The following is a 62,654-nucleotide window of genomic DNA, read 5'->3' as shown; positions in this document are numbered from 1 at the left end:
TGCATATAAAGGTTGTATCAACTAAGAATTCGAGGATAAAGTCGTGGTTCAAAATTGTATTTGCACCAAAATTGGCTTGAAGTTTGGGTATGAATAGGTTGGCTAAGGGAAGATGTAATGCTCCGAACCCTTAATCCCGGGTCCGGTGCGTTATACCTGATAAAATCCTTGATAATCCATAAACCAATATATACGCAACGGAAAACATAAACACAATCTTTATATAACATAATACTAGAGTTTAATAATTCTAATTCTAATTCATATTAAATCATCCATCACCTGCATTTCCACAAATCTACATAACTTCCAAAACAATTCAGTATTTTCACAATCATTCTTTACTCAATAACCTTAAAACATAAAGGCATAACCCATAAATATTTACATTCCCCAAAAATAACATAAAAATATACCATTTTATTTTTATATTTCCCAATAATGCTATAAAAGCCTCGAGCTCTTAAAGCTCGATCTCGAGGAAATCCTGAAAAAAAAAAAATTCATATTCAGGTGAGAAACATCTCAGTAAGGGAATAAACTATATATTAAAACAATGTGTGGCCAACATGAGTTTATAATCAACATAATATTTAACATTTAAAAATCGTTAACACAATTTTTGAAATCATTCTGTGATCCTATTCAAACATATGCAAATGTTTAACCCACGAGATTACCCGAGGATTTGGGTGATTACCTGCCCATACAAGTAGCACCCCCCTGCTATGATATTTAGGCAACCCAAAGGTTGCAACTAAAACATACCAAGGCACTCACTTTACTTAGTAAGCCCTCAAGTGATAAATTGATCTCGTACTCACACAGTTCATATTATAACTTACCGGCAAAAGCCCTAAGGATAGGGAAATTTACCCGCCCAAACAAGTAGGTTCCTTCTACCCAAGTACGTTGTGCGGCTACTGCCACATCTGTAACTACTAGTGCACTTGCCTTACTCAGCAAGCCCTCGGGAGAAAGGTTCGCCTCGCCTAATCATAACATGTTCTATGTACGTACATACTTCTAATATCATAATACATCATTTTTTCTATCATTATTCAATTATACACATCTGTTCATATTCATGGCTTAACATTGCATTGCATTTCACTTTAAGCGACTCTTTCCCATTTTACACTGTTCACATTTCACATTTCATTTATTTCCCTTTTCATTTCATTTCATTTCACACCCAACATCTTTAAGCTGTTTTACCCAACATTTTTCAGCTGTCATACATCTATTCAGCCACTTTCAGCTGTTTTACCCAGCATATTTCAGCTGTTACACATTTACCCAGCCACTTTCAGCTGTTACATATTTACCCAACCACTTTCAGCTGTTACACATTTATCCAACCACTTTTAGCTGTTACACATTTACCTAGCCACTTTCAGCTGTTACACATTTACCCAGCCACTTTCAGCTGTTACACATTTACCCAGCCACTTTTAGCTGCTTTACCTAGCATATTTCAGCTGTTACACATTTACCCAACCACTCTCAACTGTTACACATTTACCCAGCCACTTTCAACTGTTACATATTTATCCAGCCACTTTTAGCTGTTTTACTCAGCATATTTCAATTGTTACACATTTATCCAACCACTTTTAGCTATTTTACCTAGCGTATTTCAGCTGTTTACCCAGTATATTTCAGCTATTTACATGGTTGTATTAACATACACAAGCAACATAGTCCATGTCATGTTTTATTCACAATGCATTACTTACTTAACTTGCATCTTATACATTTAACATATATTTCCACACAACATTCTATTTACTCATGCCACACAATTTAGTAATAAAATTCATACACTACCTGTAAAATAAGTCAACCAACATTTAATATTTATATACTAAAAATACCTTTCATTTATTGCATAAATACTCTAAAAATATTTTTCCACTTTTATCAGTTCATTTTCACATATGCATATATAATAAACAACCCTAAACTCAGAAAAATATAATTTAAACAGTTGGCATTTTACTCATACTGAGACATATACACGTACATATAATACAATTTATTTTTTCATTAAATTCATAAAAATTATGATTTAATATATATTTTTTCCCTTATCCTGATTTCTTGAACTACGCCAACAGGGACTCCGAAAAATACCTGCGACGCTAACCCAGACCTTGAATCAAAAATCATAATTTCATTAAATTAATAATAAATAAAATATTTATTTAATACTTCCTAAGTCTTTAAATACCTAATAAATAATTATCGCCTTAAATTTAGCCAAATTTTCCAAATCCCACTCTCACTTTGGAGTAGGGCATAGAAAATCCCAATTGAAAAATTATCCATACTAAAATGACGACAACTGTGATTAGGGCCACGTGGTGGTACCCGATTGTCAATTTAATTGCATATTTAAAGCGAAATTAAGAAAATGAGGAAAAGTTACCTTTCCCTAGGAGTAGGGCCTAAGTTGTTCCCACGACAAATCTGCTCCAGTAGAAATGTCAGTGGCGGAGTTAGGAATCCAACGGTACCTTCCGTTTTCCAATCCGACGCAAACCCGTTGAGAAATTGAGAGAAGGAGAGAGACGGAGACGGAGGTGGTTGGACGCGCAAGAATGAAATTCAGGGGGGAGGGAGTTGCGTCTCTTCTTCTTCTTCTTCTTCTTTTCTTTCTTTAACTTTTACTTTTTATATATATATATATATATATATATATATATATATATATACATATCTTATTTCAATTAGTTTTTTTTTTTAAATCCAATGTAATAATATTTAATTTAATACCTAATTATTTAATTATTTAATTTATCTTAATTTAATTTAATTTATTTAATTTTAATTTTTTTTTCTTCATTTTTCCATGCCATTCATTTTATTTATTTATCTGTTATTTTATTTATTTATTTTTTTCAATCATTTTAATTTTTCATGTCTTTATAGAATATGACTTCAAAATCCAAATCCAGACAAGGCTAGAGGGTGACTCAAAACCAAAACAAGTTTACCACTTAATAATGGGTTCTTGACCTAGAGTATTTAGAGGTTAGGGTGAGCTTAAGGCTTGATATTGTTTTTGCTTATTGTTTGCTCTCGAGGTTTGCTTTTATTTTTTGTGCAAAGTTGAAGTTCAAAATTATTTTCTATTTTGTGCAAGCTCGGGGGTTTGAGAAAAAAATAATGAGCTAAGACTTAAATTATTTTTCCCTGTTAGGTAAGCTTGAGGTTTATTTATTTTTTTTTTCATGTTTTTTGCAAATTTTTAAAAAACACGTCAAACACCTTATTGTGCTCAATGCAGAAAACTTATAAAGGAATCAAAAACATTGTTTAGATCAACAAACTAGTGTTACAGTAGTGGAGAAGCTACCATGACAAGGTGAATGTTGTCTTCCATGACTCTTAATAAAAAAACGTTTTGTTTGCCAATAATGAAAAAAAAAAACAAAATGGAGTTACTCTATTGATTAATTATACACATAAAAGAAAAAAATAGCCTCTTCGCGACCTCTAAAATCTCAATCCTAATTCATTATAAAATTGAATTTAAAAATGCAAAATTCGGAAAACTAATCAATATTTATTTGAACAAACAAACAAATAAATAATAGATAATATATAACTTTTTTTTAGTAAAAATGCTCTGCGCAATTCAAAATACACATCTATTGCAGTTATTTTTTATACATATTGGACTCATATATCGGGCTATTATAAAAAAGAAGCGTATTCATTAAATGAATGTGTAGATACATAGATTAGCAATGCATTTTGTTTAAAAGGTGCCTAAATATGTTAAATCAGCTCTTTTTTTTTTCATTCAAAAGCACATATATTACAAGGTACACACTATAAGTTGACAGTTCAATAATGATTCTTTTAGCATTTTCAATAAATTTACAAACATGCACATTGAATTTGACACAGTGTTCTTTTAGATTTCACATTATTAGAGTTGGTTGATGATTGTTCATGTTTATTAACTATCTGAGAACACTAGCATTTCATTTTTAGTCATTTTTTAGTCATGACATATATAATATTTATGAAGATTTTACTAACATTTTCCTCTTATTTATTTAAATATTGATTAATATAGTTGCACAAAAAAAATTGAATCAAAATAGTAAAAACAAATTATGTTTACAAATTATTTCTATTATGTATTACATTACACCAAATCTCTAATAGTATTTGGATAATATATTTATGAAAAATATTAACACAAGATACGTACAAATGTAAGAGGGTTAGGTCATGTTATTTATTAGTAATAATAAATATATATTTTTGGATTAAAAATAGTGACTTCACTTTTAAAATTTTTCACAGATCATTTTTAAAATTTGTTAAAAATATATAATTTTTTTTTATCTTGTAATAAAAAATATATTTGTTAAAGAATATAAATTTTTAAAAAATTAAATATCTGGAGAGGTATGAAACATTTTTGAAATTTTAAGGAGTTTCATCGAAGTTTTAAAATTTGTTTTTGGAGAGAGAGAGATTTTCCTCAAAAAAAATTAGCGCCAAATTTGCCGGGAAGATTTGAAAATCCACCTTCTTCGGTCGTCAGTCACGAGAGTTCATACCGAGAGAGAGAGAGAGAGAGAATGGTGCGACACTCAATTCCAGATCTCCACGCACATGATTTCTTCCAGGTATGGATGTTGTCCTTCTAAAAGTCTCAGCTTTTCCAGATTTTAATTTCCGTTTGGTTGCCGGGAAAATACAGGAGAAGAAAGAAAACACCTGGTCTGAAGTTCAAGCGGGTGTTTCGCGATCCCGTGTTTTCTTTTATTGTAGTTCAGTTTCCTAGCAATTAAATATAGCAAGGGGAATGTTCTTAATTCACCGTTTCTCACAGTATTTTTCTCAACGCAGGTTCCAGGTTCTTCGTGCTCGCTTTCAAATCTTTCTGGTTTGTAATACATCCATAATTTTCTCGCTCAGCTAATGTTTAACTCCTCATGGTTGCTGAGAGAACTGAACAAAAGGGGAAAATAAGAAAACATTGAATCTCACGTTTTATGTAGTTATAATGTCCCGGGAGAGTCTCGTCCCACCTAAATCAATCAGCTAGGTTGCGCTGGTTTGGTTGGAAGATTTTGTATCTTGGAACATCACTCTAAATGATTTAGAATTTTAGTTATTTATTTATTTATTTTAAAATTCCTTTTTTCTTACAGTTTCTCAGCAACCCTATAGACATTTAATCTCCAAATTAAGTAGGAAAACTAAAGATTTCGTATGTTATTGATTTTTTAGAGCCCCCTGATATAAGAAACTGGTTTTCAAGCTATGTGTATGAATCTCCGGAGTTGGATACAACTGATAACCCTGGTTCATTTCTCGGAGGCACTGAAAGTCAGAAAGAGGGTTTTGAGGTTGAAGAAAGCAAAAAAGAAGAAAATGAGAATTTTGAAGAGTTCAAAGAAACTAGGAACAGTGACGAGTTGTCTGTTGATGAGAAGAGGGCATCAGGCCCTGTTAGCGATGATATGCAGGAAGATCTGTCTGCAGAGGTACTCATATGATTACATCCTCATTTTCTTTTGCTGTTTTTGCTCCTTCTGGAAATAATATCCATGTTAGTTTATATACAGGATTGATGCCTGCTACTAATGACAAATAAACTTTGTTTGTACACGTTTGTGATGGGTTTGGACTGAGAATTTTGATTTGGATATTTACAGACATATTGTTTACCTCTTCATTTCTTCCCAATTTTTTTTATGTGATTTATATTTTGTTTGATTGAAGAGACATTGAGACAATAGCAAACTTATAGAAGAGAAGAGAAGAAAAACTACCTGCTGTCCATCTTGTCTGTTTAACTGGCAGAAAGGGTGGAGAGAAACCCAGGAAAAGAAAGCAAAACTCAACTGTAATTTACAATAATGCTCATACACCACTATTATGGAAAGCCACAGACATCATATTTTCTTTTCCTTTTCTTTCCATTCCTCCCCACTTATTTTTCTCCTCCATTATATTTCAATAAAATGATAGAACTGGAGAGAAATCCATGTATTTTCTCTTATTCTCTCTCCACTTTCCAACCACTTTCCTCAATTTGATCAAGACAATCTTTTGAAATTTCTTTTTGTAAGATTTACTGAATTGAAAATTTATTTGAACACCCGTTGTGCACTCAAGTCCAGGTCTAAGGGCTGGTGGTCTGATTCTCTGCCACCAATCTAGCCCCTGTGTTCTCAGCTTTTCGGCCTTCTTTGTTCGATGATATATATATATAGACACACACACACACACACACACACACACACACATACATATATATATATATATATGTGTATATGTTTATTTATTCCAAAAAAAAGAAAAAGAAAAAAGGAAAGCCCTGCTGAAATTTTAATCCATGACTCTCCATCTGATGGATTTTTAAGAATTCAGCAAGTGTACAGTGCACAAAAATCCTTCATGACTATAAAATTTACCAACTATTATTATTTGAGTGGTGGGTTTTCTTTTTGAGAAATTTTGTTTTTTCAGAAAAGGGAGTTGGAGGATAATATTAGTCTGCCTTTTTTTCAATTTTGTTTTTGTTTTGTTTTGTTTTGGGGGTTGCAAGCTGTCGATGTAAAAATTTATTCTATTATTCTGCTGTTATTTGCTGAAATAGGATGTTTTATTATTAGCCGACCCCACTTAGTGGGACTAAGGCTTGGTTTTGTTGTTGTTGTTGTAGGATGTTTTATTATCATGATCTTCACATATATTACCTTTATGCGGAAAATAAAAAATCCATAAATTAACATACTGGGATCATTCATGATATAAATCAATCGAGAAGAACACTTGTAGAAATCGTTTCTCTCGCTTTACTCGATCTCTTTCTATACTTCACTAGATTATATGGGAGAAAAGCTAATGAAAAGAGAGCACAGGTAGAGAGAGGACAATTTTGTAAATTTCTATCATATTATTTCCATTCAGCTACTCCTCATAACTGTAGTCATATAGGAAAACTCTTCAACTTTCAATCATTAAATCTCATGATATTTTAAAAGCCAATCTCCTTAATTTATTAATCCATAAACATGACCATATTGCCTTTGTCATAAGGGACATATATCTCAACATTCATGTGGGACATATATTTACATTCTCCCACTTGACCTACATGAATGAGATTTATTCGGATTAACAAGATAGCCATAATATGCGCATAACATTAGCTTATTCATACTTTAGTGAAATTACAATAATATCATAATTAAATAACTCACCAACATGAGTCATGGCGGTAAATATCAATAAAGCGACATCTTCCCTTCCATGTACTACAATGTTAGCAAATCACTTAACTGTAATCCATAATAGAAAGTAACCATAATGTCCCTGTAATGTCTTTGTCAAAGACCATTCCTGTCAACAATAAACCATCTCCATAATTACGTAATTGATAGTAAGCAGGAAAAATGTCAGAAACACTATTAGTGATATCTCAATAAATGTTATAGAACAAACATAAAGATCCACAATCATACCTCAGGGATTACAACAAAGACCCAGGTGATTAGCATGTTCCTTAAATGTCTTTGGTGCTAACCCTTTAGTTAAAGGATTTGCTATCATGAGCTCAGTCTTAATATGTTCTATAAGCACTGTTTGTTTCCGAACTTCCTCCCTGACGGCCAAATATTTGAGCTCCATGTGCTTAGCGCCATTAGAACATTCGTCATTCTTGGAAAAAAAGTGTAATGACCTTAAAATTCATACCATTTAAAAATATATATCTATGTATATAAACTGATAATTCTTTTACTCTGATACCCTTGATAAAAACCTATTGGAATATACCTATGTAGCGGGAAAATATAAAACTGTACAACCGCTATTACAATACCAGAATTTTGTATTTTTCCTCTATATATATATATATATATATATATATATATATAGATACACAACCTTCAACAACAACTACCAAGACTCCTGAAATCTATCCAAAAATGCGTCTCCCTGAAAACACTTACCCTACAGACATGGTAGTGTAAATGATCTCTTTCTCTCCGAGCTTGATCTGCTTGTCTAGCTGGATTACTTGAAAAATGTTAAGTTATTGGGATGAGACAGCTCTCAGTAAGAAAAATATGCTATTACCAGTGTGTGACAGCTGAGTTTATATAAATAATTTACTGATAAATAACTGAAACATAGATATCATGTAAAATATAATATTGTGTAACTCACACCTATGTGGCTTAAAATACATCTATAATATCTGAGCTTTCTATTTAATCATACTTCTAGTATTAAAATATATCTGCTGTTATTCTGTAAATCTGTATACATATATATATATATATATATATATATATATGTAACTGTGAAAACATCCCTGAAAAACTGTATGTCATGATTTAACCCCTCATGATAATGTTGTGCGGCCCGTAGGCGGGACTTAACACTGGTTGGCCTACCGGGATAAGTTAATTGAAATTCTATCCATCATCAGACCGACCATTCTGCAATCCCTCCAAAGGCTCCGTAACTGACCTCTCCCTCGTCAAACCGGCCTCCTTAACCCAGATTTATGGGGAGCCTGCAATCCCTCCAAGGCACTGTTGATGGAAATCCACATACTATTTGAGATATGTGGTTGCACTCTGATCTAAAATAGCTACGGTATCGTGCTCTGCTGACTGAATCTAAACTGAACTGATTCATCAGGGATTTGATACTGTATAATAATATTCTATATATATATATATATATATAGAGAGAGAGAGAGAGAGAGAGAGAGAGAGAGAGAGAGAGAGATATTACTGTTTTACCATGATTTTCTTTCTGCTGAAATAACCATAACATTGTAATAACTGATTTGAATATACTGTGTAATCTAAATAATCTGTAATATCTGAATATTTGAATACTGAATATCTAAATAATCTGAATGTTATGGTTCTGAAATCTGTTTATCATTGTATTCTGAAAAATGCTGTAAAATATATGTTTCTGTACGTATACTATAAATCATGATAATCTGAAAGCTGTATAACTGCTATACTGGTTTGATATTAACTCATGCCACACTACTAAAATAATTAAATATCCCATATCCTGAAATCTGTATTTTATGATAATAAAAATAATTTATGATCTGAATAATAATCCTGAAAATCATTTAATTTAATATTTGTAACCATATGAAATACATATACCAGAATACATATACTTTATTGATAAAAATTCCTAATTTAACTGACATAGCATATTTCCCTTACCTGACAAACTAGGCTCGTTTACTGATTTCTAACTTACGCCCACGACATTCATAATTTCACAATCTTGAAATTATATACATACATTTTTCCTTGTTAAATCAATTGAATTTTCAGAATAATTTCTATACTCACATTTCCTGAATTTATAAACTATTTATCATTTACCTGGATTCCTGAGAACACCCACTAGGTTCTTTAACATGCCTGCAATATAAGCCTTAAAACCCTGAATTCACAACTCCCAAATTTAATCATCCCAAACACTAGTATAATAACATTTACAACCAAATATGGGTTAAAAAAAACCTACAAGCCAAATAACCCTTAAATAACCTACTTACGCTGATTTTGGGATGGTTCCCAAACCCCTCAAATCGAAATTCTGTTTCGGTTAAGTTGTAGAGAATCTCCCTAAGATCATCGTGGTAGCTTTTGATCATCGAATCGAAGAGAAACGGGGCCGGATTTATAGAGAGAAGTCAGAGTAGATGTTTTTCTAGAGAGAGAAAGGAAAGAGGATTTGATTTCCTCGCTGAAACTTGGTTTTTGCATATATATATAGGTGACTTGACACGTGGCTTCATCGACGAGCCACGTGTACTTGTCGACGAGATGAAGAAGGTAGTTCGTTGACGAAGGTAAGGATCTCGTCGACGAACCACTGGGTCCAAAACACCCCCTTTCGGTATCTCTTCGTCGACGAAATACTGAACTTCGTCCACGAATCGTATAAGGGAATTTGTCGACGAACTCTACTTTACCTCCTTTAAATTTTCCTTTTCCTCTCTATTTAATTACTATTATTTTTTGGGTTTTTACAAAAAGAGTACTGCGGAATTATCACAATAAATTCTCAGTGGACTAGCAATATTGTCGACAATTCCAAGTCTCGAGATAAAATTCCGCAACCATAAAGCATCAATTGTGGCCTCAAAGCATGCCACAAATTCAACTTCCATAGTAGATGTTGCTATGATTGTCTGTTTGACACTTTTCCATGATATTGCTCCTTCAGCTAATAGGAACAAATAACCAAAAGTTGACTTTGGACTATCAACACAATCGACAAAATCTAAGTCAGAGTAACCAATCATCTCCAACTGAGCAGACCTTCGATACGTGAGCATACAGTGTCTTGTTCCTTTCAAGTATCTCAAAACCTTCTTTGCAGCTTTCCAATGCTCAATTCTGGAGTTACTTTGGTATTTCCCAAGCATTCAAATTGCAAAACTAATATTCGGTCTCGTACAGGCTTGAACATACATCAAGCTTCCAACAACAAATGCATAAGGAATATTTTCCATTCTTTTATTTTCTAATGCATTTTGCGGACAATCCTTTTCACTGAACTTGTCCGCTTTACAAATAGGAGCAGAAGTGGCCGCACATTCAGCCATACGAAATCTTTCTAGAACTTTATTGATATATCCCTTCTGAGACAACCCTAACAATCCACGCGATCTATCACGAAATATTTCAATTCCTATCACGTAAGTTGCCTCACCCATATCTTTTTATTTCAAAGTTCATAGAAAGAAATCTCTTGGTGTCATTCAGTAAACCAAGATCATTACTAGCAAACAATATATCATCAACATATAGAATCAAGAAAATAAACTTGCTTCCACTGACCTTTAGATATATACACCTATCAACGGTATTTTCCTTAAATCCAATGGACGTGATGGTATCATTAAACTTAAGATACCATTGTCTGGAAGCTTGTTTAAGTCCATAAATTGACTTCTTTAATTTGCATACCATATGCTTCTTTTCTTTAATCAAGAAATCTTCAGGTAGATCCATATAAACCTCTTCGTTTAATTCCCAATCAAAAAAACAGTTTTCACATCCATTTGGTGTAGCTCCAAATCAAAATGAGCCACCAGAGCCATTATGATCCTAAGAGAGTCCTTTTTCGATATAGGAGAGAACGTCTTTTTGTAATCAACACCTTCCTTTTGAGTGAAACATTTTGCAGCAAGTCTAGCTTTATATTGTTCAATATTGCCATTGTAGTCGTGTTTGGTCTTAAAAACCCACTTACACTCGACTGTTTTAAAACCTTCAGGCAAATTAACGATGTCCCAAACTTTATTTTGTTCCATTGATTTCAACTCATCATTTATAGCATTGATCCACTTTTTCAGAATCACTACTTTCAATGGCTTGTGAAAATAAAACCGGATCTTTACTTGTCCCTAAATCATAATCAGATTCTTGCAGATATACCAAATAATCATCTGAAATAGCTGCTCTCCTTAAATTCCTTGCAATTGTTCTGTAATTGGTTCATTGATGACCTTCTCATTACGGAGTGATTGTTCACTACATTGTTGTTCAATGTTATCATACTGTTCAATAACTGGAGAAACAACAATTTCTGTTGAAGTTCTTGATATCGGGATAGGAACCCGAACTTCTTTAATGACCACAGTACGTGATACATCACTCCCACTAATTTCACCATTCTCAATCTGACATTTTTGCTTTCAACAATTCTCATACTATGGTTAGGACAGTAAAACCTATATCCTTTGGACTTCTCTAGGTAACCAATAAAGTACCCGCTTTCAGTTCTAGATTTCAACTTCTTTTCATGTGGATTATAGATCCTAACCTCTGCTGGACAACCCCAAATATGAAAATGTCTTAAACTCGGTTTCCTTCCTGTCCACAATTCAAAAGGAGTTTTTGAACTGCCTTACTAGGAACCTGATTAAGCACATAAACGGCTGTCTTAAGGGCCTCCATCCACAATGAAATGGGTATTGAGGAGTTACTTAACATACTCCTAACCATTTCCATAAGAGTAAGATTACACTTTTTAGCCTCACCATTTTGCTGAGGCGTACTAAGCATTGTGTATTGTGCACAAATACCATGCTCTTCTAGGAATTTAGCAAATGGTCTTGGACGTTGTCTTATTCCATCATACCTTCCGTAATACTCACAACCTCTATCTGATCAAATGATTTTCATCTTTCTATCTAATTGTCGCTTAACTTCAGCAATATATGTTTTTAAAGCATTTATTGCTTGAGACTTTTCATGCAACAAATAGACATAACCATAGTGTGAAAAATCATCAATAAAAGTGATAAAGTACTTTTCTCCACCAAAAGACGGTGAGTCGAAAGGTCCTCAAATATCAGTATGGACAATCTCCAAAAGTTTTCCACTTCTTGTGGCGCCTTTCTTTGTATGTTTGGTTTGCTTTCCTTTAATGCAATCCATGCATACATCGAAATCAGTAAAATCAAGGTTTGAAAGAATCCCATCTTTTACTAATCTCTCCATTATTTCTCTGGATATATGACCCAGTCTTTTATGCCACAAGAAAGAAGATTTTCATTTACTCTGCGATGTTTAGTTCTAATATTATGATGCAGGGTGAGGAGTGTTTCAGCCAAATTTTCATTAAGATTAAATTTATATAACCCCTCAAATAAAACACCAGAACCAACACATAAGCCATTTTTCAACAAACGAAAACCTTTATGTTCAAAATACAAAGCATAACCATCATAATCAAGTCTTGACATGGAAATTAAATTTCTAGAAATAGTAGGAACATAAAAAGTATCAAATAGGTCCAAACAGTGGTCTGATTCTAAAAACAAACGAAAAGTTCCAATACCAACAATTGGTACTTGATTTCCATTTCCCAAGACTATAAAATGCTTATTTTCCTTTATGTTCTGGATCGAAAGGTATCCCTGCATTGATTTTGAAGCATGAATGGTAGAACTAGAGTCAATCCACCATGTATTAGAAGGAACTTGTGTCATATTCGATTCGAAACACACAGAAGCTAATAGCTTACCTTTCTTTTTGAACCAAGCTTGATGTTTTGGGGAATTTTTTTTTAAATGCTCATAGCCATGACAGAAATAACATTTTGGTCCATTATGTTCCCTTTTGCGAGCCTCATTGCCATAAGAAGGTCCTACAACCTTCAATGGATCTTTCTTGAAACTCTTCTTTTATTTCTTTCCTTTACTTCCAACTACATGACTCATAACATTAACTGAATGTTGTCTTTGTTGTTTAAGTCTTGCTTCTTCTTGAATTAACATACTCGCCAATTCATTCACATTCCACTTTTCCTTAATAGTGTTATAGTGAATCTGAAATGGCCCATACTGAGGAGGCAAATAATTTAGAATAAACTGAGCAAGAAAACTTTCATCAACATTCATGCCTAGAGATTTGAGTTTGGCAGCTAGATTGGTCATTTCAAGGACATGTTCATTCATTCCTTGGCTACCATCAAACTTCATGGTGGTAAGTTTAGCCATTAATCTCCCTGCAAGAGACTTGTCTGTTGAACAAAATTGATCTTCCATAGCCTTAAAAAATTCCTTTGCATTTTCAATTTGAGGAAGCATTGACTTAATGTTGTTTGCAATACACATTCGCATAAATATAATGCTTAATCTGTTCAATCTTTCCCATGACCTAGACAAAACTTGCCGCTTTGAACTACTTGATTCAATAATAGCAACCGGTTTATCAATTTGTAGTGCTAAGTGAAGATCCAGAACACCAAGGTGAAATTGAATCTGTTCCTTCCAGTTAGAGAAATTATTTCCATTAAAGATCGGAACAGAAGAAGCTAGTGAATGAAGTGAAATAGGAATTGACACTGCAATAAAATGATCATAACATTAATGCTTTGAGAAAAACATTTCCATTAGTAAATTGCGTTCAATCTTTGGATTAACTTATGCAATATACTAATATTCAAATTTCATGGTGATATTCACCTACTTAGGCATAATTAATAACCCTTTTAAAGTTCGATTGGTTTGTTACCTTTGGGCATCCATTCTAATCTCACTATTATTCTATCAATTATCCTGATTAATTTAATGATTACTTGAAAGTTGATGCACCTTTGGGTCAAACCATAATAATCAAATAATCATTCCATAATAATTTTTGTAAAATCATAATTCAATTCAATATTTATAACTTTTCCTAGCAAGATCACTTTGGTGACATTATGCTAACCATAATATAAACATTGATTGATAACTTACTAAGCAAAAATTTGTCCAAGTTCAAAGCAAATAATTAATTTCCACAATGAAAATTTTACTTGCTTAGTTTTATGTAAAATCCAGCAGCCCATGCATGCATAAATACAATTATTCACCCAATACAAATGGGTCCATAACATTGCCACCATTATCAATTTTCTTTTATAAAGCATGTGAGTGTCCCATACTTAATCAAACAATAAAATGGTTTGCATGCATTATATTTGATGGCTCAATTCAGAATTAACATCCTGGGGAAATCGTCGACGGTTTCAGGAAATCCGTTGACGGTTTTATTGAAATTCAGAAATTTGCTCTCGGTATTTTATTCCATCGACGGTTTCAGAAAAATCATTGACGGTTTTGTTCAGGCAGCGAGGTCACAATTTTAGAACCATGATATTCCAATCCAGTAAAATCCCAATAAATCCGGAAAATATCATATGAATTTTCCGAAATCAAACGAGCAAATGTCATGAACACAAACTTTACATGCAAAACAATAACAAAATTGAAAGGTGTTAACGGAAACGATCTTTATATTGATAGGAAAATCATGATAGTTTCAACCAGTGCTCTTATACCACATGTAAGAATTTATTCTATTATTCTGCTGTTATTTGTTGAAATGGGATGTTTAATTATCATGATCTTCACATATATTACCTTTATGTGAAAAATAAAAAATCCATAAATTAATATACCGGGATCATTCATGATGTAAATCAATCGAGAAGAACACTTATAGAAATCGTTTCTCTCGCTTTACCCAATCTCTTTCTATACTTCACCAGATTGTATGGGAGAAAGGCTGATGAAAAGAGAGCACAGGTAAAGAGAGGACAATTTTCTAAATTTCTATCATATTATTTCCATTTAGCTACTCCCCATAACAGTAGTCATATAGGAAAACTCTTCAACTTCCATTCATTAAATCTCACTGTATTTTAAAAGCCAATTTCCTTAATTTATTGATCCATAAACATGACCATATTGCCCTTGTCATATGGGACATATATCTCAACATTCATGTGGGACATATATTTACAGTCGATAGTCATTTTTACCCATACAAATTCATAGCCTAGCTAAATATTTAAAGAATTGAGTGAAAAAACAAAGAGTAAAAGAATATGGCACAGGGCAGTCAACCGGTTATTTAATGACAATTGACCAGTTCTCTTTTCCTCCCTGATTTTTGCGCATACACGAAGAGACTTGGGCTCCACTCGATAGCAGTTGACCGGCCTTCTTGGGGTGGTCAACTGGTTTAGTTAAATTTGAAAATTTGAATTGTTTTGATTTGATTGGTTGGTGGATTCGGGTGTGCCAAGTGTCCTACTTATTGCCACTTGTCAGGCAACGAGCAAGGCTGTTGGTAGTTGTTGGTTGGTGGTTAATTTGATTTGAGTTTTGAATTTTTTGAGTTCAAATCTCAAAGTCATTTTCCTCCACTTTTGCAGGGTCTATGTATAGGTCATGTAAGAGGCCTTTTACTGTGTGCCTATAATGGGAAAAAGGAGAGTTTTTTGAGACTTAAGAGGATTTTTGTACATGTGGAAATATTTCTATTTGAGAATTCATACCTTTCTTCATTCATTGAATCTTTCCATCTTTCCCTCCTTTTAACTTTCTTTGGGCGAGAGAGTTTTCACCCCTGTTATACATTGGAAAGCAATATTCAATTCAATTTTGCACTTTGGTTTAGTTTCATTTGGCATGTCAGATTTCATTATTTCATGTTTATTACAATGCAAGTTGGCTTGTGATCTTTTGCAGGATTCCTGTGTATGTATGTTAATGAGGAGTGTTAACATGTTATCTAGGATTCATTAGTAAAATTATGTTTTGAATTTGATAATTGTACAAAATTTGCATATTTTTACAAAGAAGCATGCAGGCGGTCAATCGGCCTATAGGCACAATTGACCCCCCCTCCCCACCCCAAAATATAGCCATTTTTCTTCTACAAACAGTTGACTGCTTTGGGGTGCAGTCAACCACTTAATCCAGAGGCCAAAATTTGGCCATTTTTATTAGACTTTTCTGGTATTTTAGTAATGTTGATAGGTCAAAGCACTATCAGAGTGTATGATTGAGTCTGATTGCTGATCTTTTGATGTAGTTTCATGGTTTTTTCATAAAAAAAGCCAAAAAATCACTTTCTTAAGTGTTTTCAAGCGTTTTTAAGTGTTTAAAATAAATTATAGTATGAATGTCCATGATGTGGCTTTCGGGCATTTTCCAGAAGTTTTCAAGTTTGTTTTCAATAAGATTTCAAGGCAGGTTTGTGATTCTTCCAACAAAAAAACTAACTTTTCAAAGTTAAACTAGAAAAATGAAAAGTTTCAAATTAATCACCTGTAAAGTGGCTTGAGGGTGGTGTTTTGTTTCTAATTTTAACTTGACTTCAAGGCTTTGTTTTTTCAGAGAGTTTACTGAAAAATCAAAGTTTTCAAGCAAAATCAATATTTTTCAACCAAAGACCTTAAGTGTTTTCAAGAATTTAAAAATCATTGAAATGTTTTTTAAAAATGTTTTGATGAATTGCAGATGACTTGATTCCTCTCTTCAGTATATGTAGGCACTCTACTTTGGTAGATTTGGCTATAACAACCAAAAACCAAAAAATCCTTTTCATTTTCTTCATTTTTTTTTTCTGAGTTTGCATGAATGTTTGTTCTTTTTGGAAAGACAGCAAAGTAATAGGGTCTTCATGAGGTTATGTCCTTGGTATGGATCTTATGAGAGCCTCTTCGAAAGGGGGTTTGGGTAATGAAATTTTTCTTTGAAAATAAAAAGAGGAAAATCTGCTGCAGGCAGTTGACTGGCCTCTGCTGCCCCCTTTTTTTTTTTTTTAATGATTTTAAAATACATTTTATTACATAAAATTGATATTTTTTCTTGAGGGGGACACACACACACAAAAGATAAGAGCGGTAGTCATTTATAGAATTGTGTTGTAGGGTGCTAGTCCTTTAAATTCCATAAAAAAGAGGTTTACCTTCCCTATTCACAATTGTACTCGTGAACGTAATTCTCTTTTAAAATGTTTTCCTTTATTTTGCTTTTTCAAAACTAAAATAAGGCAGGTGACTTCGTTTTCTCAAATAAAAATGGTGAGTTAGATAATCAATGGTTTGATTGTCTATGCTTGGTTTTCAAAGCAGTCACCAAACTTGTTGGAAACCAAGCAGGCCACTTAAGTTGAGCCCAGTGTAGATAGAAGCAAACCACTTATGTTTGGATATTCTTCTGTGCCCCTTGGCTGCTGTAGGCTTCATGTGGCCTGCCAACACTGAATCAATCTTAGATGATGTGCTCTTTCATGATTGCCAAAGTCTCTGTTTTGCCTCGCTGCAGACTTTGTTTTTCTGGATGCAAGCTCACATATCTAAAGGGTACTAGAATGATAACTTGTGATATTTCAAATGTTTATTGCTTTTCTTTTTGTCCTCAAAACAAAGTAAGTCTCACATAATTCTCTTTTTTGCAGGTTTTGGGTTCATACCCACTTCCACTTCCTTCGGGTATGGATTAATTCTTCCACCCCCCCCCAAAACAAAAAAAAAGGTCCATTAAATGTCATAATATAAACAAATAAAAATTTTTGAGTCTTGAACTTTATGTTGTTTAAGTTTCCATTTTTATATTAAAAAAATGTAACTCTCAGAGCAGAAAGCTTCCTCGCCAACATTTAAAATGTGGCCAATGACTAAAAATAAGTCTATGGGAGTGGAAGGTTTTTTTTTTTTTTTTTCAGTCTCAACCATTTTCTTAAGCAACTTAGTGGGGCTTTAATGAAATCTCTATCCATTAAGTTCCCATTTTTTTTTTTTTTTGGTGATTGTGCTCCAATTTTTCCAGAGCCACCTGACATAAGAAACTGGTTCTCGAGTTATGCATATGAATCGCCTTTATTGGATATATGCAAGGATTTTGGGTGTTCTGTTCCTAGAGAAGGTGAATGCAAGAAAGATGGCCTCAGTGTCAGAGACAGTCATAGAGAAAAAGAAAATAATTTGGAGGTGTTAATAACAAATAAAAAAGAGGATGAACTGTTTTTTGGTGAGAAAATAGCTTCAAGCAGGTTTGTTAGATGCGAAAGATCTGTCAGAGATGATCAAATTGGCACTGAGTTACTAGATAAGGTACTTTTTCTCCTTCTGTTTTTACCTTAATTTATTTCTTCAAAAAAGGGGGAAAAAAGAAAAAGAGAGAAAAATTAAACATTAACTTCTGTGACCAATGATAATTTTGACTGCGCTTTCAAGTTTGGAACATGGTAGCAAAATAAGGACTTGGGCACTTACCTTTAATTCATGTGGCTAAAAGCTAACTGACAGTCATCCTTTTACTGTCTATTATTACCTGATCAATGTATTTGATTTAAAATGGATTTTAATGATTGCAGTATAGTTATGCTTATGGCATCACTTTGATGTTTTGCAAATTGTATTTTCAAGGAGTCTGTGTGGTTGATATGCAAAATTGTACCTTTCTTCTTCCTTAAAAGGTTTTCTTTGCTGGAAGCACAGTCTTCAGTGATTATTTTAAGGAGGCAAGCGGTAACCCTTTTTTTTTTTTTTAAATTTGCAGGGCGCTGTTGGGTTTGAGGGGAAGAAAAACCTGTCTGGTCAGATTAATTTGTGTTCAGAAAATATATCTGGTCAATGCTTGGAAACAAAAGCATTACAGAACTATGACTTTACTTCAAGCTTGTATAATGAAAATAATTTATGGGAGAAGGATGCAAAATCATCCAGAAAAAGAAATCCTGTGTTGATTACTGATGTTAAGTCACATATAGAATCTCCCAAGAAGTTGCTCAACAAAAGGGGTTGGATAGAAGAGGCTTCTGAAGTGAAGACCCATATGGAAAGAGTTAATACAATCTTCCCTGTAGATTATATGGATGAGAATCTAGTTGTCGGGATCTCAGGAAGGAAAACTAGAAGAAGCAGTGACAAAGAAAATGGAGGACAAGCCCTTGCAGAAAATAGTTTCATTTCGACAAGGAAGGGAAAAAGTATGGGAGGAAATGAGATAAAGTCACTGAAAAGACTAGAAAATGTTGAATTCGAGCCACTGCGAAATACAGGAGCAGTTTCTTCAGCTGGTGAAAAGATTAATGCTGTGCCAAGAAAGGTGTTATTGGAAACAACTAATTTTCAACACACTGATGAGCTGGAGATTGCTGGGAAATGGCGGTGTCCCCAGAAAGGTAAACCGAACCTTGGACCTCCATTGAAGCAGCTTCGACTTGAGCGGTGGATTAATCGGGTATGAGAGCAAGCACAATGTCTAGGAGAAGGCCAACAGCATCAGGTCAATCACATGTGAACTTGTGGTATGATGTTCTGCCTAGATGGCATACCAATACATTGTGTTGCTTAATTAGTTGATCTTTCCAGATGGATGCCGAGGACTAACATTATTCAGTTGGACTCAAGATATTCAACTGGTGTGGAATTTTGTTTCCGACTCATCTCCACCTGAATTTGATACCTTTCGTTTGCTTCTTCAAATCAGGTTTGTTACTCATTTTTCATTGCTATAAAATTTTGCTTCAGCAGAGCTTTAAAGCTGTTTGCTTCCAAAAATCAGGAAACGTTTGTGAGAAAAGCCCTGAAACTTCTTCTACTGTAAAATTCTGTAGCCACCTAGCGAAAAGAAAAGGAAGGCTTCAGGGCCAACTGATGGGTTTGTGCTCAACAACTTATATTTGCATTACTTCTTTTCAGGTCCAAAGCTTAATTTTACTCGTTTGGCAGTTACCATTAAGTTATAAGCACCAATAAACCAAGAGGTCTATTGTGTGAGGTCAGTTTTGCGGAGCAGTTGAACTTTCCAAAGATCATAATGCATTGTTATATGAAGTAGCCTAGTGCAAATGCCGGTCAAGAAGGCTTTCATTTTTCCTTTTCCCAATATCAAAATGAATGTGACAGCTCGGTACAATCAGAATGCAAATGCTTCTTTTAAAGAATGTTAATGAGCCAATGACATGAAAATTTGGGTGAGCAACTCCCTTGATGTTAACAAGTGGTTTGAGATGGCTCACGACTATGGGAAGGGTATTGGGAGGGATAGTTTGGTGTGGCCACCCTTGTGGGAGCATTGGGTAGGTCACTAGACCTTCAAAAAAAAAAAAAAAGCAATCCGAGTTCTACACAAGCAAGCAGTCAAATGGTGTTTTGAATTCATTTATAGTAAACACTAATTGGATACAGATGATATGCAAGATGTTTTTCTTTATTTTTTTTAATAAAATTAATTATATATATGCATTTTGCTCTCATACTTAATTTTGTATCTCTAATGTTTTAACTTTTTTGGTGTCTCTAGTATTTACTTTCCACCTTACTATGAATTATCCAAATTTGGCCAAAATATTATCAAGTGATAGTAATTTTTTTTATTTATTGAAATTTTGGAATTTGTGTCAAAATATGTTAGAATGTTAAAAACAATAATTCCAAAGAATTCGCAATAACTTATTAATGGTTGTAGGTTGGTTATGTATTGTTCTAGATAAAAGTAGACGGGTTGATTATAGAATACTTTGGTTGTGTTTGGGAACATCAACTTCTGATAATGGATTTGAATTTGTTTGGATTTTTTAAAAGAGAGCTTAAGCCTTTGTTTGTAGCATCTTAAAAATAAGTACTTTTTTAGAATGCAAATTACAATATAATATTTGCATATTGGTTTGAGAGATTAAGTCAAATTGGAGATGGAACAATTTTATTTTCATGCTAGTATGAGTTAGGCTTGTCAATTATGGATGTATTCTTGCTTGCAAACTCTTGTGGCACCACTTTCACCAAATATACCTCCTAGACAAATTATATGCTATGAAGTCTTATGTTAATGTAATGATACCAAGAGCCTTTAGGTGGGATGATATTAACCTATTAGATTAGTAGATAGAACAAAAAAATTTCCCCCCATAAAGTCCAAACTCCAAATAGGACATTTGGAGGATATATTAAACATGAATAAGGAGATATAAGAATAAGATTCCAAAGAGATAGATCAAATATAGTATCAATTTATTTCGAAGTAGTAATTTCTAAACAAAAATTCGTTTATGTTCATAGATAGATAATTACTTATTTTGAAAACTTGAGACTTCCTTATGAAAATCAATAGAATACGGATAGAAGAACAAATAGTCCAATCAATGTTTGAAGAGCTTAAGCAAAACCTTTTGTCAACTCAATTTTAGGTTTATGAATGTAATGTTAAATAAAAAAAGAATTTGTTATATATAAGTAAAGGCAAATTAAGAAAAGAGTTTTTGTCAAAAAAGAATAAAGATTTAAGAGAAAATTTCTTTTAAAGGTATAGTAAAGGAAAAATTGAAGAATATAACAACAGATGGTATGAAGATATGATTAGGATGAAAAAAAAATTCCATTCTTTGAGTAAGTATTTGAAAAAATTAAAATAGAAAATAAAATTATTTTCACAAACAAATAGTGTCAAAATTGTTTATTTTATTTATTTATTTATAAAAAATATTATAAAAATAAAAAATTAACTATTTTTGTAATATTTAAAAAATTTTAAAATAAAAAATAAAACTATTTTCTGGCTCCTAAATAGTTATAATTTGGACTTTTTGAGGGTGTTGGTGTACCTTTTCCTAAATATTTCAAGATATAAATTTAAACTAAAAAATTTTGATTGAAGGTTTGTATGTAGGGCTACAAATGAACTACACTATTTATGGACGGTTTGGAAGTTCAGCTTGATAAGAATTTGTTCAGGTTCGTTTATTATATAAATGAGCGATTCTTAAGTCTAATTTTGTGACTTATTTAGTGAACGAGATGGACTTGAACATGGATGGGTTCAACTTGTTTTGACTTGTGAATGACTCGATTATAAGTTTGCTTTGAATTTGTTTAATAGACTTGAATTATGTTATTTATAAGTTAATTTAATAAGGTCAAATTATGCTTGAGAGAGAGTATAACTTAAAAATGGAGATTATTCTTGAAAATATATATTATTTGTGTATAAAATTATTTAGTTCAAATTTGATAAGATGAGTTTAGTGATAACACTAATGCTTATGACACTACCTTTATACGAAAAAGGAAAATATTAATGCTGCATTTGGAAACATGGATTTCGAATATTGAATTGGGATTTGAGGGAATTTAGATAAATTTTAATACAAGTTTGTATTATACTCCAAATCAACACAAATTCAAATTCAAAAACTATCAAAAATAGGATAAGAAAATATTAATAAAAGTTATTTTTAATGTTTTACACAACAAAATCTCTTATTTTTTAAAATAAGAGGTTTGATAAGAAATTAAATTATTAGTGAGCATCTTTATAGTTTAATTTGATAAGAATTTACTCGTTCATTTATATAATAAATAATTTTTAAATAAATATATTAAACTTTAAGCCTTTTTTTTTTGGCTCAAATTATAATAAAATTAAAAATTTAATGAATAAATTTTAGTATAATAAATTTCGGCTCCGGGCTGATTGCAGGCCAATTCGTATTTGTATAGATTGTAAACGAGGAGAATCATCAATGTCCGGAACGACGTGTTTGTCTGATCAGTTGACGGCTGACGGCTGACGGCGGCGACGTCGTCAAACTCTGTCAGCAACCAGTCTGACCCTCTCACGAACCCCACAAATCCTCCACAAGCTCCCACTCTCACTTCCAGTCCCAGCTTCTGCAGCCCCTCCCTCTTCTTCTGCAGTCTAATGCTCACTTCCATGGCCGTCACCGGATCCCTCTCTCATCATTGCCGTTCAAATTCCATTCCCCACCTTTCTTTTTTCTTCCATCTGCTCAAATCCCCCCAACCGTCGTTCTCACAATCTCCCACTCTCCATCAGGCTCGTCGAACTCTCATCTTGGAATCTGCTTCTGAATCGGTTTCACTCCACCGGCTATCCGATTCTGACGCCGGTGAGTCGTGGAATTGCTGCTTTCTTTACTGTATCCAATTTAATCTCGTTTCATCTGGAAAGGGTTTTCTCAGATGGGTTTTGTTTATATAAAAGGAATTGTTGAGGTGAGATTGGGAAGGATAGAAGTCAAGAATGCTATTGGGATGGACATGGTGAGGGGCTTGCGGAGTAGCTTTGAAGCTATTACTAGAGATTTGTCTGCAAAAGTTGTTTTGGTTTGCAGTTCAGTTCCCAAGGTGTTCTGTGCTGGTGCAGATTTGAAGGTAAATTAATTCCATCGAAGATTATATATGAAATCTATGGTCTGATTTGTATCAACATTACAGTGATTTGTGATTTGTGATTTGGTATGGGCAGGAGGGCAGGTGGGTTGGATAACATCGGTTCTGGTTGGTGAATTTCTCCAACAGTTTGAACAATTTGGTAGTAAGAAGGAAAGGTGGAATTAAGTCAAGTGTTTTGAATCTTGATTCAACGGTTGAACTGTTGGGCCTCCTTTCTTGTTGTGTGTATCAGCCATTGACTTGAACAAAATTTCCATTTGTCCACATTTTCTACTTTCATATTAAACACAATGTGGTCTCAAAAGAAAGAAGTGCCACTTCAATTTTGGATTTCTATTCTTTTTCAATGGATGATTTCCTATGAAAGATTCCACTTCAATGGATATTTAAGTATATGCAGATTTCACAGAGATTTCTAAGGCTTTTGTTTTCCTTCTGCTTTCTTGCCTAAAAAAAGTTCGTGTCTGTTGAGGTAAGGCTGCTCCCCAGACCCCCAGTGGTGCATGGAAGCCTTGTATGCAGCGTTTGTGTTCTTTAAGTTCTTTTATTTCTTTTAGTAGAGAGAGGGGACTTTATATAGTTGTGAAGCCCGAATAATGGGGATAGTGTTTAACAAATGTTGTCACATGATTTCGCCAAAAGGAAATTTATCAGTTTAAACACTTGCATTATTTGGAAAGCATTTTTGTATGGTTCAAATAGCATGGGGTACAGTTGGTATCTGGTTTGTGTCTGGGTAGCTACAGAGTGGCAGTTGAACCATAATTGGGGCAATATATGGGGGTTCAATATGTGGCAACAATTTTTTGGATGATGTCTTGCATATAATTTCTAATTTGTGCTCAATTTTCTGCAACAGATAAGTGAGTTCCAATAAAAAATTAGGAATGATGTAATGCGGTTTTTATCTGGGATTGTTTATAGTGGCTGTTTTAAGATATGTTGCTGTCTGTTGCTCCATGTATGTCGATCATATTAATTTTGTTAGATAACTTTGCATTATTAATATTTCTTTTTTTTGAATTATTATGTGCAGCTTGTACATAATGGAATTATTTATGAACAAATCTTTGCATATGTACCTGTGTGCTTTGTATGGGTGCATGCATGCATGGTTATACCAACATTTGTATGCCAATGGATAAATACATTAACTGATATTTTATTTTGTAAATTATTATGCATACTCAACAACAATGTCATTGATGTGATTGTCTTAGTTTTCTTTGACCTGAACACATCTATATGTTGCTTATGGTGCTGCTAGTAGCAATAGCTAATTTGGATGCTTGATGATTCTTTTTATGTAAATTGGATTGGCAGGAGCGCAAGAAAATGACTCCATCTGAGGTTCTGCACTTTGCTAACTCTCTGCGCTCTACATGTTCATTCTTGGAGGTCAGTCCTCATCATTCATCAATATTTTTTCATAAAGCGTGTGTTCTTAACCAGTCCAACTCTCAAAACAACTACTATTTGGAGTTGGACTCACCTGCATGTATGATGCAAGACTACTGCCAATAGGACAATTGGATTTTGGTTACCTCCACCACGTCTATAACTGAATTCTTTAAAATCTCATTCACTACCTCAGCACATGTTCTCACTCTCTCTCTCCCCCCCCCCCCCTCCCAGCACTTGTTTTTCTTACCCTTATTCTGCCTTCCAGCTGAGCTATCCCTGCCACTGCATGTACTGATTTCCATTGCATTACTGAAGATCATATTTTTAGATTCTGGACCGGAACTGGTAAGTTTGCCGGACTGAATATGCCAGAAAAGCAGATTTGTGGCAAATTGTTGTCTACTGGTCCAAATTTTGTGACTCGGTTGCATATCATGAATTGGGTGGGTTAACCAGATTCTGCAACGAAAATGCGCACGCTGTGCCAACTGTCAACAAGGTGACTCGCAGCCAAGACCTCTTGGTATAAAGAGAAAGGTGTTACTTGTAATGCCTTGACCCACCACGTGGGCCCGGGGTGTTACTTTAGTGACGTCTACGTACTTGATACCACATTATCATAAACAAATGCAGCGGAAATAATGAAACATTCTCCAAACATATATTACCAGAGTTCTAGATTTCCTTTAAACATAAAGGTTTCCAAACATCCATATTATAACCTGACCGAAAAAGGACAACTAACTCAGTCCATACAACCATAATACAAGTCTAGGGACTCACAATATAACTTACATACACCAGAGTTCATACAGATACCCGCAAAAGAGACTATTCTAACTTCGCCCCCTTGTCCTGCTAAGCACGATCCGTGGTATTTCCTGAAAAGATGATTTGTATATTGGGGTGAAACACTTCTCAGTAAGGAAGGTTAAGTTAACATCAGTGTGTGGTCAACATGCATTAGGTGTTTACAGAAAACATCCATCCTTCATTTAATTGAAATAACATTTATACATTGTACTCACTTTATACTGCTGAAAATATTCATTTCGATTCCATGGTATAAACAGTTCAGTAAATAACTAGTATCATTTATATAAATCTACAGATATTCATGAAAGACACTTCCTGGGATTAAACACCATTTACTTCCCCCATGGTATGGGTTGTGCGTTTCGAAGGCTGGACTAAACTTGGGGTGATCAACCCAGATAAAGTCAAATCATACGTTTGCATCTAACTCCGACTACGCAGGCATCCACAACTTGCTTGCGGGATTCCGATTGCCCTACCACATCCTGAAAGTCCGGGTTTATAGGGAAGGTACACCCTCTATTGAGGCTAATCGGCTAATACCACCCTACACTTTCATCTAGAACAGTGTGGGCGCACATGGCTAAATACTGAATCTCTAGCAACGGTACCGTGCTTATAATATAACTGGTCCTCAGGGTTCCTAAAGCATATCATGCAATTTAAGTAATAAAAACTCTATTTCCACTCATTTCATATAAAATCTATCATGTTATAAAACTCGGCCCCTGACCGTCATATACCCCTCGGCTCACAGCCGCTATAACAAATCCCGGCCCTCGCGGTCATCATATAAAACTTGGCTCATAGCCGCTATATCAAATCTCGGTCCTCGTGGCTGTCATATAAAACTCTCTTTGTTTTCACAAATAGTTCTAGTATTGCACAAGCAGTTCCAGTATTTCACAAATAGTTCCATAAATTCGGTTATACAATAACCCCGAAATAAATATCCATCTCCCTCACAATTTCAGTATTTTAAACATGGCCCGTAGGCAACCAAGAACATAGTATATTTAGTTTATAAGGTTAACCAAACTTCCTTCCGTTCATTTTATTCAAAATAGCATAACATATATCCTAGGTTTGAAAAATGTTCATTTTGAACGGTCGGTTTTTGAAGCAACAACTGAAAACATAAATATACTTGCACTAAAAACATTTCAATCGGTTCAAACTCGTTAAAAAGCTGACTTAACTTAATCCCCTTACCTGTTTTTGAAAAAGAAACTGAAACGGACTAAAAAACCGCAATCCTAGCTTTTCGAACGGGTAGAAACTCAAGATCCTATGAGCCGGTAAGAGAGAGAGTGATTCGGGAGGAAGAGAGAACCGTAGGAGCCTTTTAGTGAAAAAAAATCGAAACCCTAGCAGAGTCCAAAAGAGAGGATTTTGAAATTTCAAGAAAAAATCAGCTCACTTCTATTTATAGGTGAGCAGCCCAGGAGAAAACCGTCGACGGTTTTCCCTGTATCCAGAAAACTGTCCATGGTTTTATGGTTGACTCACCCAGTCGACCCAAAACCGGCGACAATTTTTCTTTTATTTTCCGGGTTCGGGTTCTTACAATCTCCCCTCATTATAAGCATTTCGTTTTCAAAATTTGCTAACTGTTACTGAACATATTTTGACTCGTGACCCCTCTTTATAGAAGAGTCGGTAGCCACCTACATGGCGGTTCCGTCTCAAATTTATTAACTACCCTCACTTATGGTGGAGGGATACCGTGGTTACACATAATGTCTCAGGAGGTTACAATACCATACACAACACTCCCAGAGACCATCCATATACTAAATCTTTAAACAACTGATAAACTAACACACTTACCTTACATGACCTGCAAATAAAACTACTACTTACTTGAGTAATCGTACTGGTCTGTCTAACACTGATCCTCTCTGAAAAGTTGTGGGAATTTCTAACGTATTTCTGTCTCTAACTCCCAAGAAGCCTCCTCTACTGTATGATTCTGCCACAACACTTTCACAAACGATATTTCCTTAGTACACAGTTCCTGTATTTTTCGATCCAGAATTTGAACTGGTACCTCCTTGTAAGCCAAAACATCCTCAATCTCTAAGGGTTCATAGCTTATCACGTGTGAAGGATCTGAGACGTACTTTTCTCAACACTGATACGTGGAAGGCGTTATGAATTCTAGACAATGCTGGGGGTAATGCCACTCGATAGGCAACTGGGCCAATCCTTTCTAGGATCTCAAATGACCCAATTTACCGAGGGTTCAGCTTGCCTTTCTTTTCGAACCTCATCACTCCCTTCATCGGAGCAATTCTGAAGAATATCATATCCTCGACCTTGAACTCTAACTCTTGTTGGTGAGTATCTGCGTAACTCTTCTGCCGACTCAGTGTTGCTTTTATTCTTTCCCTGATAAGCTCGACCTATGCAGAGGTTTGTTGAACTAATTCCGGCCCAAAAATCTACTGCTCGCCTACCTCATCCCAGTACAACGGAGATCGGCACCGGCGACCATACAAAGCCTTATATGGTGCCATCTCGATACTGACTTGATAGCTATTATTATATGCGAACTCAACTAACAACAGATATCTAATCCAACTACCACCGAAATCCAGTACACATGTCCGCAGCATATCCTACTGAATCTGAATAGTCCTCTCGGACTACCCATCCGTCTGCAGATGAAACACGTTTTGAAGGTGAGTTGAGATCCCAAGGTGTCCTGCAAACTCTTTCAGAAACGAGAGGTGAACCGTGGATTCCAATATGAAACTATAGAAATTGGGATGCCATGAAGCCGTACTATCTCCTGTATATAAAGTTCTGCTAGCCTATTCATGGAGTAACTGACTTTGATCGGAACGAAGTGTGCAATTTTTGTTAGCCGATTCACAATAACCTAGATGGCATTCTGCCCATGCATCGCCGACGGCAGCCCTAATACAAAGTCCATCGAGATATGTTCCCACTTCCACTTAGGGATGTCAAGTGGTTGAAGTGGTCTCGCTGGCCTCTGGTGTTCTGCTTTAACTTGCTGACATGCCAGGCACTGCTCCACAAATTTGGCAATCTTCCTCTTCATGTTACTCCACCAGAACGATTCTCGCAGATCTCTATACATCTTCGTGCTCCTTGGATGAATAGTATAAAGAGAGCGATGAGCTTTTTCCCCAACCGTCCTCTTAATCTCCGCATCGTTAGACACACACAACTTGACGTGAAATCTGAGAACTCCATCCTTGGAAACATTGAAGTCCGTCTGTGGCTCACTTCGTACTTTCTCCACAATTTCTATTGACTCTGCGCCTCTCATCTGAGTGGCTTTAATTTTCTCCTGTAATGTTGGCTGAATGATCAAATTGGCCATGATCGCCTATGGATCCCCGTCCACTAATTGTACCCCCAACCTCTTCTGATATGATGCCATGGTTTTAAATCGCGGTAGCGGGTAGCGTAACATTAGGTAATGGGTGTAACGGGAAGCGGGTGTAGCGGATGTTACATAACGGGAAGTGAGTGCAATTGCCGTGAATTTTTTTAAAACACGCACAACCTTGTGCATATTAGCTTACTTGCATGTTGTAAGCTTTTAGCCCTTCTTAGAAAGAGTTTTAGTGTATTTTGGATCTTTTAGTTCGAGTAACTAAGTTATTTGGTAAGTGCAACAAGTTTACATTTGTTTTCAACCACCATTGATAAAAAAATTACATGCGTGTGTGTATTTATACTTTTTATTGTTCTTATCTGTGATAAATTCTTATGTGTGCTAAATTAATTAATAAAACAAAATACATTATAGACTCCATTAATCTATTAAACACGTAAGGCATACGAATTATACAAATACAAAATAGTTAGAAAAGAAAGAAGGTTGAAGTTGAAAAATATAGAACATAAATATCACATTACTAATAATATCAAAATAAAATATTTTCCTAACAAGTTAGTATTTTCAAATTGTTAATTAATGCATCTATTGTGAGCATTTAAAGAAATAGTAAATTTTGTATCATTGTCATCCTCATTATAATCTTTTCCCCCTCTTGTCACTTGGTGTATTAAGAATGATATATAAAAGAAAGGGAAAAAGTGAGAAGAAAAAGTAAAAAATAAAATAATTTTTTGTTGTAACAGTCCTATGGTGATTAAGTAACGGTCGTAGCGGCCTTTATGTAACGGTCGCGGCCCGTAATGGCCACTACGGCCGTGATTTTTCTTCCCACCGATTTCGTGGTGTGTAACGGTATCGGTAACCCAAAAAACCATTGCGTAACAGCTTTACGTAACGGTCGTGATCGTTATTTAAAACCATGCCTGATTCTGTACAACAACCACTGAAACTGACGCATCCACCGACTTATGACTCAAAGCATTGGCTACCACATTAGCTTTTCCTGAGTGGTAACTAATGGTACAGTTGTAGTCCTTTAAGAATTCAAGCCACCTGCGTTGCCTTAGATTCAACTCTTTTTGGGTGAAGAAGTATTTGAGACTTTTATGATCAGTAAAGATCTCGCACTCTTCACCGTATAGGTAGTGCCGCCAGATAGTGCAAACACCACTGCTGCCAGCTCCAAGTTGTGTGTAGGATAGTTCTTCTCGTACTCCTAAAGTTGGCGAGAAGCATACGCAATAACTTTTCCTTGTTGCATTAGAACACACCCAAGTCCCTTCTGGGACACATCACTGTAAATCACGTAACCACCATCCCCTGATGGAATGGTCAACACTGAGGCCGTGACTAACCATTGCTTCAATTCCTGAAAGCTCTGCTCGCATTCCCCAGTTCACTCAAACTTACTGTTCTTCCTCGTAAGTTGCATCAGAGGACGTGGCACTCTAGAGAAACCTTTGACCAACCGGCGATAGTACTCTGCAAGACCTAAGAAGCTTCTAATCTCATGCACGTTCTTCGGTCTTGTCCAATCAACTACCGCTTCTACTTTGCTTGGGTCTACTGAAACCCCTTCTTTGGACACTACATGTCCTAGAAATGCAACTTGTTCCAGCCAGAACTCGCATTTCTTGAATTTAGCAAATAACCTCTTCTCTTTGAGTACCTGAAGTATCGGCCTCAGATGAGCTTCATGCTCTACAGGACTCTTGGAATAAATCAGGATGTCATCGATGAACACCACCATGAATGGATCTAAGCACTCGTGGAACACCCTGTTCATTAGGTCCATAAATGCTACTAGCGCATTCGTCAAACCGAACAGCATAACTAGGAATTCATAATGACCATATCGGGTTCGGAAAGCTATTTTCGATACATCCTCTGATTTCACCTTCAACTGATGATACTCGGATCGTAGATCGATTTTAGAGAAAACCTGAGTGCCCTTCAGCTGGTCAAACAAATCGTTTATACATGGTAACGGGTACTTGTTCTTCACTATCACCTTATTAATTTTCCTATAGTTGATGCACATTCACGTCGACCCATCATTCTTCTTTACGAACAATACCGGTGCTCCCTAGGGTGACATGCTCGGTCTGATGAACCCCTTGTCAAGAAGTTCCTTTAGCTGCTCTTTTAGCTCCTTTAATTCAACTGGCGTCATTCGGTATGGAGCCTTGGAAATTGGCGCCGTCCTCGGAGTTAACTTAATGGCGAATTCCACCACACAATCTAGAGGTAATCCCGGTAAATCCTCAAGAAACACATCTGAAAACTCCCTTATCATTGGAATATCCTCCAACTTTAGTCCTTTCTTTGGTGCTTCTTTCAGATATGTAAGGTACCCCTAGCAACCCTCCATAATTAACCTTCTTGCCTGAATCGCCGAAAGGATCTGTGGTGCAAAGTGCCCACACGACCTGACGAAATTAAATTCCTGCTCCCCTGGAGGTCTAAACACCACTTTCTTCCTGTGGCAGTTTGTACTCGCATAGTTGGCTGCTAGCCAATCCATTCCCAGAATAATATTGAATCCATGCGTATCAAAGACGATTAGACTAGCAAGCAACCTCCTCCCCTGAATCTCCACTGAATAGTTTCTAATTACCTTACTCTATACAACCACCGACCTTGTCGGCGTGACCACACCTAACTCGACCTCTAACGACTAAGTCTCTATGCCACACACTTTAACAAACCTCTGAGATACAAATGAGTGGGCCACACCTGAATCAAAGAGCACAACAGTTTTATTTGAAAGCACATAAATGTCACCTGTAACTACATCTTCTGCGTGCTCGACACCACCTGGAGTTATACAATATATCCGTGCCTGGGCGGTGCCCCTTTGGTGACCACCTTGGGGTGCCTGGTTACCTCTCCTATACTGATGTTGTGGAGGTGCGTAATTCACTGTCGCATGATAGTCCCGCGCCTGATGTCCTGCCCCACCGCACCGATAACAGCCAGCTGTTCCAGTCCTAGACTTGCTCCAATGCTTCTTATGGCACCTGGGATAGGTAGACTGCTGAGAATTCCCCTATGGGGCTCGAGATCCCATCTCTTGTCGTTGGCCCGTAAAATTACCTGGCCACCTCCATGAACTCTGGCTGGTGCTAGACTGAAAACCCTAAGGCAAGGGCCTCTTCTTCTGGTTTGCTGCCCTCTCCCCCTCCAGAATACTGGCCTCGACTGTCATGATCCTGTCCACCAGTTCAGTAAAACTCTGTGTCAATAACGCCACCACCTGTGAGCATATTCTCTGTCTTAGACCTCTCTCAACATCCGAGTCTTCTTTGGCTCATTCGGGACCATGTGCGGAGCAAAACGAGATAGTTCCATAAACCTGGCCGCATATTGCTGCACAGTTATGGGTGCCTGGGTCAAATGCAGGAACTCCTCTGCCTTCGCCTCTCGGGTGGCAACAGGGAAGTATTTGCCGAAGAAAACCTCCCTGAAACGACTTTAGGTAATAGATGCATACCCTAGACGCTGTTCTTCCACCAATTTAGCCGATCTCCACCATCTCTTTGCTTCCCTTACTAGTTTAAAGGTGGCAAACTGCACCTTCTGTTCCTTTGTGCACTCCAGCACACCCAACAGCTCCTCCATCTCTTGAGCCCAATCTTTAGTTGCAATCGGGTTCGGTCCTCCTGAAAACGCTGGTGGATTTGTTCGGGTAAACTGTAGGAACGTGCAGCCCCTATCAGCCGCTAGCTGACTCTGCTCTTGGGAATCCCTCCGGGTTTCCTTCCTAACCTGCCGTGCTATACTACGCAGCATTGTCGAGACATCGGCATCATCCTCACTGGAGGTATCCACATGATTATCTCCTCTGACATCAAACTCCTTTCCCCTAGAATCCATCCTGAAGATAGGATAGAAGCCGACTTACAATTCGCATTTATCATAGTTGATGCAAGTATGGAATGACGAACTAATATAACATTTGAGTTCATAGAAATCATTTACACTATTCTGCTACAAAACCAACAAGGTACCGAACTCTAACCATAATACTGACACTACGCATGTACTCGACCGTCCTAATATCCCAAGCTAAATTTTTGAGCTCCAGTCTATAAAACCCAGAAACAAAACCATCGAGGGATTTACCATGGTTTTCCTGAAATCGTCAATCCTGGAAAAACACAGAAGACCGTCAACGAATCTCCGCCTCTAAGCTTCTAGACTAAAATCTATCCTAACTTACCCCTTCCTATCCTTAACTTATCTCAACCTACACTTTGGTAATCATCCATAATCAAAGTTTGCAAAATCTAGCAAACCTAGACTCTGATACCACTTGTAACGCCCCGACCCGCCACGTGGGCTCGGGGTGCTACTTTAGTGACGTTTGCGTACCTAATACCACATCATCATAAATAAATGCAGTGAAAATAATGAAACATTCTCCAAACATACATTACCAGAGTTCTAAATTTCCTTTATACATATAGGTTTCCAAACATCCATATTACAACCTGACCGAAAAAGGACAACTAACTCAATCCATACAACCATAATACAGGTCCAGCGACTTACAACATAACTTACATACACCAGAGTTCATACAAATACTCGCAAAAGAGACTATTCTAACTTCCACCCCCTTATCCTATTAAGCACGATTCTTGGTATTTCCTGAAAAGATGATTTGTATATTGAGGTGAGACACTTCTCAGTAAGGAAGATTAAGTTAACATCAGTGTGTGGTTAGCATGCATTAAGTGTTTACTGAAAGCATCCATCCTTCATTTAACTGAAAATAGCATTTATACATTGTACTCACTTTATACTGCTGAAAATATTCATTTCGATTCCATAGTATAAACAGTTCAGTAAATAACTAGTATCATTTACATAAATTACAGATATGCATAAAAGATACTCCCTGGGACTAAACACCATTTACTTCCCCCATGATACGGGTTATGCGGTCCGAAGGCTGGACTAAGCCCAGGGTGATCAACCCAGACAAAGTCAAATCATACGTTTGCATCTAACTCCGACTACGCAGGCATCCACAACTTGCTTGCAGGATTCCGATTGCCATATCACATCTCGAAAGTCCGGGCTTCCAGAGAAGATATACCCTCTAATGAGGCTAATCGGCTGAGACCACCCTACACTTTCATCTAGAACAGTGTGGGCGCACATGGCCAAATACTGAATCTCTAGCAACGGTACCGTGCTCATAACATAACTGGTCCTCAGGGTTCCTAAAGCATATCATGCAATTTAAGTAATAAAAACTGTATTTCCACTCATTTTATATAAAATCTGTCATGTTATAAAACTCGGCCCCTGGCCGTCATATACCTCGCGGCTCACAGCTGCTATAACAAATCCCAGCCCTCGCGGCCGTCATATAAAACTCAGCTCATAGCCACTATGTCAAATCCCGGCCCACGCGACCGTCATATAAAACTACCTGTGTTTTCACAAACAGTTCCAGTATTGCACAAGTAGTTCCAGTATTTCACAAACAGTACCATAAATCAGTTATACAATAACCTTGAAATAAATATCCATGTGCCACACAATTTCAGTATTGTAAACATGGCCCGCAACCAAGAACACAGTATATTTAGTTTATAAGGTCAACCAAACTTCCCACCGTTCATTTTATTCAAAATAGCATAACATATGTCCTAGGTTTGAAAAAGGTTCATTTTGAATGGTCGGTTTTCGAAGTAACAACTGAAAACATAAATATACTTGCACTAAAAACATTTCAATCGGTACAAACTCGTTAAAAAGCTAACTTAACTTAATCCCCTTACTTGTTTCTAAAAAAGAAACCGAAATGGATGGAAAAACCGAAACCCTAGCTTTTCAAACCGGTAGAAACTCATGATCCTATGAGCCGGTAAGAGAGAGAGTGATCCAGGAGTAAGAGAGAACCCGTAGGAGCCTTTTAGTGAGAAAAAATCGAAACCCTAGCAGAGCCCAAAAGAGAGGATTTTGAAATTTCAAGAAAAAATAAGCTCACTTCTATTTATAGGTGGGTAGCCCAAGAGAAAACCATTGACGGTTTTCCCTGTATCCAGAAAACTGTCTTCGGTTTTATGGTTGACTCACCCAGTTGAGCCAAAACCGGCGACGGTTTTTCTCCTGTCTTTTGAAACCGTCGACGGTTTTGGCCCTGTCATACCCAACTCCTTTCTTTTCTTTTATTTTCCTTTATTTTTTCTTATTTCTCCCTTTTATACATATTTTTCTTTTATTTTTCGGGTTTTGGTTCCTACATTACTACTACAGCTGTTCATGAACTTGGAAACTTTTAGAGTTTCAGTGAATGAATAAGATACATAACATATTGCGGTTATATGTAAAAAATATACATACATATGGAGGAGTCAAAGTATTAACTCATTTGTCCTTAAGTAAATTTTTCATTGAATCAAACATTTTTGTAGCTAGTAAGTCTTATCTCATTAATATTCTAGAATAATTGGAAAACAAGTAATAAAAATACTATGCTAGATGTTAATATTAATAATTTTTGGCTCTACTTGACTAATAGTATTATGATTAGGATCTTTGTTTACATATATATATATATATATATATATATATATATATACCTGAGTGGACTTTGATCTCGCATGTCTATCAGAGTTTTTGATAGAATGATTTTAACTTAATTCGCTTTGCCAATCGCCACTATTACCATTTACATCAAGCTCTCCTGTGCTTCCACCACTCCCAACCAGCCAAGGAATATTTAAAAAAATAATTCTTTCTTGTGCAGCCCAATTCCCTTCAATCAACCTAATCATCCCAGCCCACATCAGATTTGAACCCAAAAAAAAAAATCAACCTAAGCTGAAGCCTTTCGGAGCAATCAAAGACCCTCCATCTTCTTTGTTGATTAATAGAGGTTGTGCAACCCACACCATTGCAGAGCAATCATTCTCCTTGATGCTGGTGCTTTTTGCAGGCCTGCTCTTTGTCAAGGCGTCACCACTGACCACTTATCAGAAAAACCTTGATGCTCGTCGTTCCTTCTGTGCAACCCTAGCCACCAAAACATCCAGATAGATTGAAGCCTTGAAACAATTGAAGACTTTGTTGTCGCTTAACATTTCATCGTATTTAACTTCTGTCAGAACCCTTCTGGTAATTTTTCGTCTTTTGACGGCCGTAGCTCATTGCCAGCACCAGCTTTGTGGCTTGCTGATGTTAGCTTTATTTGCCACAGTGAATTTTGGATTTGTGGCAACCAGCCTTGCACACAAAGTCAAACTCAGTTGTCTCTCATCCAACCATAATACCATTTGAAGCATAAGCAACACAACCAAAACCTGACCTGGCATGGGAATAAGGGGCTTTAAAAGCAATCCTGACCAAACATTTTGGTCAAGTCTGTTCAAACTGTTCTGCCAATGAGAAATTGAGGATTGAACCAAATAGGACTAGATTGACTGGATTACACTCAACCAACCAGACAGCAGATTCTTAAACCCAAAAAAAAAAAAAATGATGATTAACTTGGCCTTAGAAAAGTTTGATTCTAGCTCATATATTGACAGTTGATCCTAATCATTATGAATTTGAAGAGAGGCCTTGCCTTTCTCCCATCGAAGAAGTGGTTGTTGAGGAAGCTTCTATTGAGATAAGAAGCACTGTATTAGGAGCCTGAGCCACAACATGTTGAGTTCATCATTTCAAGTAGCACTGTAGTAGGTCCCTCAGCCTTGACATGTTGAATTTACATTCCAAGTAACCTTGTTTTGAATCCCCAATGTTGTGTTGGCCTCCTCCAAGGTTACTAGCTATCTTTATTCTTCATGAATTTTTAAAATTTGAGGTCCGAGGGGAGAATGATGCAACTTGCAAGTAAGATCTATTTTATTTTTCCAATATTTATCATTTTTTATTATTATTTTGGGTTGTTTTTATCGGGATCGCATTGTCAAGATTCTAGATTCGAGGATATTATTATTAGGAAAGTAATATTTAGTTTATTTAGGTTTCTAAAAATATTTTCCTTACCTTCCACGTATTATAATGGTATAAAAGGTTTTTGGTCACTAGTTTTTATTTAGAATTGAATTGAGAATTCAAGTTGTCGGGCACGTGGTTGTAAATTCAGTAATTTCATTGAATTTTTGGTTAAATTTTTTGATTTCACAAGGGGTCAAAACAAAATCCACATTTGATTTCTTTTTCAGATATAACGATTGGAATTTTTGGGAGTTTAAAATAAAAACTAAAAGAAAAAAAGCGAAGTTGGAGGGTTTTTTTTTTTGTTTCTAAATTATTTACAACAATCTATTTTATTATTTTTGTTGAGTAATTGGGTAAAATGGAATACCTAAACTCAATGATAGGTCTCTCCCTTTATTTATAATATATGTAAGTACAATAGGAGGGACCATAACTTACTAACTCACACCTATTACTACTAACACATAATAATAATAATAATGCTAAAAGACTAAATAACCATTAACACTCCCCCTCAAGTTGGAGCATATATATTATATGCTCCTAGCTTGTTACAAATGAATTTCACATGAGCACCTCTCAAGGATTAGCGAACAAATTAGTAAGTTGAAACTCATACTTCACATAAGTGGTCGTAATGAGCTTTTGTACAAGTTTCTCTCGAATAAAGTGGCAATCAACTTCAATGTGCTCTGTCCACTCATGGAAGACAGGGTTGGAGGCAATATGAATAGCAACTCGATTATCACACATCAACTCCACAGACTGAGAATGTGGCAAACCCGATTCTCTCAACATGTTCTTTAGCCAAACAAGTTCATATGTAGTGTGTGCCATAGCCCTACTATGACTTAACACTTGACCTGGCAACCATAGTTTATTTCTTACTTTTCCAAGACACCAAATTACCACCAACAAAGATATAATATCTTGTTGTGGATCTTTGATTGGAAGGTGATCTGACCCAATCTGCATTTGTATATCCCTGAATATGAGTGTGACCCCGATCTTGATATAAGAGACGTCTCCTTGATGCATCTTTGAGATATCTCAAAATGCGAATTATTGCATCCCAGTGACTTGTTTTCGAGGAATTGAGAAATTGACTCATAACACTTGTTGTGAAGGATATATCTGGTCGAGTGATTGTGAGATAATTTAGCCTTCTAACAAGTCTCCGGTTCCGACCTGGGTTAGACAATAAATCACCCATATTTGGCATTAACTTACTATTGAGATCCATGGGTATATCCATAGGTTTGGATCCCAATAGTCTCGTTTCATCTAAAAGATTAAGAACGTACTTCCCCTGTGACAAGACAATTTCCATACAAGATCTCGATATTTCTATACCCAAGAAGTACTTCAATGGTCCCAAGCCTTTGGTCTGAAACTTACTCTGTAGAAAAAGCTTTAGGCCTTGGATGGCACGATCATCACCACCAGTGATCGAAATGTCATCCACATATACAATAAGCAAAATACTGCTCGTTGGAGTATGATGATAAAATACAGAGTGATCTACCGCAAACCGATGAAGGCTAAACTCAAGTACTACAACACTAAAATGGCCAAACCATGCTCTTGGAGATTGTTTTAATCCATACAATGACTTCTTGAGCTGACGTATTAAGCTCGACTCGCCCTGAGCAACAAACCCAGGGGGTTGCTCCATATATACCTCCTCATGAAGATCTCCATGTAGGAAAACTTTCTTTACATTTAACTGATGTAGAGGCTAATGACAAGTGGTGGCTAAAGAAATGAACAAATGTATTGAGGCAAGTTTAGCAACTGGGGAAAATGTGTCTGAATAATCCAAACCATGCACCTGAGTATACCCCTTACCAACAAGGCGAGCCTTCAGACGAGCCACAGAACCATCAGGATTGACTTTCACATTGTACACCCAACGACAACCAACCACAGACTTATTAGGAGGAAGAGGTACCAAATTCTCAGTATCATTATCATGTAGTGCACGCATCTCTTCAACCATTGCCATCCTCCACCCAGAATGGGATAGGACTTTAGAAATAGATCTTAGAAGAGCAACATAAGATAGAGTACTAACAAAACAGTAATAAAAGGGTTACAAGAAATCATAACAAAAAAAAAAAAGGAGATCGGATGTTGGGTACAAGTGCATTTACCTTTTCGAACAGCTATTGGAGGATCAACATCATGAGAAATAAGATCATCTGACGAGGAAACTAGAGGCACAATAGTAGAAGCTGGAGGAGGCACTTCCCCCTTCAATCGCCGTGTGTATACATGCAAATTAGGATGATTCAAGCGACGAGAATGACTTAAACTGGATGAAGATGTAGGAGGATTAGACACAAATACTAGGTTTGGATTTGGAAAGCAAGGCAAAGGAAGACACTCATCAAGGTCAATAGAACTCAAGGAATTAAAGTAGTATAGTGTAGACTCAAAAAAGGTGACATCAACAGAGACAAAAAATTGATGTAAAGTAGGATTGTAATATTGATATCCCTTTTGAGTATAGGAATAGCCCAAAAAATGCATTTGATAGCATGAGGATCCAAATTATCTATTCCTAGAGATAACTGATGGACAAAGGATATACATCCAAATATACGAGGAGGAAGGGAGAACAAAGGAGCCTTTGGAAAGGTAATTGATTATGGGATTTTACCACCAAGGACAGAGGATGGCATTTTATTGATGAGGGAGCAAGTTGTGAGCACAACATCACTCCAAAAGACTTTGAGGACATTCATTGGATAGAATTGGGTTTGAGTGACTTCAAGAATATGTTTGTTTTTCCGCTCTGCAACTCCATTTTGTTGTGGAGTGTGTGCACAAGAGGACTGATGGATCATACAAGCATGAAAGGACTAATTGAGAACATGATAATACTTGCCCAATTGACAGGGTTCACGCTCTAGATTAGACACATAACTCAATGTAGGAACTAGCCGTTTCAACTTGTCCAAGGACGGATGACCAAGGCGGACAATGGATTTGAAGTGGTGTAGCTGCGACTGTGTTGGCAATGGGTGGAGAAGGCGACTCAAAGTAGTAAAGTCCACGAGCCTCATTTTCTATGCTAATTGTCTTTCCTATCTTCAAATCCTGAATAACCACAAAATCAGGAAGGAATGTGATAGAACAATTTGGTGACTTTGTAAGCTTACTGACTGACATAAGATTAGGAATGTATAAAGCAAAAGAAAGAGAGAAAAAGGGAATAGGATTTATTGTTCCTATCCTCTTAATAGCAATAGTGGACCCATCAGCAATGGTAACTTGAGGGAGGATTTGAGTATATTGGAGATCAGAAAAGAAGTTGGTTGCACCTGTTATATGGTCAGTGGCAGCAGAATTGATAATCTAAGGACTAGTAGGAAGGATACTAGATGACATGCAGACTATAGGACTACCTTTATGGGCAAAAGAAGCAATGTGATAAGATGCTTTTTGGGACAATTGATATTGTAGAAACCTTGAATACTTCTCCTATTATATAGTCACAGTACGTGGTTCACTCAAACAAGTGACTGACGAAGGAAATCATACTTTTGGGATTTGCAAACGCCATCCCAACTTTCACAAACTCAGACCAATGATCATAAGAAACTCACACGCAGCCCTGAAAAAAGCGACACTAAGCACTGGAACAATTGGAGAGGTGAGCCACCGAAACTACCATGAACAAATCACTAACAACCTCAAATGCAACCCCAAGAAAGCAACACTGCCACAGCCTCACACCCAAAAAAGAACAGCTTATGAGCACTGTCACTGCCCCAAGAAGGTCACAAATGACTGTTACTAACACCGAACAACAACTAACGAATTACCTTGAGTGCATTGTCACAGCAAAGATTGGATCTTGGAGCAAAAACACATGCCCAACAGCTTGGTATTTTGGTATATGGGAGGAATTAGAATAGTGGATCAAAAAACACAGCAAATCCCATTGTTTCAGACCCAATAAACTTAATAACAGTTGATAAACAGCTTCATGTAACATCAAATAACCATTCCTTGGGTGCCGCACTGTCATGGACGAGGTGAACAACTTGCGAGAGAGATAGCACTGCCACAGCCTCAAAGTGTACATATGAATGCTGCCATAGCTCCAAAAAACTCACAAAGAAGCCTTCACAAGCCTTGAACAGACATTAACGGAATGCTGCGAGTGCATAGTTGGAAAAGATTGAATTTTTGAGCAAAAAACTGACCTAACAGCTTGATAATGTAGCCTAGAGAAGGAATCAGAGCATGGCAGAGGAGAAAAAAGGGAAGAAAAAAGGTAGCTGGAAATTCACTCACGCGCTGGCGCGTGGGGTTGGCCCTCTCGGCATTTGGTTGGCTCGTGGGGGCGTGCAGGGGGCCCTCCGGCGATGGAGTTTTGTGGGGTGAGTCGTCAAGGGGTCTGTTTATGGGTGTATGGTTGGTTTTGTGAAATAATATGGGATGGAGCTGAATCTATTAAGGACAGCTGCTGGAATGGTGTTTTCCAGCAACTGCTAAGGAGGGTAGGGTTTAGTTTGGATCATGCTCTGGTACCATGTTGAGTAATTGGGTAAAATGGAAGACCTAAACTCAGTGATAGGTCTATCCATCTATTTATAATATCCTTACTAACTCACAGTTATTACTAATAAAACACATAATTATAATAATGCTAAAAGACTAAATAACCATAACAATTTCCCATAATTTTTTCTACATAATTCCCATAATTTATTATGAGTTTTCAGTGTTTGCTTAAATTGAAATAAGTATTTTTATTGAAATTAGGGGCAATAGAAGGAGTAGAGTTTGACCTAAAATAACTTTGAATGAGATAGTGCATAAGGATTTAATAGCCTTGAAATTATTGGTGCAAATTTCCCATGATCGTCTGAATTGATGGGAAATGATTCACGTAGGCGATTCCATCTAGTGGGACTTAAGGCTTTGTTTGTTGTTATTTCTATAAAAAATTTCTATTGAAAGATTTTTTTTTTTTTCGGTTCATACCCTTGAAATTCCATTTCAATGGAAATTTTAGGGCCTCATTCTCTTTTCTATTTTCATTTATTTTCCAAAGAAACAAATTCTGAAAACACATTTGTTTGTATTGCTAGTTTTTTGTTTTTATTGTTAGTTTTTAGTTGTTTTGAAAAAAAAAACTGAAAACCTTGTTTAATGATTTTTAGTTGTTTTGGAAACTTGTTGCTAGGGTACTTTAATATTGAGAATTAACTCTTTTGCATTAATTAAATAATTCATTCTATACATAAATTTTTATTTAAATTAATTAAGTTCAAATGGACCATGTGAATTTAAAATATGATTCAAGTTTCTACAAAAAAATATATATTTGAAATAAAAATGTCCATTAAATTAATAATTAAGTAAAATAATTATAGTGAATTCTATTTTTATTATTATATTTTAAAATTGTCTTTTTCTTGTATTTTTATTATTTTAACCATATTTTTATTTTTTTATTCAAGGAGAAAAATGAACATTGTTCGATCGAGTGTAGTTTGTTTTAGTTTTAGAAAATTTTGATGTGTAATCAAGCCAAGCGAAGTCGACACAATGGGATACTCGACTTGATACGAAAATGTTAAGTTTGAAACTTGAATCAAAGTGATATCAAAATTATTAAATTCAAACTTGACTTAGCTTCAAGTTCTTAAAACTCAAGCTTGACTTGATTATAAATTAACATTAAATACATGTATAAAATATATATTGTATATATAATATTAAATATAACAACAACAACAACAAGCCTTAGGTCCCACTAGGTGGGGTCGGTTATATGAATCATTTTTTGCCAATTTGTGCACTCATGGACTATTTCTTTTGACATATATAGGGATATTAAATCCTTAATTACTATCTCTTTCCAAGTTATTTTAGGTCTACTTCTACCCCTTCTACTGCCCCTCATAGTAGCTAACTCACTCTTCCTCACTGACGCACTATGTGGCCTACGTTGCAAGTATCCATGCCATCTGAGTCGATCCTCCCTTATCTTATCTTCTATAGGAGTTACACCCAACTTACCGCGAATATATTCATTCTTTAATTTATCTTTCAGTGTTATACCACTCATCCATCTAAGCATTCTCATTTCAGCAACTTTTACTTTTTGAATATTATGTTTCTTTGTCGCCCAACATTTTGATCCATATAGCATAGTTGGTCTTATAGATGTCCTATAAAACTTTCCTTTTAATTTTAAGGGTATTCTACAATCACAAAGCACACTTGAAGCACTTCTCTATTTTGCCCAACTTGCTTTAACTCTATGCGTTACATCATCTTTAATTTCTACTTCAGCTTGCATAATAGATCCAAGGTATCGAAATCTACAAGTGCTATTTATTTCTTCATCATCAAGTTTAACTTTGTCTCTAATATTCCTCCTACCATTACTGAAATTACATTTCATATATTCTGTCTTATTTCTACTTATCCTAAAGCTTCTAGTTTCCAAAGTTTTTCTCCATAATTCTATCTCAGTCTCTATTCCATCCCTAGTTTCATCAATTAATACAATATCATCTGCAAACAACATATACCATGAAACCTCCTTTTGAATATTTTTAGTCAGTTGGTCCATCACTAAAGCAAAAAAATAAGGGCTCAAAGCAGATCCTTGATGTACACCTATGGTGATTGGAAATTCTCTAATTTTTTCATCTATAGTGAAATTCTCTAATTTTTTCATCTATAGTCCTTACACTAGTCATTACTCCATCATATATATCCTTAATGACATCAGTATACCTACTACATGCACCCTTTTTTTCTAAAACCCTCATAGAACTTCCGTAGGTATCCTATCGTATGCTTTCTCTAAGTCAGTAAATACCATATACAAGTCCCTCTTCTTTTCCCTAAACTTTTCCATTAAACTTTTTAAAAGATATTTAGCTTCTATGAAATTATATATGACTTATATAACATAAAAATAAAAAATTAAGAGGCTCGATTAGTTTTGCGAGTAGTATTACAATGTTCGGGCTTGACTCGTTTTGATACTCAAGTAGCTGGAGCTTGACTTGAACTCAAGCAGGATCGAGTCAAGTCGAGTTTGAGCAGCTTGCTAGTTTGCTTGATTCACTTACATCGCTATTAGGAATATTAATCAAGCTGATGGTTTTGGTCTTTTGTTTTTGTTTTTCTGGTTTTTAATTTCTGTTTTTGGTTTTGGTTTTCATAATTTGTGATAGTGAACCAAATGGCCCCTCAGTTCTTGGCTGGACATTGGTATGCATCAATTCCTGTATAAGGCTGAAAATTGCATGCTTCTTTGCTTCTTCCTTTTCTTTTTGTTTTAAAATAGAAGATAGGTAATTATTGTGCTGTTTGTGTCAGGTTGTTGGTAGATTTGTCTTTCTTTTTGTGTTCATTAAAGCTGCTCTCTTCCCCTTTGCTGCTGACACAAGTACTTAAATTATTCTTATTCAGGTGCTTAGTATTCCTACTATTGCTGCTATTGAAGGAGCAGCATTGGGTGGTGGACTCGAGATTGCAATATCATGTGATCTTCGTACATGTGGTAGCTCCTGATTTAGTACTTTCTTGTTGACTTATTTCTACAATCTTTGGGTAGATTACTGTAAATTACTATAGTCAATAATTTCACCTTGATTGACTCAGGAGAAGATGCAGTGTTGGGCATGCCAGAAACTGGCCTTGCTATAATTCCTGGGTGTGTCTAAATTTCTGATCTCGGCTACATTTTGTAAATTCTGTTAGTTCTCCTTTTGGAATGTGCGTTATTTCTATGTCTTTTCAATGAGTGAATACTGAATATAGATGGGAATATTAATCATTTTTAAAGTTACTTCTCCCCTATAACTTACTGCTGGTGAATTGCAGTACCTAACCAATTTGTCATTAGTATGCTTTGAAAAAAAATTGAAATCTGCCTTCTTTTCGTGTAAAAGATGAGATGGTGGCTTTTTGCAGGGCAGGTGGGACCCAGCGGCTTCCTAGGCTGGTTGGAAAGTCAATAGCGAAGGACCTTATATTCACTGGCCGGAGGGTCACTGGCAGGGATGCTTTTTCAATGGGTATGTCTCATCAGGGATTGCATTGGGTTTTCTTCTTTCCTTTTTCTGTACTTCCTAGCAATGAAAGTGTCCCATGCTGTGCTGCAGGTCTTGTCAATTACTGTGTTCCTGCTGGTGAAGCTTATATGAAGGCACTTGAAATTGCTCGGGTTATAAAACAGAAGGTACATATCTAAGAATTTTAGTACATAAAATTACTCTGCATAAATATTGTTTTTTCGAATGTTGTCATGAGGATCATGCTTTTGGGCTGCCGTAAGCAAGGTTCTTGATACTGGTCTTCTTAAGCGTACTGAAAGGAAGCTGCTAAGTGCCAACACATTCTGGATATAATACTACTATTGACTAAACTTCTGTTTTCATTACTGTTTTCCACTTTGATTCTACTTCGCATTTACATCATTAACCATCTCTGTTTTCATTATTGTTTTCCACTTTGATTCTGCTTTGCATTTACATCATTAACCATTTCCTGATTCTCATTCTACTTCTCTGAAAATGTCAATGCTAAGTGAATAAATTTTTAGATGTCAAAAACTTCACTAATGCAAGAAGGAAGAAAAAATTACAGGAGGAGGAGGACAAATCATCTTCCTTTTGCAACAAAAAACAAAGGGAAGCTATGTAAATAAATGCTAGCATTGCTTTGGTCAAAACTATTATTTGTGGCCATTGTACGGATAGGCTAATGAAGTCGTAGGGGCCTGGATACTGTTAAGGCTTGATATACATTTTTGGCCCCGTAACTGGGTTCATTTTTTGTTGCTTGCATTTATCATTGAATGGATAGTAAGGTGTTAATGGCAGTTGACAATTGAAGGCAAATGGATAGTATAGTCATGAAAATGATAGGTGTTAATGAAGGTCTAAGTGACAACGATTGTGTCCCTATACAGAATTTTTGCACATATTGTTTAACTAATTGAATCTATGTTGGGGAATGTGGCATGGGAACCTTATATTCGATTTATGGAAATGAACAAAACTTGATATGATTTTATATTGAGTTTTATCCTATTCTGTCGAAATTTAAATTGTATTGAGTTTTGTCCAATTCTACATGATTTCAAACCCAGGGCCTCAGTTTTGTGTTCCAATTGCAAAGAAAGTGTTAAAATGACTGAAGTGCATTTTGCAGTATTTTCCATTTTTTAACTGCTGATATTTTCTTTGAAGAATTGAAGCTACAGCTGTAATTGCAATCTTTTATTTTTTTTTTGCTCAAGTTATTCAAATTGGCATCTCTTTAACTTCAGGAGCATTTTGATGCTTTTCAACTTTACAAAAAAATGAACATATAATTAGGGATTAAAAAAAAAATGTAACTTTATCCTTTAATAAAAATGGGAAAAAATCCTTGAATTTTAAAATGGATGCTTTTGAAAAATAAATGGAAACTGGATGGCTTCACTTTTTTAAACTTACATGACTCATGAATGATTAGAATGCTCCACCTTTCTCTTTCTCTTTCTCTCTCTCTCTCTCTCTCTCTCTCTCTGATTTCTACATTCTCTTTCTGGAAATGATTCCCGAATTGAACAACTCAAAGCTACAAGTCATTAGATACAAACAAAATTATGAATAATCTCTCAATCCTCTCTTTTAATTAACTTATTGCCCGAATATTTGGGTTCAGAAGTTCCTCAAGTTTTGTGTTGTTAAGGTTGATCTATTTATTATTTATCGTCTTTAGCTATCCATATTTGATGTGCTTGCGTTGAGATAAGTTTAGCTTTATTTTATTGAGCATTGCACATAACTTGAAGGTTTTTAGTAAATGAATCTAAAGGACAGTTACTCTTGTTTTTGGCTGGGCACCTCAGTGATTGCTGATAGCCAGGCAATCATGAGGCTTTTTGATGACCTTGTTTGGTTACCATTTTGCAACTTTAGTAGTATTCATTTTTAAAATTGCTCTTATCATGATTTTATAAGTTGCTTCATGAGAACTTAAATCACTGTCGTTATTGGTATTCTTACTATGTTGTTGCTGCCCCACTTGTTTATGCATAGTCGTGCATTTAATGTAACTATATCTTAGCACATGTTGATTTGCTTGAAATAGATGCATCGTTTGTTACTTGGAAGAAACAACCTAACATCCCTACTAAACTTAACAGCCAAATGTATTGCACAGCCTAGGGACAAAATTATTTCCCTTTTAGAGATCAGAGTTCATGTATGCATTCATCACCAGGGATTTCAGATTTTCCCTAACAGCCAAATGTATTGCATAGTGACATGATTCTACAATTGCATTGCACAGTGACATAATTCTTTCCCTTTTAGATATGAGAGTTCATTTGTTCAATTCTATGGTTTTTTCTTTTTGGGTATATTTTTCGCTAAAACATGATTTCTTTTGCAGGGTCCAATAGCGATTAGAATGGCAAAACGAGCCATCAATGGGGGAATAGAGACCGACTTGGTATCAGCTCTAGAATTGGAAGGAGAGTGCTATGAACAGCTCCTGGATACAAAGGATCGCTTGGAGGGTTTGGCAGCATTTGCTGAGAAGCGAAAACCAATTTATATGGGCGAATAGGAAGAACATAATTAATTGCTTATCCAGAAACTGAGGATAAGGCTATCTACTGTTTTCCTTTCCCAGACCCTGTTATAAGCTGGAGCCAAGAGGAACAGGCTGACTGCTCTCACAACTGAGCAACTTCAACTTGTTTCCTCGCAGTGGCGACATGGCTCTCATGTTAAATTTATTATGAACTTTCTTCAACCATGGAATACAGTGTGAATAAAAGGTGGTCTTGGGCGCTGCTGTATCGTGCAATTTGTTTGCCAGAATGCTACTGGATTAGGTTGGTATAATGTGTTTATTTAAGTCTCAAAATAGCATATAAGGATATCTTTACAATGTTGGATGTCTTGAAGCTGCTCTCTGAATTTTTGCCAAATTTTTGAATGTTGTTAACTACACGATTACCCAATGTGGAGTAAGGTTTAGAGGGTATGAGTGTTAAAAGCTATGGCCCAGCTTTTGTTACTATTGTCCACACACAGCATTACTATTTGGTCACTTGGGTATACATTCAGGTCTATTTAATTTTACGAACATTAATATATAAGAGCCCTCAATGTGAATAGACATTAAAGAATGTGTAAAATGATACTATTACTTCTGTCCACACTAAGCATTTACTATTCTAAACAAGAAATATAATTCAGTGCCTCCATCAGAGAAAGGATGACAATTGTGAACTCTTGGCCTGCTGGAGGATGTTGTCTAAGGATGATTATAAACAGTTCAAGAAATAATATGGTAGAATCATGGATGTTTTGAAGATAGAAGTCAAGTGGGAAGCTCTAGAGGTTCTCATCCACCATTATTGGGACCTTGCTTACTGGTGTTTTACCTTTCAAAGTAGTCGACTTGGTCCCTTTCATAGACGAGTATGATGAATTGCTGGTAATTCCTTTGCCTAATCAGAGTCGAGTATATATCCATAACCCAAAATAAACAGCAGCGTCCAATGTATTGGACTGCAAAGCTTGATTCTTTGTTAAAAAGGGTAAGACTGAGGGATGGAAGTGGGAATGATTTGAAAGCAGACTTTGAAGCCCATTTGATGGATAGGGATCCCCAACTCAAGCTAAAGATCCTAACATTGGTGGGCTATGGCTGCTCTCACTATTAGTACCCTATGTGATTGTGCATGTTTTGGCAAACAGGTGAAGACTGTGGAGGTCACTCTGCTGCTCGGTAAAACTAAGTAAAAAATCCTATTTTTTATGTAAAATAAAATGTTCTGAATTTAAAATAAATGATTTTTACACTAAATTACTTATTTTTAAGAATAAAAGGCTTATATTACATTCCAAATTAATTTTGTTTTTTGACAACTTAATTGGTATATAATTTTGCATAAACAAAGTTAGTTTAGCTTTATAATTGAATTGAATTAAATTAATTTTTTTAGTTTATTCTGTCCACTAATAATATAAATAAAATTGTAACTTGAATTTTATAAAGTTGAAATGTAGTGTACATTAAAAGTGGGTTTTGGGTGTTTTGAATGGCACATAATGCTTGTGTTTTACATTTTTCATTCCACATAAATTTAAGGCAAACTTATTTTTTAAAATATTTGTTTGTATATAAGTTGATTCAAATCGGTTAATTTGAGTAGGACAAACTAAATTATATATAAGTTGATTTAGATTTGAGTGAACTTGGACAAATTTCAATACAAATTTTATATTACATCTTATTCTAATACAATACAAATCCAAATCTAAAATCTATCCAAACTTAGTGTTAATGTATTTTCAACTTATTTATTTAATAAGTAATTATTTTATTTTTGCACTCACTTATATTGTGAATAGAGATTTTAAATATATGCATTTTGATGCCATGCGTATACACAATTTATGTTTCGTATTTGTTCTAAAATATCACAACATAACATCATGCCTTTTATTATATTTTTATAATATTTTGACTTATTATTTTCTATTTTAAATTCATTTTGTAGATTCTAACATAGCAAAACAAATTTCTGATTGCAAAATTGCTCTTCCATTTCCAGTGCGTCAGGTTTCTGAGTGCACAGTTTTAAATTCAAGAAATCGGCACCTGGATAATATAAAGGGACAGGTTCCTTATGTAATGTCGACATAGAGTGATATGAAAAAACTAATTTTACAGTTAAAGAAAAAATTTGTGCAGAACGAAATTGATTTAAGATTTACAATGCATCAATTTTAAGGATATGTACTATCGATTAATGACTAGTGTAAAGATTATAGATAGAGAAACTAGAGAATTTCCAATTACCATAGGTGTACATCAAGGATCTGCTTTGAGTCCTTATCTTTTTGCTTTAATGATAGACCAATTGACTAAGAGTATTCAAAAGGAGGTTCCATGGTGTATGTTTTTTGCAGATGATATTGTATTAATTGACGAAACTAGGGATGGAGTAGAGGCTGAGTTAGAATTATGGAGAGAAGTTTTGGAATCTAGAGGCTTTAAGATAAGTAGAAATAAAACAGAATATATGAAATGTAATTTTAGTAATGATAGGAGGAATATTAGCGATAAAGTTAAACTTGATGATGAAGAAATAAATAACACTTGTAGATTTCGATACCTTGGATCTATTATGCAAGCTGAAGGAGAAATTGAAGATGATGTAATGCATAGAGTTAAAGCAGGTTGGGTAAAATGGAGAAGTTCTTCAAGTGTTCTATGTGATCGTAGAATACCCTTAAAATTGAAAGGAAAGTTTTATAGGACAGCTATAAGACTAGCTATGCTATATGGATCAAAATGTTGGGCGACGAAGAAACATAATATCCACAAAGTAAAAGTTGCCGAGATGAGGTAGCTTAAATGGATGAGTGGTATAACATTGAAAGATAAATTAAGGAATGAACATATTCGTGGTAAGTTAGGTGTAGCTCCTATAGAAGATAAGATAAAGGAAGGACGACTCAGATGGTATGGATACTTGCAACGTAGGCCTTATAGTGCACTTGTGAGGAAGAGTGACTTTGTAATGCCCCGAACCCCTTAAACCTGAGTCCGACACGTTATACCTGATAATATCCTGATGATTCATAACTCATAATATACACAGCGGAAAACATAACCATAATCTCCATATAACATAATACCAGAGTTTACTAATTCTAACTACCAACCATAATAAATTAATCATCCACTAGTATTCAAATATATGCATGTCTCCAAACCATTATTCACTAATACCAGCATGTTTCACAACTATCCTTTCATAATTGACTTAAAACATAAATTATAAAACATAAAATATACATATCAAAATTAACATAAAGATATACCATTTTTCTTATATCTTCCAAAAATGTTATAAAATCTCGAGCTCTCAAGCTCGATCCTGAGAAATCCTAAAAAAAAAATGAATTCATATTCGGGTGAGACACATCTCAGTAAGGGAAGAAATAATATATTAAAATAGTGTGTGGCCAACATGAGTTTATATATAACATATTATTTAACATTTGAAAATCGTTAACATAATTTCTGAAATCATTCCCTGAACCTAATCAAGTAGCACCCCTCTGCTCTGATACCTAGGCAACCCAAAGGGCGCAGCTAAAGCATACCAGGGCACTCACCTTACTCAGTAAGCCCTCAAGTGTTAAATTAATCTCGTACTCACGCATTCAACAATAGTTTACCGGTAAAGGCCCTAAGGAAAGGGAAATCTACCCGCCCATACAAGTAGGTTCCCTCTGCCCTAGCGCGTTATGCAGCTACTGCCACATCTGAAGCTACTAGTGCACTCGCCTTACTCAGCAAGCTCTCAGGCGAAAGGTACGCCTTGCCCAATCGTAACATGTTCTATGTACATACATACTTCTAATATCATAGTACATCATTCTTTCTACATTATTTAATCATACACATCTGTTTATATTCATGGCTTAACATTGCATTGCATTTCACTTTAAGTGACTCTTTCCCATTTTACATTGTTCACATTGCACATTTCATTTCCATTTCATTCATTTCCCTTTTCATTTCTTTTCATTTCATACCCAGCATCTTTCAGCTATTTTACCCAGCATCTTTCAGCTGTTATACATTTACCCAGCCACTTTCAGTTGTTTCACATTTACCCAGCTACTTTCAGCTGTGACACATTTACCCAGCCACTTTTAGCTGTGACACATTTACCCAGCCACTTTTAGCTGTTTTACCCAGCATCTTTCAGTTGTTTACCCAGCATCTTTCAGTTGTTTACATGGTTGCATTAACACACACAGGCAACATTGTCCATATCATATTTTATTTTCATGGTTTTACTTATTTAGCCTGCATCTCATACATTTAACATATATTTGCACAGATTCTCATGCCACACAATTTAATAGTAAAATTCATACACTGCCTGTAAAATAAGTCAACCAATATTTAATGTTTATATACTGAAAATACCTTTCATTTCTTATTTAATTATCCTAAAAATATTTCCCACTTTCATCAATTCATTTTCACATATACATATCTAATAAACAGCCCTAAGTTAAAAAAAATGTATAATTTAAACAGTTGGCATTTTACCCATACTGAAACATATATACGTACATATAACACAATTTATTTTTTTCCATTAAATTCATAAAAATTCTGATTTAATATATATTTTTTTCCTTACTTGATTTCTTGAACTATGCCAACAGGGACTCCGAAAAATACCTGCGGCGCTCACCCGGACCCTGAAATTAAATTCCTAGTTCCAATAAATTATTCATGAATAAAATATTAATTTAATATTTTCTAGGGCCATAATTCCTAAATAAATAAATATACCCTTAAATTGCCAAATTTTTCAAATCCCACTCTCGCTTTAGAGTAGAGTTTAGAAAACCTCAATTGAAAAATTACCTACGTCAAAATGACGACAACGACAATTAGGATCCCGTGGTGGTGCCTGATCGTCGATTCAACAGCAGATTTTACCAGAAATTGAGAAATTGAGGAAAAATTACCTTTACCCAGGAGCAGTACCTAAGCCGTTCCCACGATAAATCCGCTCTAGTAGAAATGTCGGTAGCGGAGCTAGGAACCCAACGGCACCTTCCGTTTTTCGATTGATTGAGTATTCATCGAGAAATGAGGGAAGAGAGAGAAGCGGAGACGGAGGAGTGGAAGGCGCAGGAAATCAGTTTCAGGGGGGCGTGTCTCAAATGCCTGCGGACTTCTTCTTCCTTCTTTTTACTTTACATATATTTATATATATTTATTACTTTAACTTATCATAATAATATTATATCATATATATATATATATATATATATATATATATATATTATACTTTAACTTTTATATATACATATATTAAACTTACATATATATATATATATATATATATATATATATCTTTATTTTTTTTCTTTACTATTTATTTATTTAATTCAATAACATTTAATTAATTCATTAATTAATTAATAATAATTATTATTTTTGTACTATTTATTTTTATTTGTTTATTTAATACATTAATTTAATAATGTTTAACCACTTAATTAATTAATTATTTTAATTAACTATTTTTTTTATTTTAAAATTTTTTTTTCTCGGGTTATTACAGACTTAGTTACTATGGGGAGCAGTAGAAGGGGTAGGGGTAGACCTAAAATAACTTGGGAGGAGATAGTGAGTAAGGATTTAATATCTTTGAATCTATTAAAAGAAATGGTCTATGATCGCATAAATTGGTGGAAAAGGATTCATATAGCCGACCCCACTTAGTGGGACTAAGGTTTGGTTTTGTTGTTGTTGTTGTAATGCATCAATTTTGTTTAATCTATCTGTATTTTTGTTTTCCTTATAAACTCAAAAAAAAAAAAAAAAAATGAAGGTAAAAACACTATCCCCTCATAAGGTTTAGCAAATAAATAGAGCTTTTCTCTTCAAATTTCAAAAATCCCACATAAGGAGGTTTGTCATGTCACGAGCTAAGCTTGTTGAGGGCATTATGCTTGCCTATGACCGCTTGTCTCGTGTACTTGGGATGGATTTCCACCATGTATATAAGAACCCAAATCGTGATATATGAATTAATTATGTAAAAGAAGGGTAAATTGGTAAATTGAGTAGAGTTTGTCGATAAGGCCAGGGTTCGTCGACGAGGCTAGGGTTCATCGACGAAGTCCCTTTTGTTCTCGTCGACGAAGTCCCTTCTATTCTCATCGACGAAATTCAGAGGTTCGTCGACAAGGAGAAGCCGAGAGATTTCGGGGAACTGGGAATCTCAGGCTCGTCGACAAGGGCGCAATTTCGTCGACTAGGGCGGCTGAGTCAAGGGCTATAAATATCACTTTCCTTTGCTTAATCACTAAGTATCTTAAGAATATCCTCTCCCTCTCTCTAGAACTTGAAGAAATCTCTCTTTATATTTCATCGCCGTTCATCGCTTGATTCGTAAATCGAACGTTACTGCGAGAATCAGGGAAGGATCCTCTACGTTTCTAACGGATCAGAATATCATTTTGAGCAGTTTCGGGTTTCGGGAAAAAATCGAGGTAAGGATCGTTCTTCTTTTCTGATTCGAAATATGTGTAGTAGTATGAGTTGTAAGTATGTAGTATACTATGGTTTATAGGTTTTGGAGTCTCGATTTGTAGTTTTGGGGACCGTAGAGTTCGTAATTAGAATTCAGGTTAAGGTAAGGGGATTTTATTTATATCAGTTTATTTTCAAAATCGGGATTGGTAAGCTTGTAGGCTACGATCGTATATATGTTTTGATTGCTTATTTGGGAAAATCTATCGTGTAAAATACGAGATTTTCAGGTTATAGTTTTCGAAAAAATTTGAGGATTTCAGATATCATCTCTATTTTGTTTGGAAAACTGTTTGTTTTGTTTAAACTGTATTATTGAGATGACCGTTATCCATATTTGTATAAAACTGTATGCTTGAATTGAAAAACGATATGATTTGCCGTAAACCAAATTAGTGTGGAATGTATGGTTGTATGAAATTGTTCCAGGTATTTTGTGAAACAGCTAGTGGCGGCTAATTACTGTACGTTGATGAGTATAGGAACATGAGTTCCAAAATGATTCTAGGTTTTGTGAAACCAGCTAGTGGCGGCTAATTACCGTACACTGAAATAGCTAGAGGGCGGTTAATTACCGTACGCTGCGCCATGTACCAGTTCATTACTGTGGGCTAGAGTGTCCGGCTCTATATCCGAGGGTGTGAAATGTAACGACCTCAAAATTCTATCATTTTTTTTTTATATACAGTAAACATTCCTACGTAGCGGAAACATATATCATGAAACTATTTATACATAAACTGTACAATACCAGATTCTAGAATATACATACCATACAAAAATGCCACTCCAGTATCATCTATCCCAAAAACATACACAATTTTGCCAAAAACTATAACCAGGGTGACCAAACACTCTCTCTATCCGCAAGCCTGATCTGCTCGCCTATCTGGCTCACCTGAAAAATGTTAGAATAAAGGGGTGAGTCGACGCTTAGTAAGTGGAATTATGCTATCACTAGTGTGTGGCAACTAAGTTAAGTATGCTTTTAAAATAATAACTGTTTTGTAATGCAATAAACAATCTGTAAATCATATCTTTCAAACATATCTTTCCTTCTCAATTTAAAGTACACTGTATCATCTGTATTTTTCTACTTTTCATACTGATAATATCATACTATACTGTAAAACTGTAAATATATAAATATCTGTACTTTATCCCTGGGACTCTGTACGTCATGATTTAACCCCTCATAACAGGGTTGTGCGGCCCGTAGGCGGGACTCTATCTGGTCGGCCCTCCAGATAGGTCATCATACTCTACACTACCTCAGCCCGACCAAACTGCATCCTCTCCTAAGCTCGGGACTGGCTACTACCTCGTCAAACCGCCCCCCTCAACCCAGTGTACTGGGGAGCTGCATACCCTCCGAGCACGGCTGACAGTACCCACATATTATCTGAGCTATGTGGTTGCACTCTATCTGTATCTAGCAACGGTACCGTGCTCTGTAATCTGTATCTGTCTGTGTAACTTTCCTTAGGGATCTGATACTATATACATATATACATATATATACTCTTTTACTATTTTCATCGTGTTCCCAAAATTACCATAACTCTGTCTTTCTGTACTGTAAACACTGTATCTGTAGCATCTTGATGCTACCTCTGTATATTTATCTGTGCATTCTGTATATATATACTCTATCTGTGTTCTGTATGTTATGGTAATAGGAAAAACATGGCATGTTATAACACTGTATATATGTATATACCGTTCTGTAATAAACTGTAATATAAAATACTGATCTAAGCATCTATATACATGTATTTGAATATATGTATATAACCGTTTCATGAACTATTCATATAAAACTGTATATGCATGTACATTTCTCTGCGAATATAAAATTATCTTTGTATCATCTCATATGCTAGAAAACCATATCAAATGTATATACTATCTATATCTTTGTATTTAGTATAGTATAATGTTTCATAACAACTGTATAAATTCATTCTTCACATGAAAAGTCTACTTAGGTAACACAAACATTTATGCTCATTTTCTATAAAACAGTATAATAGACTGACATAAAAATATGCTTATGAAATCTCTATTAACTCTATTAAAACTCCTAGCATAGCATATTTCTCTTACCTCAACTTTGAAAAGCTCCTATAAAAATCTGGTTCTATATCTGCAGGATTCCTAGATCAACCTCCTAAAAACACAATATCCCAGAACAAAATATTATTATTTTTTCGCCTACGTCATTTCTTATAACTACCATAAAGCCAAAAACTCAATAAAAGACCTTACCCAGAATTTGGGATGAAATCCAACTTCGTTTTCTCGACTATCCACTCCGGCAAACTTGTAGGGAATTTCACTAGGAGTGTCGTGGTAGCCTCGGATAGTCAATCCGGCGACTAGTGGAGCCAGAAACGAAGAGAGAAGGGAGAGAAAATCGTAGGGAGAGAGAAAGGAGAGAGAGACCTTTTTAAAATGAAATGAATCCTGAATTCCGTTTATATATATAATAGGGGATTTCGTCGATGAGACCCTGTATTCGTCGACAAGTCCTACACAAATTTCGTCGACGAGACCCTGTATTCGTCGACAAAATTCAGGCTGCCTTAGAACCCCTCTTTGTATTTTCTCATTGACGAAGCCCTGTGTTCGTCGACGAAATTCTGAAGGCCTTCGTCGATGAAACCCTGTGTTTGTCGATGAAGCTTGGCAATTTTCCTGAAATTATTTTTATTTAATATTATCTCCAAAATTCAATGTCGTCGATGATGTCTACGGCCTCCTTCTATTTTTGTATCTATTTTCCTCTCTCTTTAATATTTGAATATGAATATTTTCTGGGTCGTTACATGAAATATCACTTGTATGTTCTGGCTAGTCACTAATGGGTGTGAGCTACACCGTATTGACAACGTAATCGCTATGAGGCTTCGGTCTTCACAGGGTAGTTGTGTATTTAGTGTGACGACATTGACCATATGTTTGGGTATCGTATGTACTAAAATGGATTTGTGAAAATACTAGAACTGTATGAAAATGTTTTTGAACTATATCGTATTGTATGGTGTTATGTTTACGTAAAATAACACTCGTATACCACACATTGATATAACCTATTTTCTTCCTTACTGATAGGTGTCTCACCCCGAATGTACGTACAAATGTTTTCAGGTCCTTCGGGTAGCCGAAACTAGCATCCTAGCATACTAAAGCGAGGGTGTCGTTTAGCTACATTTAGTACCTGATTAGGTACGATTTTTGTAACCGAGTTGTCGTGATGGTTTTTGTAGACACCCGGAGTATGTACTGTAATTATGGGATTGTATATCTTAGTGTTGTATGGGTTTGTATATCCTAGTGTTGTATAGACTCTGGTCTGATATGTTATATGGATAGATGAAACATTTTTCGTTGCATATTTGATGAGTATGGATGTATATGTGTACAGGTATATGGCATCCGTATACCCCACGAAGTCAGACCCTCTTATTGTGTTGTATCATGTATGTTTAATTGATACAAAGACAGGTTAGGTTACTATTTTTTACATCTGGGACCCATCTGCGAATTTGGGGCGTGACAATGTAAATACTAATGTAGGGTTATTTTCTACTAGTAGTGTCTTTGTATGCCAAATAAGGCAATATTTCTCCTCGGTCACTTTGATGTTTCCTAGTGCCAGAATGATAATTACAGAAAAACCTCTTTAGGGGAGGGTGAGTGTTCATCAATCATTGTAAAACTCACTAACTTTTGTCAACGTGTTTAGCCTACTTATCTCCCTCGCTAAGCACACAATATCAACGGAGGTATTGTTAATGAATTACGTTTGCTTCAATTTTTACTACTTTTTACCACAACATTCATGAATTGATTACTGTTTTCGCTACTATTTGAATGAATGCTAATGAAAGTGCTTCATGGATGAATGTTGGTAAATGATAGGCTAACTAGTTAAGCAATAGTGCATGAGCTAGCGCCGCACGACCCTTCACAAGGGTGTGAAAATAGTCTGACCATGACACTTGGTATCAGAGCCCAAGGTTGAGTTGCTACGTGAATTCGATTTCCTTCGTTGTGGGATTTGGAAAGCTTTGTAAAGTGACCATGACACCTAGCAATGCTGAGAGGATCAGCATGCTGGAAGCACAGGTTGAGGCAACAACCAATACTGTGGTTGCGAAGGTGGCCCAGATGAGAGAACTTATTGATGAAGTTATGGGATCACAAAACATCAAGCAGGTTTAATAGGCGACATGTTAGAGGACTTTCACCATACAGTTGAAACTTTGTAGTCGCGGATGGCTGATCTGGATGCAAAGGTGAATCTGATGGATCTTGTTATGAGGAACTCCAACACTCCGGGAGTTAGAGAGACCAAGGTACCAAAACCCATGACGTATGGGGGTGCCCGAGATGCCAAGGAGTTAGAGAACTTCTTGTTTGATGTGGAGCAGTACTTTCACACTTTGAGGATGACCTCAGAACAAGTAAAGGTGAATACTGCGACCATGTACATGGTTGGTGATGCCAAACTGTGGTGGCATACCAAGTACAAAGAAATTGAAAATGGAAGTTGTGTAATCGATAGTTGGGCAGACTTGAAGAAAGAGCTCAAGGCCCAATTCTTTCTTAAGAATGTTAAGTATAATGTAATGAGAAAACTGAGAGATCTCAAGCATACGAGGTCAATTAGGGAATATGTGAAACAATTTTCTTCTTTGATGTTGGATATTCGGGATATGTCATAGAAGGACAAGTTGTTCTATTTTCTTGAGGGGATGAAACTGTGGGCAAGGATAGTGGAAGAGGTTGGTATCTTCTGGTTCTCAGAGTAGTCCTCGGCAGGGACAGTGGAAGAAGAAGAAGAAGAACTACAGCTTTGGTTATCAGCAGAACACTGAGTGGTAGGGTTATCAGGGGGATCCATCCTCCGCACAGTGCGCCAAGTGTCGTAAATGGCATAATGGTGAATGTCAGTCGTTTTGGGGTAATTGGTACAACTGTGGCAAATTGGGCCACCTGTCACGGAGTTGTAAGGCACCGAGGAGAGATACGCCTACATAGAGCCAGAACCGTGGGAGTAATTAAATGCCTCGGGGGATTTACCAGGCAACCACGGCTCCGATGAGAGTGTATTCACTTACTCCAGCAGATGCAGAACACGCTGGGAACGTGGTGACAAGTACCATGTTATTGTTTTCAAATGGAGCTACTGTTTTATTTGATTTGGGAGCAACCCATTCATTTATATCTGCTAGTTTTGTGAAGTTGAGTGGGATTGAAACCTAAGTGATGGATGAGAGGTTGTCTGTGGCTATCCCGACTGGGAGTGTAACGATGTGTAGTATGATGTTAGGAAATTGGCTAGTTGTAATTCAGGAGAGACTGCTACCAGCGAATCTTGTAGTATACGACATGTCTGGTTTTGACGTCATACTGGGGATGGATTGACTATTCTCCAGTTTTAGGGTGATTGATTGTCGTAGGAAGGTAGTAGTGTTTAGACCTCCTGGGAAGCAAGAGTATGAGTTCTTGGGATCGTATATACGTTTGACGCCACATATTCTATTGGAATTACAGGCGAGGAGGTTACTCTTGGATAGATGTCGGGGGTACCTAGCTTGTGTAAAGGAACCGCTGCGGAAAGAGTTGAGGCTCGAGGATATTCGTGTGGTCAACGAATTTTTGGATGTGTTTCCTGAAGATTTAGCCGATTTACCTCCGGATCGTGAGGTGGAGTTTGCGATAGAGATGTTGCCTGGCAAGGCACCGATCTCTAAAGCTTCGTATCAGATGGCTCCAGTAGAACTTCAAGAGTTGAAGGAATTACTGGATCAGGGATTTATTCGACCGAGTGTTTCGCCCTAGGGAGCTCCAGTTTTGTTTGTGAAAAAGAAGGACGGGTCGATGCGTATATGCATATATAACCGTGAGATCAACAAGGTAACTGTGAAGAATCGTTACCCGTTGCCTCATATTGATGATCTCTTTGACCATTTGCAGGGAACACAGGTCTTTTCGAAGATCGATTTATGGTCAGGGTATCATGAGGTGAGGGTTAGATTTGAGGATGTAGCGAAGACTGCTTTCCGAACCAGATACAACCACTATGAGTTCTTGGTTATGCTGTTTGGTTTAACCAATGCTCCGGCAGTGTTCGTGGATATGATGAACAGGGTTTTCCATGAGTACCTAGATCAGTTCATAGTGGTGTTCATCAATGACATTCTGGTATACTCGAGGAGTCCGAAAGAGCATGAAAACCATCTGAGGTTGGTACCATAGATTCTGCGAGAGAAGTTGTATGTCAAGCTAAAGAAGTGTGAGTTCTGATTGAATCAGGTCACGTTCTTAGGCCATGTGGTGTCTAAGGGCGGTATCTCAGTTGATCCTAGCAAGATTGAAGTTGTGGTTGATTGGACAAGACCGAAGAGTGTGCAGGAGGTTCTGAGTTTTCTAGAACTAGCGGGTTACTATCATCAGTTTGTAAAGGGTTTCTCTAAATTGGATGGACCTCTGACACGATTGACCAGGAAGGGGGCAGAGTTTGACTGGACTAGTGATTGCGAGCAGTGCTTTCTTGAGTTGAAGCACCGGTTGGTTACTACTCCAGTATTGACCATTCCTTCGGGGGATGGCGGTTTTGTGATTTATAGTGACGTGTCCCTGAATGGTTTGGGTTGTATGCTTATGCAACAGGGTATCGTAGTAGCTAATGCTTCTCAGCAACTTAAGGAGTATGAGAAGAATCACCCTATACACGATCTAGAGTTAGCTACTGTTGTTTATGCCTTGAAGATCTAACGACACTACCTGTACAATGTTCCGAGTGAGATTTTCACTGACCACAAATGTAAGAACCTGAACCATGATATATGGGTTAAATAAATAAAAGAGGGGCAAAAAGGTAATTAAACTAGCTTCATCGACGAAGCCAAAGTTCGTCGACGAAAACCTCACATTTCTCATCGACGAAGTTCAAAGGCTCGTGGATGAGGAGAAGTCGAGGGGTTTCGAAAAACCGAAGATCCCAGACTCGTTGATGAGATCGTGGTCTCGTCGACAAGAAGATTATAGAGCCTCGTCGACAAGGATGCAATTCGTCGACAAAAAGTGGCTGGGTCAAAGGGCTATAAATAGAAGTTTCATTACTTCCAAGTTAAGAAAACTCAAACATCTTCTCTCTATCTCTCTATAATTCTCCCTACTCTCCATCTCTCTAGATTTCTTCGTCGTTCGTCGCGAGAATTGTGAATCTGAAGTTACCACGAGGATCGTGGAAGGATTCTCTACAAGTTCTACGGATTAGATTTTTGGTTCGGCCAGTTTCGGGTTCTGGCGTAAAATCTAGGTAAGGCTCTGTTTTCAATTCTGATCCGGTAGTTTTGTAGGGAACAATGTTGTGAGTATTTTCTGTACTGTCGATTGTAGGTTTTGGAGCTTGGTTCACTGTTTAGGGGCCTTAGAGTTCAGGAATCTCTCTTAGGGGAAATGTAAAGGGAATTGTGTTTATATTGGTTATTTTCAAAATCGAACTCGGTGGAACTGTGGTTCAAGGTCCTGTGTATGTTTTGGCTATTTATTTGGGGGAATCTCACAAGGAAAACTATGGATTTTTCATGATTACAGTTTTGGGAAAAAGGGGGCAATAGGCCGCATCCCTAGTTTTGTTGGAAACCGAGCGTATATGTTGATTTATATTATGTTATAGGGATGGTCGTGCCTTGACTTGTTTTAAATTGTATATGTTTGGAAAATCATGATTTTAGATTACCAAATGAGTGTGGTTTGTTTGGTTATATGAGCATGCATGTGTGTGTGATTGGTTGAAATGCTAATAGGAACGTGGTTTCGAAATTGTTCTAGGTACTGAGAGTGTCCGACTCTATATCCGAGGGCGTTTGAAATTGCTGGCCATAGGTTGGCAAAGTGTCCGGCTCTATATCCGAGGGCGTGTGCCTATACCGACTGATCACCGAAGGGTGTGGATCCATCAGTTAGCACCGGTACGATGCCATGGTAGTCTTGGACTAGCAATGTGCCGATGGCGCCGTGCTTCGGGGGTTGGCTACGGGCCAATGCTGGATTGTCGCGAACCAGCTTCGTGCGTATGCCGGTGGCGCCGTGCTTCGCCGGTTGGCTAGAGCCAATGCCGAATTGTCGCAGACCGGCTTCGGGGTGAGGGGTGTGACGACACCGGGTAGATCATGGGCGTGCGTATGCCTATGTGTGCGTGTGTGCACTGTGTAAAATTAGTACTGGATTGCATTTAACTGCGTGTATGTTACATCATGATAACACTCAAATGCCACACACCAATATAATATGTGTTCTTCCTTACTAAGAGGTGTCTCACCCCTATTGTACGTACATTTTTACAGGTCCTTCGAGTAATCAGAACTAGCATCTTGGTGTAGGGAGGGTAGTGGCTGGTGTACTGTGGTTAGCGCTTGAGTAA

The 62,654-nt window shown here is 36.1% G+C and overlaps 2 protein-coding genes across 4 annotated transcripts; both read left to right on the top strand.

Moving 5' to 3' along the window:
* The first annotated feature begins 4,420 nt into the window (after positions 1–4,420).
* Positions 4,421–20,571, top strand: LOC131163739 (uncharacterized). 3 transcript variants are annotated; one of them, XR_009139101.1, is made up of 8 exons: positions 4,421–4,652; positions 4,876–4,912; positions 5,260–5,516; positions 17,784–17,817; positions 18,155–18,438; positions 18,887–19,615; positions 19,702–19,819; positions 20,032–20,571. XR_009139101.1 is itself a non-coding variant. In XM_058120444.1 (6 exons), exons 1-6 carry the CDS (start codon positions 4,605–4,607, stop codon positions 19,574–19,576), a joined length of 1,350 nt encoding a protein of 449 aa, XP_057976427.1. In that variant the 5' UTR covers positions 4,537–4,604; the 3' UTR covers positions 19,577–20,020. The 3 variants fall into 3 exon arrangements, 1 of the variants encoding a protein (XP_057976427.1); XR_009139100.1 differs by having other exon boundaries at positions 18,887–19,819; XM_058120444.1 differs by lacking the exon at positions 20,032–20,571 and having other exon boundaries at positions 4,537–4,652; positions 18,887–20,020.
* A 2,204-nt stretch (positions 20,572–22,775) lies between these two features.
* LOC131163738 (probable enoyl-CoA hydratase 2, mitochondrial) lies at positions 22,776–48,013 on the top strand. The gene is made up of 8 exons (XM_058120443.1): positions 22,776–23,237; positions 23,333–23,502; positions 24,847–24,921; positions 44,534–44,624; positions 44,726–44,777; positions 45,038–45,141; positions 45,229–45,305; positions 47,510–48,013. Exons 1-8 carry the CDS (start codon positions 23,030–23,032, stop codon positions 47,684–47,686), a joined length of 954 nt encoding a protein of 317 aa, XP_057976426.1. The 5' UTR covers positions 22,776–23,029; the 3' UTR covers positions 47,687–48,013.
* The last annotated feature ends 14,641 nt before the right edge of the window (positions 48,014–62,654 follow it).

This window comes from Malania oleifera, chromosome 9 (genome assembly GCF_029873635.1).
Source record: "Malania oleifera isolate guangnan ecotype guangnan chromosome 9, ASM2987363v1, whole genome shotgun sequence".
NCBI lineage: Eukaryota > Viridiplantae > Streptophyta > Magnoliopsida > Santalales > Ximeniaceae > Malania > Malania oleifera.
Note: the sequence above shows the minus strand (reverse complement) of the source record. Positions and strands in the feature narration are given on the sequence as shown.

Coding starts and splice junctions, on each gene's coding strand:
- LOC131163739 (XM_058120444.1), top strand. CDS start 4,605: ATGGTGCGACACTCAATTCCAGATCTCCACGCACATGATTTCTTCCAG. Junction 4,913..5,259: donor CTCGCTTTCAAATCTTTCTG/GTTTGTAATACA, acceptor TTGATTTTTTAG/AGCCCCCTGATATAAGAAAC. Junction 18,439..18,886: donor GCACTGAGTTACTAGATAAG/GTACTTTTTCTC, acceptor TTAAATTTGCAG/GGCGCTGTTGGGTTTGAGGG.
- LOC131163738 (XM_058120443.1), top strand. CDS start 23,030: ATGCTCACTTCCATGGCCGTCACCGGATCCCTCTCTCATCATTGCCGT. Junction 23,503..24,846: donor GTGCTGGTGCAGATTTGAAG/GTAAATTAATTC, acceptor TTGGATTGGCAG/GAGCGCAAGAAAATGACTCC. Junction 45,142..45,228: donor CAGGGATGCTTTTTCAATGG/GTATGTCTCATC, acceptor GCTGTGCTGCAG/GTCTTGTCAATTACTGTGTT.